This window comes from Pinus tabuliformis, chromosome 1_2 (genome assembly GCF_031772625.1).
Source record: "Pinus tabuliformis cultivar Carrire ecotype Pingquan chromosome 1_2, CPIR1, whole genome shotgun sequence".
In the NCBI taxonomy this organism is placed as follows: domain Eukaryota; kingdom Viridiplantae; phylum Streptophyta; class Pinopsida; order Pinales; family Pinaceae; genus Pinus; species Pinus tabuliformis.
This window is the reverse complement of record NC_142298.1, coordinates 628,412,153-628,484,241: the sequence shown is the minus strand read 5'-3', so window position 1 is coordinate 628,484,241 and position 72,089 is coordinate 628,412,153.

The window sequence follows — 72,089 nt, the reverse complement described above, 5'->3', positions numbered from 1 at the left end:
CCCAACGCTCCCAATGAATGTGAAATATTTTGCTAGGTACATAACACTACATACATCAAGTTTCCAATGCTAAAGCATAAGAAATTTTACTCATTAAAACATAATTGTGAATATATAAAGGCAACAACACATGAACACCATAAATTGTCTGGAAACACTTCAGGAAAACCAATTTCGAATAAAATAACTATCACTCTTTAACAAATAACAATACATAAAAACAACAACACATGACCATAAATTATCTTTAAAACCCTTATGGAAACCCAAAGGATTCTTACATATGATGCCCTTAAATAGGCTACATTACATGAAAATACCATGGGTTACCAAAACCTTGAGCCCATTAGCTACCAATAGTAAAATGTATATGGCCATATCAAATTGACTATATCACCAAGTCAATTTTACCCTAAATACCCTCAAATTCCCCCCTCTTAAGCTTGACTTTTGGAGAATAAGTTGGTCTAGATATCTTTCATGAAGTCCATCTAAAATAGTTTCCATCCACTTGAATATATGGAAAACTAGCCATTACAACTTCTAATTTCATAAGGCATGTTTTCTTGTACATGAATCATCAACCATCTCATATCCTGAGATGTCACATTTCCCATTCAAGTTAGCATATCAGTGGACTTGCCACCCTGGTACCTATTCAAGTGGTTTATTTCATAGCTTGATTAAATACTTAAGTCCATGTGCAACTAAACTACAAGATGCATTTTTGAATAACAAATCTTACAACAAACTAACCTCAAGCTAGAAAATGGGTACACTTGCCACTCTCATACTTATTCAAGTGATTCGTTCCACAACTTGATCCTTGATCCTCTCTATGCAAGAGAGAGATGACATCATGTGCTACCTCACTACAACATGTATACGAAAATAATAGGTCTTACAACAACCTTAGGAAATACATATAGCTTAAGGATAGGCTTTAGAACTTAGACCAAACAGTCTTGAGTATTCGTGCAATATTGTGGCTCTCCATAACATATTGGCTCCTTCACTGAGCATTGACCCTATGACTCCATCTATGTTCTCTTGTCCATGTAGCTACACGACCTTTCTCTTTATATATCTCCAACATATGTTGATCGATACTTTCCATGTACTCCTTAACCTTCACTCAACAATCATCTATTGTACTTGTATCATCTTGACTCAGCCTTCTTACTGTAGCTTGACTATCCTTAACATGGCCTGGATTTTATAAACCCATCTCTCCTTAGGCCATGTACAATTGCATATCTTGTGCTACATTTCCTTCAACTTTGATACTAGGATTATACAAAAATAATAAAAACATATAAAGACAAAAATACATTAACACCATAAATTATCTTAAAAACCCTTACAACAAAAACAACTCCTAATGATGGATCTATTATTCTTTGAGCGAAAAACGTCATAGAGCTGAGCCATTATACATTTAAATAAGCTAGCTTATATAAAAATATCATGGACAAAACTAACCTAAAAAGGTTTGACATATTTCTCTCACTTGATTTACCACCAGATTTTACTCTGCGAATATCTTGAGGAAACGCAAGTTGGCTCGACCAATGAGAGGGGAGTTTTATGCCCATTTTTCATTTTGTTTCCAAACCAATAATGAAGGCTTCATACTCCGATACATTATTAGTAGAATCAAACTAAAGCTTGAAACCAAGCTGATGGTAGTTTACTTTGTTCATAATTACATATAAGTTATAGCTAAAACTATATTAATGTAAATTCAATCAATGATAAAGTACGTGACTCTAGAAGAATAAATAGAACTTGTCCCTGCGGTCTTTATTTTGTTATCGCGATCATCGCCCCCTTCGTAATATAATATAAATTTCGAGATTTTCTTAACATTTATTTTATCGTATGTTTTTCCATCCAAAGCCTCTCTGTTTTTTATATCATTTTGACTCTTCATAATGTTTAAAGAGAATTCAAAAATTCATGAGAAATACGAGAAAATATATTATTTCTTTCATTTATTTTTATGAAAAATGTAGTTTAAAAATAAAAAAATATGAAATTGCGACTTGATTCGTAAATGATGGTAATAAATAACTATTAATTATATAAAATAATATATAGATTATTATTTTGTAGATGTTATTATTATTTTGTTTGTTAGTTGTTTGTGATTGTCTACACTTGACTTTTAGCTTGAGGAGCCATGACTCAGAGGAATCTAAGCTAACAAAGTCATCCAGGGATCACCACAGTCCTTAGTTGACTGGATTTTTTTAGCATGCCTCCTCCCCCCTAGCACAGGGTACAACCACCCCCATGAGGTTTGATCCTGGATCGCCTTGTTGACGAGTTTCATCCTAAAAAATATTGTGCTAGTAGGACTTGACAATTAAATATTTTTTTAATATATATAATAATAATTTGATTTTAAAATTATAAATAAATTTATTAAAGTGTATATCTTTCATTTTTTTTTAATTTAAAACTATATTTAAAAAAATACATATTCTCAAGTATTAAATTTAAAAGATAATTATATCAAATTATAAAAAAAAAATTGCTCACGGGGCATAGAATAGACAGTGATGGGGTGTACTGTTAAGTCACTGGGTGATGTGAAGGTTACTAGTTCAAAATTCTGTGCGAAAGAAACCAATCACATTAAGGGTTGGTGTGGCCAAGGCTAGGTGCAAACCCCAGTGATTTTGACACCTTACATGTGCTTGGGACATGATTTCTCAAGCCAAAGGTTAAGCCTGCAATCATCTCAAGACTCAAACAACTTGACGAACAAAAAAATTTAATATTTTTTTTTTAATAATTACATGGCGAGGTCAAATAACATGGAAGACATGGGTGAGGTCAATTATTTGACCTCGCCATGTCTGTCGAATCCAGAAATATTCTAAGAATTCACAATCGACTTAAGCTCAGGGCATAATGCATTTTTTCTTCAAAATAATTCTCGTTGAAAATAAAACTTACAAATAGTTAATGAAGCTTCCAAATGTGAAAAAAAATAGTAAATAAATGAATACGCGGATTTTCATGTATTTCTAAGAATTGCTTGACCTAACTTCATCACAATGTGATATAATGTCACTCAATTTTTTTTGCATCATGATCGATTGTCCTCAATTTACATTTAGAGTAACTTATGTTATTAATGGATTAATAACATATTTTCTCTTCATTTATGTTAAAACATTTTGAAATAACATTGTAATGAAGTTTAAAAACATTTTGTAACACCCCACCCCACATTTACCCACTTTCACCTGCTTACGATGGTAACTATGAGCTAAGAGTTACTATGCATGACCCAAAATCCAAGATCGAGTTATAGAAATGGGGTCCACTTAGCCAAACCTTTTGTAACAACTAGAGACACATAATCATACTAGCATCAACCTATCTTTTCAAGTGATCACTGTCTTTGAACTAGAACCTTTCTTCAATCTTGCTTTACATCCCAACCGCACACATGAATACCTATCCATGCGGCTAGAGGCCTCCAGTCGCACGCACAACCCATCCTCAGTGCAACTACAACCAAAATTTCTCATTTCTATGCCTGCGTCGAGGGACTTTGTTCTATATTTTAAGGCCTAACCTATAGGCCAACTACCCAAAATTGCCTAGAACTTCCCAATAAGGTTCCCGAGTCTTCTCATCTTGTTTCTAGGCTCTTGTATTATTCAAGCATGCTAAGCACATATTAATCATTTAGACACACACAATGTAAACATAGTATCGGTGGATCAGGAATGCATATCTATTCACTGATTCACTAGTTTCATGAGAGGTTCATCAAGAAGGCCTATTTCCCTCTCAATCTAGCTACAACAAACACTTATTAGCTCATGCATTCATAAAGTTATTCAATAAGTTGTCAAAACATGCACAAGATCAATAAAAAAAGTAGATCATATAATAGGATATATACCATGCCTGTAACCAACATTTAACCAAAGTGAAACCATGACAAACCAGTCATAAAATCACACATTAAACCAAAACATGTGCTCATTGATCTCAATAGGAAATAACACATAATAGGATATGCATAGTACCAACCAAGGTAGGGAATTCCACGTACCATCTGACCATATATTAGGACTGAAGCAATTCTTTCTTTTAGCCCAATCACTCTCGTGTCATATTCCAAGCATGAATGTGGGATCACATGGGATAAACCAAACATAACCAAACATGGAATCCATATGTTAAACCACCTCCACCCTCAAGCCACAATTATTTCACCTAAACTGGTCCAAAATCACCAAAACCAATACAGGTTTCGATGCCTTCGGATTTCTTCACCATACCTAGAGAAACTTTCGTATCTCCACCCATCTATCAAGAGCTTCTTGGAGAAACCCATCTCCACCCCAACCCTTGGTATTTTCTTAATGTCACCTCAATCGGTAATCCAAAGCTCAACCAAAATGAAAAACCACTATACAATGGTTATTTAGGAAATGGGAAAGGAAAGGTTGTACATCACTATCAATCTAGGAAAATTCCATGCTAATAATAACAAACATGACCAATAAAATAATGCATAAACTATGCACTCACATCCCAAGAAGATAATCAAACATGCAACCTATTATCTGCAAAATCCTCTTGTTGGTTGCTCGTTATTTGCTTGATTTTTTTCCATTTCTTACTACTGTCCAATCTTCTTCTTGGCTACTATTAGCACTATGTGAATTCCCTAGGATGAGGAGAGAAAATGAAGAGGTAACCAAAAACCACTTCTAGGTCCAAATCTAGCCCTTCTGGCCTTGGAGAGGGCTCTCTCACTTAATTTACTCAACAAATATGATATTAGGCTAGGTAATAAGCTCAACAAGGTTTGATTTTTTAAAGGTATATTGAGGATAAAAGAGACAGATCCATTGGGTATGGAGTCATATCAAATCAATTTTTTGTTTAGTGATATGAGGGAAAAGAGAGGGTTTCTTGATAGGGCCAGGTAGGAAGCTTTGGTGGTGGGAATTAGGTCAAATCATTGTAGGGGGTGAATGTAGAAAAGGTGAAAGACAACACATTAGAGCATCAAACCGTGGATGAATTCTAAAATGATGCTTTAAGCTAAAAACATTGATAACTTGGAAAAACTAAAATAGAGCACCATTAAGATGAATTTTGAATCAAACATGTGGTTTTTTTTCCAAACAATAAGATACAAATTTAAGGGATGTAAACACAGAAGACAACTTAAAAGGGTAAAGGAGCACAAACCACCAAAACAATGACAAAGGAATCCATCCAAATCACCTTCTATTTCATTCATTCACTAGCAAAGCTTTCAGAAAAATACAGTGCACAAGAGTATTTCTTCTCTAATATAACCAACAGAACGACTTACAATTATTTTTATCTCTTTATACATCATGAAGGATTCAATCTCCTACCCTAGGTGGTCAAAATAATTGACCAAAACAAACTTCTAACTAGATACATAAAAAATATGGTGCATATACTGAAAAATAGGAGTAGTTTTCCTTACAACCAATCCAAGTCTAAAACATCACTAACTTGGAATATTGACAAATAAACATTAAATACATCTCCTAAAATAATTTTCCACCTATCTACATTATCGAAACCACTTCTAGAAGTCAAAAGTTTGAAATTTGAAATGAAAAGTGCTAACTATCCGACTTGCAGTGCATTAGCCAATTTCACAACAAAATGAAGTAGCCTCCATGTTATGTACGATTGCATCCACTTCTAAAAAAATGAATCAAATGGGTATGCCTCAAATACGTCTATGATTGTGTTGAACCTCTTAAGTAAGATTCAAATTGCCTGCAGATGTCCTTTTGACTTGTTCCCCACTTTCGCAGTAAGATTGTCTACTTTCGCAACGCCTCCAGAAACTGAACATATGGTAACTCTTTTATTAATATAAAGTGTTGGAAGCATCAATGTGGGTGTTGGAACCTTCATATAACTCTCCTCATGACAAAAAAACTTCCAACTTCACTATCTCACCATTAACAAAATTTATATAAAAAGTGCAGCAAGCCCCTTGCCGCGTTTTTGCAAATTTCATCAAAATTTACCTTTTTTTAATCTCTTGAGCCAAAAACAAAACTTCAGAGCTTAGTTGAGATTTTCTACTGGATATTCTCCTTTCTACTAACCTCTGCATGCATGTCCAACTTACCTATCTTTCTAATTCTTCCATATTCCTTGACTTCAGCGAGCTTCTTCTAAACCAACTTGAGTCTTCCTTTTAGGAGCAAGTTCTGTGTATATATATTTTTCACCTGCCTATGCCGAGGCAAGGTCCACTTCAATCTGTAGTCTTCCTTGTCAAGGAAAGGCTCAATAACTTCCAACTTCCTAAACAAATACAACTTATCCATGTGATCCTTTTCTTCAAGTTGATCCACCTACTGTTGAACTCTGTAAAGTTGTTCTAGTAGTTTTTGAAATTATTTTTCTCACAAAAAAAAAAAAATCTTCTGTTCAAGTTGAACAATCTCCACTACTTGCATTTTCACCTTGGCAGTGGACCTAGTTCTAGGTCTCCTTGACTGCTCAACTGCCTCCTTCAACTCTTCTACATCAATTACCATTTTTCGTTTGCCTTTGGAAACATGTGCCAATCTTTCCTTTGATGGATCTCCTTCACTAGGCTGAATAGTTTCTTGTGATATTTTATGCCTAAGTTCCCTATTCTCCTATTGCAATTATGCTATTGTCAAATGGGCCTTGTCTAACTGATTTTGTAACTCTCCAATTTTCTTGTTCCTTTCATCAATTTCCACTTCCTTTTGTATGCTCTCTGATTCCATAACTTGAATAGGTGAAGATGGAGGATCTATAGGCAATTTCTTGGCTGCAACTCTTGTTCTTGGTACCCTTGCCACCTTTTCTACCTCAAGTGATAAATGCATCTTCTTAGCACTTTTATTATCAACTGGTTTGTTTTTAGTCAAAAGATTTTTTACTGAGGCTACTATTGGGTGAAGCTTCTTTAATCACAACTGATGGGGTGCTTTTCTTGGTTTTCTAGTTGTTTGCATATTGTGCTGCCCATCCTGAAGAAACCAAAAGCTCATATCATGACAACTCCTTTTTCTCTAGCTCCTTCATTACCAGCAATTGAGTCAATGAAAAATGAAACAAACTGGCTTCAAATTGACTTCCTTTTGTTTAAACTCAGTCAACCATCTTACATAGACTCCTAAATAAATAATAAGGAATATTAAAAGATTTCTTGCTAGTAAAATGCATTAAAAGCCTAATGTGATAGTGATGCACCTTACTAAATGTCCCTTCACATGTGAAGTACCTTTGGATCACCTCCAATATTTTATTATGGTGATCTTGTAAATAACTCATTGTAACAGTAGAAACCATACCCTTTCCGTTGTTTTGGCTTGAGAAAGTCCTTGAACTCAACCAAGTCAAAATTCATACCTTTGAACCATTCCTCTACACTCAAAGGAATCTCAATGGCCTCAGCTATTGATTGAGCTAAGACTAGAAAAGTTAGACTTCCCACCTTTTCTTGCACACCATCAAAACCCCTAGAAAATTCCTTTGTCAACTGTAAATGATACCCCTGAATTTTCTCACAGAATCTCATACACCCTACTTGCTCAAAATCCACTATGATGGTTGTATTTGCATGATGGTTGTGATATCATGTGGTTCAAAACGTACAATGGCTCCCCCTTTCTACTTTTCTTCTTCTAGAGTTGACATAGTTTCTCTTTTGCAACAATCAATAGTTTTAGGGTTGTGCGCAACTTGTTTGTGTAACAATGGAGATGTTATGGTATTTAAATCTTCTAACAATGACTTAAGATATAATAAGTGGTTGTCATTAATGTAAACCCAAGCAGCACCACGGCCTACGCCGATTTTGCATGGGAATTTTTACTTGAAGCTCATCCTATTTTGATTCAAGGATCTTCTAGATGGATTCTACTCGTCGAGATGTTTCTATGGCACACCACGTAGTTCTTCACGATTTGAGATTTATTCATGTTTGAAGTTAGTAACCCCAGTTAGTGGGCTAAAACCCCATGGGGTTGTGGCATGGAACTCATCATTGGTTCTGGGCATTGAATAGTCAATACTTAATAATTTTTTATGCTCCTAAAAGCCCTCCAACATTCACTTGTTGAGGATCATCTCAACTCAAGGCATTTCTATAAATAGTGATCCTCATATCCTCCTCTAGCAAGCACTTTTCAACGAACTATCTTGTGAGAAGACCTCTATAATTTTTCAGCCCTCATGAGCTTCTAATGTAGGATCTGTTGTAGGGATTTTAAGCTTTCGTTGATGTCTAGTTAGGGCACAAAATTATGATCAATTTTGAAGGTTTGTTTTGAAGCAAACTTAGAGCCTTGGATTCTTGGATTTCGCTGCTTCAAACAGGTCATCGTGGCATTTTCACTATATTTTTTTCTACGAAGATTCAGAAGCTGAAATTAAAAAAAGAAAATTGAGGTGAAATCTTGATGAACCTCGTGATCCAATTTCAAATCTTGGTTCGCTATATTTTCGGAGATATGATCTGAGGAATTTAGGGTTTTTGTAGTCTCCTGAATTCCATGTCAAACAGGTTACCTCGAGAAAAACGAAATAAATTTATATCTGAGCATCAGATTCAAATTTCATAAAAATTGACAGAAAGAGGACAAACTCTAGTTTGTTAGGTATCATTTTCAGGGCTGAAGGTTGAAACAATGATATGTGGCACTTCGTACAAGTTCTCCATGGAAAATTTTAGGGGCTAATGTTCGCCCAGTGGGCTAATTTTCCATGATTTTTCCAAAAAAAAGATTCGCCAATTTCCAATTTTATAAAAGACGATTCGCCCAAATTTTAGAATATAAAATTATTTTACCTTAAAAATCGCCAACATTATAGAGAGAGTATATATAAAATAATTATAAATTTGATTAATTTTACAAATATATCAATAAACATTTATAATTTGCATATTAGGGATTAGTGAGATTCGCCAATGTTTTAAACTTCAAGAAAATTTTCCATCCTTAAAATTTTCCTTGAAGTTCTCTATACTAAATGAGTGTATAATCAGGTCATCATGGGAGATTGGGCATAACACTTTCTTGAAGAATCCAATATCGAACTCCTAGAAGGCAAGAAAAAATATGCATTCAACTTAGGATCACTACAGTAAGGACCACACATCAACAATCAAGGGTAAGTCTCATACAACAAGGTATGTATGATTAGTGTTTGCATTTGAATTTTGAGTATCATCTCTGACAAAAAATTTTGTAGGACAAGGTAAGTATATTGTTTTGTATGTGTTTGGGTCTTTCTTGTTAATGCATGTCTAGGAAGGATGGCTCTTTAGAAAAACTTGGACACATACAAGAAGGACATGCAATGGCAAAGTACCATTACTTGAAGCAATCACAACAGTACCTCAGCAGCTGCAAGTGATCCAAGAAGAAATGTCAATTCAAGTGTCACGTCTTGTCAAAAATCCAGTGTTGTAAAAGAGTCATCATTGTAAATTTGTAAAAGAGACATCATTGAAAGAGTCATTATTGTAAAAGAGTCAATCTACCTAGAGTCGAAGAGGCATTGTTGGGAGGTATTAGAGTCACTTTTGGGATGATGTCATGGTCAGGGAAAATTTTAAGAACCCCCCCTAAATTTATAAATATAATAAATGGGCGAATCTCCATGGTATATAGGAAAAATGGAAGGCGATTTTATCAATAATATAATATGTATATATAATTTTTTGGCGAATCTCTCACCAGGCATGGCGAATATTTTACTCAATTATAAAATCTTGTAAGATCTTGGCAAGTCTTTCACTAAATAATAAAACTTTGTAGAGTCCTAGTGAATCTTAGCATAGGCTACATGCTGGTTTAATTCCCCCATTTAAATAGGCTACATTCCAGGTGAATACCATGGGTCAATACCATGTGCCATTTTGGTGAATACCATGGGTCAATAACATGGGCCATTTTTATTTTTATTAATTCTAATATTAGGGTTAATAATGGTTTTTTGCATGGTATTAATAACAATCTAGTCCATGGTATTTGTCCCATAGTATTTTGGCCATAGGTTTCACCTAAATATAACCCATTTTTGAGTGTTCGTAAATATAAGGTGACTTATGGAGTAAATATAAAAACATGTTTTATTTGTTTACCATATCTCTCGTTTATTTATATTTTTATTAATTTACCATACCTCTTTTACAAATATGGTATTTGGCCCATAGGATTCACTTAAATAAAACCTCTTTCTTGAGCCTACATAAATAGAACGAGGGTTATGGACTAAATATAAAAAGAGGTTTTATTTATTTACGATACGTCTAGTTTATTTATATTTTTATTTATTTACCATACCTTTTGAGTAAGTATAAAAAGACGTTTTATTTATTTACCATATCTCCACTTTACTTATATTTTTATTTGTTTACACCCTTACATGTATATAAGGAGACTTATGGAGTAAATATAAAAAATGTTTTATTTATTTACCATACCTCTCATTTATCTATATTTTTATTAATTTACCATACCTCTTTTATAAATATGGTATTTGGCCCATAGGATTCACTTAAATAAAACCTATTCTTGAAAATGGGCGAATGGATTCACTTAAATAAAACCTATTCTTGAAAATGGGTGAATGGAAGGTTGTAAGTCCTAATTTCAAGGGCTAAATTTACCTTTTTTATCCTCTCCCTTAAAATAAGGTGGGCTATTTGAGGTGATTTGTAAAAATGTACTATGATACAAAATATTCGCCCACTAAAAATTTAAAACCCCTTAATTTCGCCAAAGGGCAAACATTCGCCCCTAAAATTATGCTTGGTCATGGTTGGGTTGTTGGTCATAGTGTGATTGGGTGTTCAGTCAAGTACAAGAAAATCATTGTAAATAATATTGTATCATGGATCATTTCCCGTAGTATGAGAGTGCACACTCTTGTCTCACTTCTGATCATTATAGGGTGGTAGGGAGGTTCTAGGAAAGTGCATGAAGTCGCCTACAGGTTGGAGCCTATGAACAATTTAGGGTGGTAGGTTGGTCTAGGATGCAGGGGCATCCATTCAGTTGACTATTGAATAAACCAGGGTGTTGGGGCATCCTTCCAGTGGGAGCCGGAGAAGAACGATTTTCTAGAATTCTGGGAAGTTGTAACTTTCATTTCAGTTGGGGCCGAAGATTAAAGAATTTATTAGAAAAGTGTTCAGTGGTTTTTGACTCAGAGGGGGTTTTCCACCTAATATTCTTGTGCCTATTGTGTTATTTTGTTTCCTATTGTTAATGGATAAACATTAATAATAACTGAATATTAACTAATTCTCTGAAAAGATTTAAAAGTGTTAATTACTAAGGAATATTGATTCACCCCCCCTCTTAGTATTTCCAATAATTTCCATAGCCAATAAATAAATAATTAATCGCATGTGGATCCTAATATAACGTTTTTCCTCTCATATAGCTTGGAATACGTGTCACATGACCTTGGTCTTATTTTTTCTTTTACAGTGCCCATTTATGACATGGATACTTAAGCTGAGGTTGTTACAAAACCCTCCCCCTTGGGGGAACACCATCCTTGTTGTTATTATGGCACTAACAAAACTATTGAAAAGCATGACAACATACTACCTATGGAGATTTATAAACATAGATCGATGTAATATTTACAATGAAATACTGCTTATTGGAGCTTTATAAACATAGATCAATGCAGTATCTATAATGTGGCACACACACACACACACAAACATAGATATACCAAAACACATTTACTTCAACCAATAAATAAAGAAGGATGTACTACCTGCATATGATCAGTCACCTTGCATGTAGCTTCATTGGGTCGAAAGTGCTACCACTGCACTTTAACTTGATCTATTTCTCAGTTCTGGAGCATAAGCTTCTTCTACTATAGGATGCATTGAGGCTCTAGCTAGAACTCTCCTTCTGGTTCCACGAACAATACAGACCAATCAATCACGCGATCAACATCCTGTATATATCTTTAAATTAATGAAACATGGAAAACACCATGGACTTTCACTGGTGGAGGCAAACCAAGTCTATAGGCCACTCATCCAATCATCTTAAGGATATCAAAAGATTCACAATGTCAAGGTGCCAACTTGGCATATGATCCAATCTTCAAGGATCTCTTCTTGGGATTGATATGAAAGTAAACATGCTCTCCAACCTAAAACTCCATGAATACCTTATGCTTATCTTCATAGCTCTTCTTCATATCCAACATTGCCTTCAAATTCTTTTTAATGACCCACATCTCCTTCTTTATCTCTCTCAACATATTTGGTTCAATCAACACCTTTCTTAGTGGATCACTCCAGCTAATAGGAATATTACAACTCCTCCCATAGAGAGACTCAAATGGACTCATCTTCAAGGATTCATGAAACCCATTATTGCAAGGAAATTCCACCATTGGACGAGATTCCTCTTGCTTCCTTTATTGATGCATGACATACATTCTCAACATATCCTCAAGGGTCCTGTTAATCCTCTCTATATTCCCATCTGTCTTCGGATGATAATTTATACTGAAGGCTAACTTTGTCCCCAAGCTTACAAACAACTCCTTCAAAAACCTAGAAGTGAACTTGGCATCTCTATCTGATATAATCCTCTTGGGAACTCCATGTAACATCTCTATCTCCTTAATGAATATTTGAGCCACTTCGCTACCCGAATTAGTGGAATTAACTATAATTAAGTGAGATACCTTGCTCAATCTGTCAACCAAAACCATGATGGAGTCATGTTTCCTTGATGCCCTTGGTAATCCTATAATTAAATCCATGGAAATGACCTCCCATTTCCATTTCATAATCAAAATACATTGCAACAAACCAGATGGATGCCACCTATGTCTTCAAGTGAGGCCAATAGTAGAATTTCTTGATAGCTATCAAAGTATTCTAGTATCTTGGATGTCCTGAATATGGATTGGCATGAAACACTCTCAAAATAATCTTCTCCAACTCAGCATTGTCAGGCACATAGATCATGCTCCTGAATCTAACCAAGCCATCTACAGCTTGGTGATACTCCTTGTCCTTATCACCCTCACCTTGCTGTTGCAATATCTGCTTCATCTATTGGTACCTCTCATCATGTCTCCCTACTTGTAAGATCCACTCCTACAAATCTGTCCCATAAGAGCTCATACTTGAAATATGATTCACTTTCACTCTCCTGCTAACATCATTCGCAACGAGGTTCTCCTTGCCATTGATAAACACGATTTCAAAGTAAAACCCACTGAGAGTAGCCAACCATCTAACTTGCCTTGCGTTCAAACTAGGTTGGTCAAACAAGTACCTGTGTCCACTATGATCACTCATCGAAACAAACCTCATTCCAAGGAGATAATGTCTCCACATCTTCAATGCATGAATGATAGCTTCCAACTCAAGATCATTAGTCACATAATTCTGCTCATGCTCATTCATCTTCTTTGATTCATAGAAAACTACCGATCGTTCCTGCATCAAGACTCCACCAAGTAATTCTTTGCAAGCATATGTACAAAACTTGAAGTCCATATCACGATTTGCAATCCTCAAAACAGGAGCATTGGTAAGAAACTGCTTCAACTAGTCAAAACTAGTTGAACACTTAGTAGTCCATTCAAACTTATTTCCTTTCCTCTGCAAAGATCTAATAGGATATCCAATCTTAGAGAAATTTTTTATTAACCTCTTGTAATAACCTGCTAGTTCCAAAAATGATTTCACCTCATCCACATTCTCCAGATATGGCCACTCCATGCTAGCCTTAATCTTTTCTGGATCCACTACTATCCCTTCCTTAGAAACAACATGTACCAAGTAATGAATCTCAGTCTGAAATAAAATACACTTGTTGAGCTTGGCATACAACTTATGATCTCTCAACAATCTCAATGCCACTGCTAGGTGCTCCACATGCTCCTCCTCATTCTTTGAATATACCAATATATCATCAACAAAGACTATCATAAACTTATCCAAGTAAGGGCATAACATATTGTTCATCATACACATGAAGGTGGATGGAGCATTGGTAAGACCAAAAGAAACCACCACAAACTCATAGTTTCCATACCTTATACGAAATGAAGTCTTATAGATCTTTTCTTCTTTGATGTTCATGTGATGATATCTTGATATCACATCAATCTTTGAGAATACTACAACTCCCTTTAGCTGATCAAACAAATCATTAATATGAGGCAATGGTTATCCGTTCTTAATACTCGCCTTGTTCAACTGTCTTAAATCAATTCCAAATCTGAGAGGACCATCCTTCTTCTTTACAAACAACTCGGGTGCACCATAAGGATACACACTTGACCTTATGTATCCCTTATCAAGAATCTCTTTAAGCTGCAACTTCCATTCCACCAACTCAGGAGTGCTCATCTTGTATGGTGCTTTACATGCTAGTGCTACTCCTGGAATCAATTCAATAGATAAATCCACCTGTCTATGAGGAGGTAGCTCTGGAATCTTTACATGAAACACATCCTAAAATTGCTGTAAGATAGGATATCTCGTCAGGAATTCACCATCCTAATCCTCTTTCCCCTTTTCACTAGAATCATGTACTGCAAACGATAAACATACTTTCCTCTAACTGCATTAACTTGTGTGGCTATAAGCATCTTCACTGATCTAGTCTTCATCATTCCCTACAACCCTCATCCCGTCACTCAATCACCTTCTTATAGAAATCCACTTTGTTCTTGTGAATAAGAAACCAATCCATGCCCAAAAGAGTACTATATGCACCCAAAGGAATAAAATTCATATTTGTTGATGTAGGCATGTCATTAAGCTCAAATGCACAAGACTTCACCTAATGAACACTTCTCTTGGTCCCTATAGCCAACTACAACAACTAAGATTTTGCATCCACTTCGTTCTTCAAACAACATTGATCCACTAGGTTAGGATTAATATAGCTATAATTCAATCAAGAATCAATCAAAATAGAAACAACTTGATCACAAATCTTACCTTCCATCTCAATAATGGACACATAGTGGTTTGTTTATATGTTATCAACCACTACATAGATCTGCGAAATTCTCTGACCTACATCCCCAAATGTTTGTGTCTCCTAAGCATTGTATATCTGAGGTCTGCCACCCTAATATGAAGGACAATCCTTCTTGAGATGATATCTACCACAAATCCAACACTTCAATAGTTCTCCCCCACTATCTTTACTCTGTTTCTCCACAAGCTAAGGTCTGTTTCTTTTCTTTACTGCATTGAACTGCTTATGCAGAGCCACATTTTCCCCTTCACCTGCATCCCGAGATCTTCCATGCTTCTTAGGCCATTTTCCTTTAGTCTTCTCATTACCCTTCAAGTCACACTTGAACTTAGGCTTGCGCTTTGACTACTCATAATAATGCTTCAACTTCCTCATGGTTTCCTCTAAGAACTGAGGCTCATCAAAGTCAATCCAATCTTTGAATGATAATGGGAATCAGTTGATGAACCTTTGGATCTTTGCTTTCTCATCCTTCAGATATGATACACATCTCAACAACTCTACAAATATCTTTGTATATTCTTCATCTAACATCAAAACCATCCTGAGCTCATAAAATTCCTTGGTCTTTCCATCATAATAGCTTTCAGATAGGCACTTGTTCCTAAAGAGTCTTTCAAATTCTTCCCAAGTCGACTCCTCTTCCTAGATGTATGACATGCTTGACATCTTCCCACTAGATATAATCTTTTCCTTTGAGACTGAAAGTATCTATCTTGGCTTTTATATTCTCTTAGTAATCATGAAGTATAAACATTTCGTCATTCCAAGCAACCATGCTTCTACATCTTCTGATTTAGTCATATTTCCATCAAAAGTAGGAGGATTACCTTTCTTGAATTCTTCTGGAAAATACCCCTTCCCACCCCTCCTATAATGATGTTTGTGGTGATGTCCCCTAGAAGTAGAGCCGAAATAAAATCCATGTGTAATATCCCTCCTCTCAGGTGTATCCAAGAGTATGCCATTGTTTATTGTATCATCCCTATCCATCATATACCTCTTCTGAGACCTGTTTCCATCTGCATCATAAGATTTTTCTTCATGTGTATCTCCATGACTAGTCCCCATTTGTCCCTACTTCTGTAAATCTGAAAGGCTTTGAAGGATGACTGAATTAACGTCTTCTTGCTTCTCTTGATATTTTGCAAGCCTTTCCTATGCTTCAATGAACCTATCATTATCTACTTTGGAACTTATGATCTCTGCCTTAAGACTTTTCAATGTATCTATCAGATCAAGAGAACACAAATTTATCGATAAAATCATCACAGTGAACTCAAAGCGCTAACTCTAGCAAGAAAACAAACCCCAAAAAACATGAAAAATTAGCTTGAAAATGAAAAGTATTGATGTTGCATCAACACTTTTTTTAGGGCTAAATTTTCAACATTTTTTAAAAGTGATAGTAAAAGCCAAATTTTTTTGTGCAAAAAAAACACCCTCAAAACTAAAAGTTTTGATGCTACATCAACACTTATTTATTTTCGGGCTAAATTTTCAACACTTTTTAACAATGACATTAAAGATAAAATATCATGACTTTGGAAAAACTTAAAATTCCAATGATTTTCAGGCATGGCTTTAAATATAAAATATCATGTCTCTAAAAAGCCTTAAAATTCCAACAATCTCCATCCATGGTGATAAATATTAAATACTTATAATTGTTTTCAACCATAGCATTAAAGATAAAATATCATGACTCAGAAAAACCTTAAAATTTTGACAATTTTTCAACCATGGAATTAAAACCAAAGATCATTACTACAAAAAACTTTAAGTTTTCAACATATTTCATCCATGGCATTATGGAAACATTATATGACTAAAAAAACTTTAAAAATGAACGCATGAATGAAATAACCGTTACACCAAGAGTACTTTCATTTTTAAAGGATACAAGTATAACTCTTTTCAAATCTTAGCCTAAGACAACTTATCCCATTGCAACAAAAACCTAGAAATCAGCCATGAAAATGAAGTATCCCCTTTTAACGAGGCATTAAAATTGCAACATTTTTTTAACTATGGTATATCAAATGATAACAAGAAATAATATCATGACAAAATCACTGCATAATTTAAAAATTGAACATTAATTTTCAATATTTTTTAAATTTTAATCAAAATATCAATACTAATAGATTGAATGAAACATAAATTATTTCTCTAATTTATTGTTGCATTGTGGATATTCTAAACAAATGATTTTTTCATAATTAAAAAATATAATCCAACAAACATAGAAATGACTCATAAGTTCATGTAAGATCATATGGAAGTTAAAATATTTATTTCAAGTTACCATGGAAACATGATTTACATAAAGCTTCTTATACAATTGTTCAAAATCACTCATAGGTTCTAGCACACCTTCAAAGTCTACAACATCTTCAGATAAATGATTGGATGTAGATGAAGATCACCAATGTTCTCCTCTTTCATCAACAAGTTCCCCAGCTGAGTCAACATGCATGCCCACCATTTTAGGTTTCAACACTCTTCTAGATCTATGACTGGGTTCAATAGAATCTCATCTTAACACTGCTTCTTCTAGTAGAAACCTGTTCAGAATCTCTATGGTCTTGAAGCGAAGAACTCCTCTCTTTGTTAAATTGAAGTAATAAACAAGTATGTCAACATCCTCTAATTTTAAGAGGTATGTGCAGTGACGATTTATATTTGTACCCTTTATTTTTCTCTTTCTTCCAATTTGTTTATCAACTACCATCTCTGGCTTGTACACACCATTTAATGGGTGTGTATTTGTAGCATACCAATGTACTTTTACAATTGTAAGGTCTTCATTTAATTTAATGACCTTTATAACCTTGGCAACCTAGAACGGATGGCCATGTGGATCTCCATCTGCTAACACTACGATCATGCAACCCTCCTTAACATCCTACACGGAACCCCTATAAGGGTTTTTCATGGCTTCATGATGTGCAGGTGATCTTCAAGAACCGTTATACATTTCTATTTCCTCTACCTGTGAAGAATTAAGAATACCTTGAGATTGATGTTGTTCTACAATGCTTCTTTCCTCATGTTCATTTGGCATATTTTGTGGCCAAATAAATAAGGCCTTAAAAAGTATATATTCATTTCTTGATCTTGAAATGATATCACTTTGATTATTGAAAAAATATTTCCACCAAACCGAATCAACAACATCAAAGTACTCATATGTATCTGTAACAGATTTTTTAATTTCTTCCAAGAATTCAGAATAATTTATATATCTTATGTCTTCGCGCATTATGGATTTCAGTAACTGATTGTAGTAACAATATATTCGATGAAAATATTAGATGATATGGAATGAACTTCAAAAATTCTAACCCTGATTATGACCCTCATTCTACAAAAATTGAATACTTCCTGCCCTATATAAGTGTTTTCCCATCAATTTTTTTGATACGAAATTGATGTTGGAAGCTAATGTCATTAAGTTGTTCAATGCATTTCTCCTCACCATGTGATCCTAGAATAAACCTTCGCGTGTAAATAGTTTCTTCCAACAAATGAAAAATTGGCTTTGGAATGTATGATTTTTTAATACATTCAATTAATGATGGCAGGCTCCTAACATGATTCCTCAATGTTACTGAAAAACAACTGGATATCTGATCAATATGGTCATGAGTGTGCCCAACAAGAAGGAAATCAACCTTTACCTTTTTAAATATTCCCAATTCAACAAGCATGTTTACATATCCAAAAACAATTTGCTTTTTATTTTCACGACTAATGTTGTACAATCACAGATACAAAACTTCAGGAAGAATACGAGACCAATGAGAAAGCACAACATGAATTATGGTTATGGTCATATTTTCATCATTATGAGTATTTTGAGTTGTGAATAAAACCCTTGGCCACATTTTCGCATTAAATACCATATAATCGACAAAGTGAAACGGAATAAAAGTTTCCTCCTGTAAATTTTTTGGTGTGCAAAAAAAAGGTGGTACAAATGTTTTCTTCTGGTCCATACCATCAATTATCAAATCCAAATATTTATTTGGACTCTAATAACAGTTATTTTGATGTTTATACAACTTTTTCCTTTCACTTGTTTGTTGATGGTGATCCTATGGAAGTGCTTTGACAATGAAATATGCACATAACATAAAACAAAACTATTAATAAATACATTTTCGTAGTTGATAACTATCTGATTTTTAAATATAATATTATGAATGCATACCTCTTTCTACCCCTTGACATTTATCCCTTTTTTATTTAAGAGAAGCACCTGTATTTCAAACCCCATCCTTGACTTCTTAGGAATACAAACATTGTTCAATTTGTTCCTCTATATCCTTGTAAAATATGAATATGCAATATCTAGAATATATATTGTTCCTTTATTTCGCATACACCCTCCATGATTTGAAAATAAGTCTTGCTTCCATGACATTGCAATATTTGTTAATAGCCCAAACTCTCATCTATGACATACTTCTAAATAAAATGTTGGATCTTTTTCCAATCTTTCTTGGATTGTTGACAAACGAAACTTACCAATTGAATAAAACATTTTGAAAGGTTTTCTACAGAGCAATAAATTCTCAATATGATGTTCATAACCTATCAATGTAGATTACATGCACCACACTAAACATGAGCTTTGCATGCTTTTATTCATTGATAAATATCTCTTCCTTTTCTCCATTGCAAAATTGAAATCCATATGTTTCAAGCAATACTTTTGACAACATTCACTTGAAATCATATTAATGATAGAAATTCTTCTCGTGAAGTATTCTATGATATCCCTTGTATCACTAGAATATATTGGATTGATATGAAAAGGTCTACTCCTACTCCTAGATACAATATTTTTTGCAACATCTCAATCATTTCATTATCCTTTCTATAAACATTTTCATCATAATTAGGAGGAATATTATCCTCACTATGATCATTTTGAACATAGTTAGGAATTTCATCGACATCATTTCTTGCAAAACATTCATTACCATCCTCACTTGAAAGAAATTCTTCACTACCATCATCTGTTCTTTCGAAATCTTGACATAGACGAAATTCTTCAACATCTTCATCCATGTTTTTTAAATCCTTGCTTGGAGGAATTTCATCATCATCATTCCTACTTTTAAAATCGTTGTTTGGAGGAAATAATTCACCAACCTCATCTTTACTTTTGAAATCCTCACTTGGAGTAAATTTATCATCACCATGAGTGCATTTGAAATCCCGACTCAGGGAAAATTCATTATCCACATTTGTGCCTCTAAAATTATCATTTGGAGGAAATTCTTCATCCTCCCATTTGTTAATGGTGCTCTAGTAAGCCTTAGATTAAGACTAATTGGAAAATTTGACTCTCTATTAATAGTAAAATTATCATTTGTGCGAAATTGTTCATCCTCCCCTTCGTCAGTTGATCTCTCATAATCTTTAGGATTAGGATTAAGTGGAAAATTTGACTCTCTATTCTTAGTAAAATTATCATTTGTAGAAAATTATTCATCCTCCCCTTCATCAGTGGCGCTCTAATAATCCTTAGGATTAGGAGTAAGTGGAAAATGACTCTTTATTTACTAGAAATTCTTTATCCCCCCCCCCTTCATCAGTGATGCTCTCACAATCCTTAGGGTTAAGACTGTGGAAAATTTGACTCTCTCTTTACTGGAAATTCTTCATCCTCCCCTTTGTTAGTGGTGCTCTCATAATCCTTAGGATTAGGACTAAGTGGAAAATTGGACTCTCTATTTACTAAAAATTCTTCATCCTGCCCTTTGTTAGTGGTGCTCCCATAATCCTTAGGAATAGGACTAAGTGGAAAATATGGTTCTTTATTTACAGAAAATTATTGATCCTCCACTTCGTTAGTGGTGCTTTCATAATCCTTAGGATTAGGACCAAGTGAAAATTTTGACTCTCTATTACAGGAAATTCTTCATCCTTCTCTTCAACAATGGTTCCCTCATAATCCTTAGGATTATGACTAAGTGGAAAATTTTACTCTCCTTTGATAGTGAAAGAATTCATGTTATATTCATCAATATGAATAAAGTTATTACATGAGGAAGATGTTGATGCCACAGAAATAAAAACTTCACTATCAAAAGAATCTATGACTTTTCACAGAAGATGTTAAATGATACAAATTCAGTCTCTCTCAGTGACAATTTATAGCTTAGAGAATGAAAATTTCCCTCCAAAGTTCCCCCTAATTTATTTATTTTTTTTCGAAAATTCTCTCCAAAAATTTCGTTTTGAAATATTTCCCTCTAAAATTTATTTCAAAGTGTTCTACTAAAATTTTGTCTTGAAGATTTTAACCCCACTTTCTATTCAAATTTTGCACACAAATTTTCCTTCAATGCATTCATTCGAAAATAAAATAAATATTTTACTTAAATTATTTAATATTACCTAGTTAATTAAGTTAATTTTTATAATTTATATTTTATTTTTTATCTCACATTTAACAAAATTTGATCTAAACCTATAATATTAACTATATATTAATTTTTCTTAATTTTAGTTTTAATATCACATTCAAGAAACATTTAAGTAATCTCACAATCTTTGCTAAATAATAAATTTCATTGTTTCTATTCCTTACATCACATCAAGTCTTCTTGAGGATTCGTTAAAAGTCTTGGAGCAAGTTTGCAGAGGAGCTACATTACCATCGAGTAGACATTTAGCGAGAGATTTTTGCATTTCAAAGGTCAGTTTTCCTTATATTTTGACCATTTAAAGAGGAATTTGGGGAAAATATGTCGTTTTATTGTTTTCATGCTAATATATATAGATATCTATATATATATATATATATATATATATATATATATATATATTATCATATTTTCAGAGAAAACCACATAAAATATCAAATTTTTTAGATTTTGTAGAGAAAAATACAAAAAAAAACTCATATTTATAGGATTTTTAGGAGAAAATATAAGAAAAATCATATTTTTTAGCACTTTGAAATGGAAATACCGGTGTTCAATTTATTTTTTTTGAAATTCGAAATTTTATTTTTTTCCTATTCATCTTTGGGGGGCAGCTCAATTCATTAATTCGAAATTTATGAAATCGTTGAAACAAGGCAGACCTAGGTTCAAATAACACTGAGGTAACCTGGTTTATGGTAAGTAGGATAGGTCGTAAACCCCCAGAGGTTTAATAGTAGTTATGTATCAGGTGGGTTGCTGGGTTCCTTTGAGATACAAAAATATTTATTCCTTGAAAAAGAATACATTTTTTAAAAAAATGGAGAATTTGTTTTTTCAAAATTAAAAAATCACATCAATTACATCATTTACAATTGTTGTTGGACCCTGTATGAATATTGTTGAACGAAACCGAACTGAGACACATGGTAAAAGTCAAGCAACTGACTCCTCAAATCCATTGAATATTATTTTAGAATGGAAGAAGGCACAAGAAATAGATAAAACATAATTTACATGCCATATTCAAGGTAGATAAAGCAACAAAGGTGTACAAATATATCTATATTGTTGTATGAATTACAATGATGGAAATTATGAGCTAATTGACAAATTATGAGACTTATGTTTGGTGCCGAATACAAATATTGTTTATGTTCTTGCAAAACTGCCCAAGGCACATGAGAAGGTTATATGTCATCTCTTAAAGATCAAGTGTGACATTAATGAATATTCTACAAAGATGTGTGAAGAAATCTCAATCAACATTGCAAATAACATTGTAAGTTTTCTTATTTATATTTATGTGTTGTGGAGTATTGTATGTATCATTATATTTTTTATAACTTATTTATCGTTGAAATTTTATATTTTGTTTGATATGATTTTGCTTAGAGTCTTTGAATTATGTTGGAGGGAATTTATTCTGATGGAGGGAATTTATTATCTAGAGCCAAATATTATAAATGTGATCAATAGTTTTGCACACAAAGACAAAATAAGATAGGATAAAGAAGCGTAAAAGAATAGTTCATGAAACTACAAGAGTACATAAAGGGGATCAACAAAGAATGACTAAAGTGCATCAATCTTGTAAAGCTAGACATGTTAGTTTTGAAGATGTGAAAGTTTAAGCTCAAGAATATGTAGTTATTAGTGACAATGAGATTAGAACTACTATTGAAAAGGAGAAAATCCATAAAAAACAAAATGAAAAAATTGTCCATTGATGTCTCTCTTCTAGTTGATGATGAAGATTGTTTACTTAGAAGAAAATTTGTTAACAAATAGGAGAAAGAAACCAAAAGTTTGTCATTCCAAAAAAATCATGGGCACTAGTGAATATCATAATGAAAGCTCTAAAGTAAGCAGGGAAATCATAATACTGAGAGTTGATTTAGAGGATGTAATTATTAAAACAAAAAAAAATTCCATTTGAAATCAGTTGACGACGAGAAAATTAATTGATGGTGGCCATACATTTCATCTTAATGTCAACCAATTATATAAGCCAAATGAAGGACAATATAAATTTGAAATTAGAAAGTCATGGCACCCACATGTTCATAATTTGAAAACATTGATTATGTACAATCCATATGCATATGTGATTGATTATGTCTTTCTTGTGGATCTAATTCAAATTACCAACAAAGAGGAATTTTATAGGTCAAGATGTTTTGAACACAAATATTATATAATTGGGGGAACTATTTGTTGAGAAATGACAACAAGAAATTCTAGTTTAATTTGTCCTTGAATTAAATTGAGAATTAAAATCGAATTATATTCTCATAGCAATTTTTAAATAGTTAATTAAGTTTAATTAAATTAATTGGCTTAGGAATTTCGAGTTGGAAGTCTTTCTGAAGTCATGCATATGTTCTCCCTAAGTTTTAGGGGTCCAGGACATGGAAATTTTTAAGAACCACCCTAAATTTATATGTATAATAAATGGGCGAATCCCCATGATACATAGGAAAAATGGGAGGCGATTTTATCAATAATATAATATGTATATATAATTTTTTTGGCGAATCTCTCATTGGATTATATTATCTTGTAAAGTCATGGTGAATCTATCGTTGAATTATAAAATCTTGTAGGATCTTGGCAAATCTTTCACTAAATAATAAAAAGTGAAGTCTTGGCGAATGTTTTGGTAAAGTATGAAACCATATATGATAATAGGAAAACATATTCATTAAATTGTAATATACTAACATACATGTTTGGAAAAAAGAAACATAATTTTCTCTTCCTACAAACAATGTTGCAAGTTTCAGTGGCCATGTTTGTCAAGGTTCTCATTGTACACTCTTTCATATCCTTATATTAGTTTTGATAACGTTCCACAACAAAGTTCTTGTAGGTGTTGATCTTGACCACCAGTTTTGTCAAGGTAGGAGAGATTAATCTTTTCTCTACCACTTTTGTCAAGCTATCAAATTTCTTTCTTATTCCATAGAGTCCAACTACAAGATAAAAAAAACATATTTTGTACCACTTTTGTCAAGCTATCAAATTTCTTTCTTATTCCATAGACTCCAATTGCGAGATAAAAAAAAATGCATTTTCTTTACCCCAACACACCAACAAGTAGCAAGCCCCAACTATATAATATAAGAAAGTAGTAGGTATCCCAAAGGCCTGAAGGGGATCTAATGGAAAGAAGTGACCGTTGTCAGAAGCCTTCCAATCAATATATTAATATATACATATAGATTTATTATTATTTTAATTGGAAATCTTAAATTAAATAATAAAATCTAATTACATCTCTCCCAATCTAAATTGCTTATTAGTATAATTCACTACCTTCATACGTCTTGCATTTTTTAACAATGTTGTAACATGTGGATTAATTTCCTTTTTGGTGCAAAATCTCCACCTTTTAGGACAATATGGTGCACTGGCCCAACCCCATATGGTGCACTGGCCCAACCCCTACAGATCATTACGACAAATTAAGAAAAATAGAGAAGATGAAAGGTTGTACAAACCAGCGTATTTTTCAATCACTGGCCCAACCCCTATAGATCATTATGAAAAATTAAGAATAACAGAGAAGATGAAAGGTTGTACAAACCAACATATTTTTCAAACAACTAATCCAACATCAGTACCTTAACTTTTTCATGAAGATATCATATTGAGAATGTTTGAAAAATGGTGGGAAATCTGGGCATTGACTATCTCTCTTCTATGAAGGTGATGCGAAAAGAGTGATAAGATTTCACTGTTTTGAATTTTTTTTTTGTTAAATCAGAAAAACCAATATTAATGGAGATATTGGTATTTTTTACTAAATTTTGTGAAGTGACTAAATGTAGCTTTAACCATTCACCTTAAGATGTTTTCTTATAATATAATTTCCTAAGTCTATTAAATATCTTCATTATCATAAAAACTAACCTATATCCATCTAAACTCCACTTCTACCATTCTTGGAGGGATGAAATCTATTTATCCCTCTTAGCACTTGGTAGACCCGGAATTAAGATGGATCTAAGCTGATAGAATTTCCCCTTTAAATAGTCTATGCTCACATGAATACCATGATATTACCATGGGTTATCATAAACATGGAGCTTAAAAACTACTATTAGTAATTTATAAAAATTAATAAAATTAATAATTGATTTTTATTTTATTTTTTTATTTTAACCAAATTAAAATGTTTAAGTGACATTAAATTACAAGATCCTTTTTTACCCTTGATCTACCAAGCCCCAGGATCGAATATTTTTTCACTCTATGCTAGTTTGCATATCACGATATTTGATCCCTCCTGGGGCTTAGTAGATCCAGAGTAAAGATGGAAGAATGTAAACTTTGAAATGGGAACTCTGGCCAAAAAAACGCCCAAAAAACATCAAAAATAGTGCTAAAAACGAAAAGTGTGTACACTGGAACGATGTCTTTTTTTTTTAAGGGACAATTTTGAACATGTTTTAAAAATGGCAGTGAAAACGAAATTTTTGTGCAAAATACAGCTTGAAAACGAAAAAGTGATGATATTGGAACGCTGATTTTTTTTTAGGGTCAATCTTCAAAATTTAAAAGAAATGCTAGTAAAACCAAATTTTTAGTGTGGATAACAAAATTGTTTATGAGGAAAAAAACACACTAATGTTTTTGGTAGAATAACATTTTTCTTTCCTAAGTATAAATTCAACATGTTCTCAACTATAACATGCTAGATACAAAAGAAATTGAAATTTTTTCAACCATAAATAAAAAAGCCATGACATTATGAACAAATTACATCACTAAATGAATTCAAAAGTCATTATTTGTATATTGAATGAAAAATACATTATATCTCTAATTTAATGTTTCATTGTAGATATTCTAAACAATAAAAATTATCATAATTAAGACATATAATCCAACAACATAAAAATGACTCATAACTTCTCATTTAACACCATATGGAAATCAAAAAATTTATTTCAATATAAGATGCATACATCAGTTAGATAAACTGTCTTAAACAATTATTCAAAATCACTCATATTTTCTTGCACACCATCAGAATTCACATCTTCAGATGAGTGACTGGATGCTGATGAAGATTTTCCATATTCTTCTTTTTCATCAACTAGTGCCCCATTTGAGTCCACATGCATGCCCATCATTTTAGGTTTCAAAATTCTTCTAGATCTATGACTGGTTTTAGCAGACTCCCATCTCAACACTGTTCCTTCTGGTAACAACCTTTTAAGAATCTCTATCGTCTTGAAGCGAAGAGTTCCTCTCTTTGTTAAATTGAAGTCATAAACAAGTATGTCAACATCCTTCAATTTTAATATGTATGTGCGTCGACGATTTATATTCATACCCTTTCTTTTTCTCTTTCCGCCATTTTTTTTTGTCAACTACCATCTCTGGCTTATACACACCATTGAATGGGTGTGTATTTGTGGCATACCAATGTACTTCAACATTGTAACATCCTCATTTTCTGTAAAGACCTTTATAACTTTAGCAACTCGGAATGGATAGCCATTGGGATCTCCATCTGCTAGCACTGTGATCATGCAACCCTCCTTAATATCCTGTACTGAAACCCTGTAAAGGTATTCCATGGCTTCACGTTGTGCACGAGATCTTCTGGAACCAATATACATCTCTCTTTCCTCTGCTTGTGAAGAATTAATAATACCTTGAGATTGTTGCTGTTCAACAATGTTTATTTCCTCATGTGTATTCGACACATTTTGTGGCCAAATAAATGGATTTTTCAAAGGTATATCTTCATTTGTTGTTGTTGAAATGATATCACTTTGATTATTGAACAATGACTCCCACCAAACTGAATCAGCAATGTCAAAGTACTCATATGTATATCTAATACATTTTTTAACTTCTTCTAGGCAATTAGAATAATTTATATCTCTATTTTGTCTGCGTGCATTATGAACTTCACCAACTGATTGTAATAACAATATTTTTGATGCAAATATTGGATGATCTAGAATGAACTTCAAAAATTGCAAACCTGATGATGGTGCCCATTCTGTAGTAGTTGAATACTTCTTGCCCCATATTAGTGTTTTCCCATAAAAAAATTTGATACGAAATTGATGTTGGAAGCTAATGTCATTAAGTTGTTCAATGCATTTCCCCTCACCATATGATCCCATAATAAACCTTCGCATGTCAACAGTTTCTTCCAACACATCAAAAGTAGGTTCTGGCATGTATGATTTCTTAATACATTCAATTAATGATGGCAAGCTCCCAACTTCCTTCCTCCTCAATGTGACTGAAAAATGACTGAACATTTGATCAATATGGTCATGAGTGTGCCCAACAAGAAGGAAACCAACCTTTACCTTCTGAAAATTTTTCAATTCAACAAGCATGTTTAGATATCCAAAAACAACCTGATTTTTGTTTTCACAGCAAGTGTTGTCCAATTGTAGATACAAAAATTCAAGAAGATTACCAGACCAATGAGAAATCACATCATGAATTATGGTTATGGTCAGATTTACATAATTATGAATATTTGGAGCTGTGAAGTACACCCTTGGCAAAATTTTCCCATTGAAGACCATACAACTGACCAAGTGATACTGAATAAAATTTTCCTCCTGTAAATTTTTGGGTGTGCGAAAAAAAATGTGGTAAAAGTGTTTTCTTTTGGTCCATACCATAAATTATCAAACCCAAATATTTATTCAGATTATCATAACACTTCTTTCGATGCTTGTACAACTTTTTCCTTTCATTTGTTTGTTGTTCGTGATGCTCCTGAAGTTCTTTGATAATTGAATCTACACAACATAAAAGAAAGCCATTAAGAAATATGTTTTCATACTTGATGAATATACAATTTTAAAAGTTAAAGTTATGAATGCTTATCTCTTTCTGACCCTTCACATTTGTCCCTTTTTTATTTAAGAGAAGCACATGTACTGCAAATCCCCATCCTTGTCTTCTTAGGAATACGGACATTATTGAATTCTTTCTTCCATACCTTCACAAAATATTGATATGTAACAAACTGGCCATGTCCCTCAGCACCTTCTGCATATTCTTTGTATAAGTTGTAGATTTCTCGTCTTCAAAAATTATCTAGAATATGTATTGTCTCTCTATTTGGCATACACTCTCCATGCTTTGAAAATAAATCTTTCATCCATGACATTGCAGTATTTGATAATGGCCCAAATTGTCTTTTATGACATACTTCTGAATAAAATGTGAAATCCTTTTCCAAATTTTCTTGAATTCTCGAGAGACGAAAATTCTCAATCGAATGAAACATTTTGAAAGATTTTCTACAGATAAATAAAGTCCTAATATGATAATCATAACCTGACAATGTAAATTGCATGCACCCAACTAAATATGAATTTTGCATGCTTTTATTCATTGACAAATATCTCTTCCTGCTCTCTAATGCAAATTTGAAATCCATATGTTTCAAGCAATCTTTTTGGCAACATTCACTTGAAGTAAGTGCACTGATAGAACTTCTTCTCGTCAGATATTCTGCTCTACCCCTTGTATAAATAGAACATCTTGCATTGAGATGAAAATGTGTACTCCTACTCCTCGATACAATATTTCCTGGCAACATCTCCATCATTGGATCATCATTTGTATAAGGATTTTCATCATCAGTAAGAGGAATGTTATCCACACTATGATCAGCTGTGCTTTTCAAATACTGACTTGGAGGATATTCTTCATCTTCCCCTTCTTCAGAGCTACTGTCATAGTCCTTAGAATTCAGACTCAATGGAAAATTTGACTCGATGTTTATTGGATATTCTTCCTCATGTGCATTTTTAATGCTGCTCTCATAGTCCATAGAATTAGGACTAAGTGCATCATCTTGTCCTTCATCAATGCTACCTTTATACTCGTTAGAATTAGGACTAACTGCATCATCTTGTCCTTCATCACTACTGCTCTCATAGTCCTTAGAATTAGGACTAAGAGGACATTGTGACACTCCATTCTTTGGAAATTTATCATTATTTCTCTCATAGTCCTTAGAATTAGGACTAAGTGGACATCGTGACACTCCATTCTTTTGAAATTCATCAACTCTCTCTACATCACTACTGCTCTCATAGTCCTTAGAATTAGGACTAAGTAGACACCGTGACACTCCATACTTTTGAAATTCATCATCCTTCTCTTCATCACTGTTGCTCTCATAGTCCTTAGAATTAGGATTAACTGGACACCATGACACTCCATACTTTTGAAATTCATCATCATGCTCTTCATCACTGCTGCTCTCATAGTCCTTAGAATTAGGACTAAGTGGACACTTTGACACTCCATTCTTTTGAAATTCGTTATCATGCTCTTCATCACCACTGCTCTCATAGTCCTTAGAATTAGGACTAAGTGGACACCGTGACACTCCATTCTTTTGAAATTTGTCATCATGCTCTTCAACATTGTTGCTCTCATAATCCTTAGAATTAGGACTAAGTGGACACCGTGACACTGCATTCTTTTGAACTTCACCATCATGCTCTTCATCACCGTTGCTCTCATAGTCCTTAGAATTAGGACTAAGTGGACACCATGACACTCCATTCTTTTGAAATTTGTCATCAAGCTCATCATAACTGTTGCTTTCATAGTCCTTCGAATTTAGACTAAGTGGAACCTGTGACTCTTTATTTATTTGAAATTCTCCATCCCCTCTTTCATCAATGTTGCTCTCATAGTCCTTAGGATCAGGACTAAGTGGAAGAATTGACTTTCTATTCATAGTGGAAGAATTCACGCTATATTCATCCATATGAATAGAGTTGTTACGCGATGAAGATGTTGATGTTGTATAAATCGAAACTTCACTATCAGGACAATCCATCCCTTTCAAATAGAAGATGTTGAATGATACAAATGGAGAGTCTCCTAAAGATATTATATAGCTTAGAGAATGAAATTTTCCCTCCAAAAATTTCCCTCCAAAAAAGTTTCGCGAAAATATTTCCCTCCTAAAAGTTTGTGAGATTTATTTCTCTTCATTATTTTATTCTACAATTTAATGAAAAATGTAAACTAATTTTTTTTATGAAATAAATCATTAAATTTAAAATTGTAAACTACAGCTTCTACCTAAATTATTTTAATAGTCAAAGTATATAATATTTACTAAACAATTGAATGTTTTTTCTAATTTTTATAATACATTCTTAAACAAATTAATCCCACATTCACCCCACTATAAAACAATTCCATAATATTCACTTTATCATATTTTCCTTCATGGCCATAAAAAAATTAACATGTTAAAATTTTTTAAAACCAATTAATCCTGCATTCACCGTACAGTAAAACATCTTCGTAATTTCACCTATATGCTAAATTATATTATCACTATTACTCACATTACATCAAGGTTTTCTGAGGTTCGTTGAAAAATTTGGAGCGAATTTGTGGAGCAGCTACATTGCTATCAACAACATATTCAACGAAGAATTGTCGTAATTGAAAGGTCAGTTAAATTTTTTTCCTTGAAAATTTTCATATTAAATTAGTTTAATAAAGTACATTTTTTTTTTAATTAATACTTTTTGTCAGCCAAATTAACCAATACTTCTGTTGTGAGCATGGTGGGCCCGGTAAAGCTGGGCACCCCCACCCCGCGCCACCCCGACAACCTGCTAGCCCGCCCAGGGTGGCTAGCCGATTCTGAGAATCGGCCAGCCACCCCGGGAGGGCGGGCAGGCCGCCGGGGTGGCGCGAGGTGGGCAGGCGAGCCGCAGAGGTGGTGCGGGGTGGGCGGGTGGGCCGCCGGGGTGGCACAGGTGTTTCCGGGAAAACTAGTGTCTATTCAAATCTGCTAGTCCCACTAAGACGGTTAGCTATCTTAGAAACAAACAATTCAAAGTAACTTGTGTTTTCCTTTATGGATGATAGATAAGAGAGAAGCAGAGAGCACCAACCTTAATCTTTCACTTGGGTCCTTGCTTGTTTCCTCTCTCCTTTGATAGAACTTGCCACTCCTTTCTCACTTGTCCCGCTTCAAAGAACACCTGTAGAGGCAAAGCAACAAGAAACCATCAAAGCATAGGGATCTCTGATACCATAAACAATGTAGAATCATAAGTACATTAACCATACAATTGTATACACAAATACAAGATTCAAAAATACACAAGTATATGGAGGAAAACTCAAATAACTTTTTTGATAGTAGAAGTAGAAGAGAGGATTACAACGCAGCTGTCTGATCCAGCATCATCCTCCCAGCATGAAAGCCCTCTTCACCTCATGAAAAGAAAGATCACCCAACAATACAATGTCTCAAAGAGAAACAAATAGCACTTCCTTACAGATTACAAAATTCCAGCCTCTGGATCTCTAGGATGAGGGATCCATATATAAATATTTGTAGGGGGGTGAGTCAGCTTCTGGGTTTTTTATTAGTGTCATTCCACTAATATTTCTTGGTTCCACTTGGAGATTTCATGATCTCTTACTCATCCTTGGGTGAATTTAGAGAGGCAAGTGTCATATGAGCAGTTTCTAGAAGATTCTCTGGGTTTCCACTTAGCCAACTGCCTCTGCCATTTGTCTGATCTCACCTATCGCACCCTACAGAAGGCCTTTTCAGTATGCATTGCACCCCTCATGTGTAATAGGTGAGATGCATCGCACCTTGACCAAGGAGCAGTCTGTATGGGTTAGTTTTGACAAATTCTGAGTAGTTTTTCAAGTGGAACTTCTGGGAAATGATTTAATCAGTTTACCTTGATCCTTTAGGGTATGAAACAACACTTTTAGGGTTTTAAGAGCCCTTGGTTTATCGCCATATGTGATTGGGGTTGCAGTGCCTAAATATGTCCATAACAGTTGCCCCCTAAAGCACGAGGTCATAAATCTTCTAATGTCGGGTGAAATGCTTTATCATGAGGATCCAAGGTTTTTCGAACTAGAAGGTGACCTGTAATAAGATACAATACAATACATTATCTTCATAATATTTTCATGATCTAGCTGAGGCGAGCATTCCCATGCTCAACTTTATAAATTCATTTCATCTACATAGGATAGACAATCGTCTGCTATTGCAGAATGGTGATTCTGGTAGAGCCATCATCCTTAGCTTTGATGATCATTTGTGTAGCTATGGAGTACATTTGATGTCTTTATTTTCCTGAATATACTGCAGCCCGGATGGATGAAACTAGATCTGGGGTCTTCAAACTCGTTCAATATTTGCCCGATGTACAAGTCGATCCATGTGAAAAGATGTTCTAAATTCGAACATGGAAAGACATCGCCTGATTACCAGCCAATGATGTATGCTATTAATAGGCGCGAGAGGAATCACCGATAATGATAATGACCCTCAAGGTACTACAGTACAATTCACATGGTGTGAATATATGAATCGATGTCGAACACCACGCAAAATCTCTCGGTCAAAGGCCATTGATGTAAACCTGTCGCTGGAAGTGAGAAACTTGCCATTGAGGCATGCAAGCTTCAAAGTACTGAAAGGGTTGCTCCTAAGTCAACTTCTTGGATAATGAATTGATGTCGACAAGAAGTGACCCATCATAGGAGGGCCTTAATGAATCCCACATCTACGACACGAAACAAAGCAAATGATTTTGTGGAGTTGAAAACGATCTAATGATACAAGTTTCAGGAATGGCGGTCATGAAAAATGGAGAGTGAAGGTATTGCAGTGGATGAGGCATTAGCTGGGTTGGTGAATTCTCTAAGCAACTTCTCTTGAACATATCAGTGACACTGAAATGGATTGGTAGTGTTAACCCCAAAAATTGATGGTACGGAGGATCAATGGTGATGTGATCACCCAACCTGACTCAATCATGGTGATGGAGTGAAAGTGTCATGTTCAAGAGTGACCTGCTACCAATGAAGTTCTTCAAGTTTTCTTCCCTTTTTCCCAGTCATTGTTGATCAGTACCTCTTTATTTTTGTCAAGCTTGAGGAGAATAACATATGTTTGTTCTATAATTTTCCCTTCGGGCAAACATGTCGCTATGTTTTAGCAAACCTAGCGACAGTGAAACTCGCTCTTGTCGTTATTGCTTTAATGAGTTTACCAACAAAGATAACTCGGTCCTTTTCATGTTTAGAGAGTTTGAAAAGGGACGAAAAGGAAACTCCAACAGTCCTTTTTCGTGGTATAATCCCTTAAGTCTGAAAAAGTATAAAATAATACGAAAGGGATGACTTTTCGATAGTTTTAGCAAGCCGAAAAAGAAAAGCACTCGATATTTTTGTGGAATGATCCCTGAGGCCCAAAAAAATTAAAATGTAGAGGAGGGATGACACTTCCCTTTACTTTAACGAGCTGGAAAAGCCAGTAGCTCGGCAATCTTTTCATATTTTACGAGTCTAAAAAGAGCTTAAAAGAGACTTATTTTTTAGGAACGAGTGATGTTTTCGAGTAGCAACTGGTTCCAGGTAAGTTTGGAACTTCTCAGTCATGGTAGTGTAAGAAGGATGGCTAACAGAATCACTCGCCGCAGTTGTTCCTCAAAAGGGGTAAACAATCAAGTGGAGGCATATGATCGGCTAAAAGAGTAGAGGTGACGATAAGAACACGACCAAGGCTCAAAAGGCTGATAGCAACACAATCATAAAGGTTATTTACCAAGGGTGGATTCATTTTTCAATGAGCTTGAATATTTAGAAACTATGCTCAGTGCTAGGTTTATTTTTTAACGAGCTTGAACTTTGCGAAAACATTGCTCGTTCCAGTAGTCTTTAAGGGTGTCTCTTATTAGTAGGTTCATTTTTTTAGTGAGCTTGCCCCATGCGAAACTTTGCTCAGTGCCTTTTGTATGTAGGCTAGAAACGACCAACTACAAAACTAAGAGTTAATGAACTACCGAGGTTAGGTAGGATAGTTTCCTACAAAACATTTCCTTTGCTTTGCCAGGGTCTGCCGACAAAGGTGAGCGGTGGATTAGACCAATCACCTAACCTAAGCAGTTGAATTAAAAGTTAGACTAAAATACTACGGGGTTAAAGTTACGCTGGTTGCTTTTCACTTGCGTAAAAATGGTTTGCATGCCCCCAAGTATAAAGAAAAGTAGAGTTTCCAGGTTACCATACGGAAGCCCTTACATTTAAGCAAGATTGTTTCATCTGCAGAGCAGACAAAACACTTCCTTGGCTCTGTCCATCGAAATAGACAAAGGTGAATGGTGTGGGTCAACACTTCCAATCACATAACCTTCGAGGAGATCCTGTTTCGAACTGATCCCATATCCTATACGGAAATGGAATTTCAGACCAATCATGTAACCTACGACGAGGAGATCCTGAACCCAACTGATCCCATATCCTACATGGATGAGTGTTTCAGACTGGACATATAACCTACAAGGAAATCTATCTTTTCATCTGGGTTCGCCTGCCGAAGTAGACCAGGGTGCATGCCCCCTGGGTTTCGTTACATTCATCGAATCACTTGCGGTAATTAGGTGGATGAACTGGAGGTTGAAGAGACATTCCTTGTGCAAAGAGATCATTTAGGGACGGTGTTTGACTCGTAGTTGTGTTTGAACTAGGAAACGAAAGCTGGTCAACAAGTTGTACCATTTTGCCTTCATACGGGAAACACATCACCCGAAAGAGTGAGGAAACAATAGCTCCCATGCTGTAAATGTAGTCACGCCCAAGGAGTAGATTGTAATCTAGTGGCCCTTGGACTACCATTATGTTCAAATGAACGATTTTCCTTCTCAAAGTTATAGGCAAATTTGGAAGGATCCCTAATGGTAGACTGGTTCCTTTATTGAAGCCTGACAAATTTCGATTCTCAAGCAGAAGCAATGGCGAACCAAGCGCTTTCCAAGTAGTTGAGGAAAGGATACTCACGGAAGCCCCTTCATCTATGATAGTGCCAGCCATGATAATTCTGTAAACTTGTACTATGATTTGAAATGGTACATTATATGGTAGGCGGGATCCTACTAGTAGATTCCAATCAAAGGAAACGACTAAATTGCTTGGAGGGGGGACCAAATAAATGGTCGAATGAATCTCTTGAAATGGGGAGCTTCCTTCCTGTGGTAAAGGAACGGGTATATTTCCCCCATGTTCATCAGACTCTGTGTTCACAAAAAGAACTTGAATGGTGTCGTTCTCATTTTCTTTGGAGACTGTATTATCTGAAGGTGGACCTTCTGAAGACAAGATTGGGTTGACTGCTGTCTCAACCTGTTGACTTTGGTCTGGTGTGGACTCAGAGGGTTTATCTTCAATGATAGGTGTTTCGACTGACAACAGAGGTATGTCAGTTGGATTTTCAATTGGTGATGGACTCAGCAAGAGTTTCTTGTATCCAGGCGGAAGTTATTGTGGTGAAGCAGGATGGTTATCCAAGACTCTTTTCGCTTCATCCAGAAAAAGGCAATGGTGGAGGGCATGATCACCTTCACACAACCTACAAGGAAATCTAGATCTTCCTTTTTGTCCATTGACTTCATTTTCACTAGTCGATGGTGTACTCTCAACATGATCGATAGAGGTTGATGACACCAGATGGTGCAAGCGGGGAGACTAGTGTCTCAAGATCCACAGGATGCAAGGACAATCTCGATGATAGTGGTTTCCTTTGAAAATTACGCATGGAGATTTGGGTTTGGAAGGTGCGGAGTGTGGATTTTCGCTGGATGAAGCATGGTTGCCCCCTTGCACGACTGGCTTCTTCTTCTTCTTCTCCTTCTCTTTCTTCTTCTTCTCAGTTACTTGGTTTCTAGTATCACTAGTTTCACCAAGCGAACAGGAAGAAGGAGAGGGACAAACAAACGAAGTAGAAGGTGAGGGAACAACTCCAGTATCATCTGGTTGCTGAGGAATTACGGTGTTTTGAACGACAGAGGTCGAGAATAGTCATTCTGGCAGGATAATTGTGAGTCCTCGAAGGGAAAATGTAGCCATATAAGGAGCACCAATATCTCCCCAAGAGGAGAAAGGACTAGGATACCCCCAAGGGGAAATCCTTGATTGGTGGACTCCATTACCTCAACCTAAGATCAACGAAGGAACAAGGGTGTTATTCCGAATTAAATGAATTTTATGATGCTTTGATACAAATTGCTTTTTCAATTTTTAAGAGTCGAGAAAAAGCTAAAGGTGACTCTAGCCGCCTTCGATTTTTAATGAGCCTGAAGTGACAAGTGCTCAGATGGACCTTTTCTTTTAGGGAGTCAAAAATGAATGAAGTGACTACTCTGGAAGTCTAAATAGAGGGATTACCAAACCAATCACAAAACTGCAATATACACCTTGGTGGTAAATTGAAGAGGAATTACCAAGGATTTTACATACGACAGTCAATCTTCCCGAATGCTATGTTCAGTGCATTGTGATTGATAGGCCAGCAGACACGGCTTCCTAAGGGTAAAGGATATTAGTCTATTGTGGTCTCCCAATATATACTCGATGGTACGGGGAGCACAAGTCCATACTGGCACTTGTCGTATCAAAGAGGAGGAATCACCGAACCTTCGATGAAAATGATAGTTACCAGGTTTTACGATGCTGGAATACGTCTCTAACTTAGACTTCTAGATGTTGTGCGTTAGGTTCCAAAGAGTTTTTATGTTCATTGAGGTTTATTTTAAAGTTGATCTTTCTTAAGAAGTTTTCCTTTCAAGGTTCACCACGTGATGTAGATGTAAAATTCGTAAATATGCAATCTAAAATGATAAATAGTCGTTTGCTTTTTTTTAGCAATGAAAATCCTAGCTACTAAGGAAAGAAATGTATGATTCTTTCAACATAGAGCAGAGAGCACACACTAAATGCACTTTTCCTAAATCATTTTCCGCATGCAGTCTAAATGAAAATGCACATGCATGTATTTGTTTTTCCCCTTCCTTAATGTGTGAATGCTGAAAAGGAAAACTAAGTACAGATCTAAACTATTTTCTTCAAAGCGACACTTTTAACAATTTCTTTTCAAAACAAAAGGAAGACTAAGATGACACTTTCAATTTCGAATGGAAAACTGCTTTCGACACTTCAAATATTGACAATTCAAATCAAATACAATGGAAAAAGTACAATCGACTATCTAAAAGAGGAAGACTTTACGACACTCTTTTTCTTGACTCAAAATGACAGTTACGACACTTTCGAATCAAAAGACGACAGTTCGATTAAGCTACTTTTTGCAAAGGAAGACTGTAAATGATGAAAAATACATTAAAAACATTCACAATTCCTTATCAATGGAGGCTGAATAATGTAAAGGAAGAAGGCTTCAACAATGATATACTGATCATAAGCAGCAAAACTACTGAATAGAGCTGAAAACAATGAAGAAAAAACCAAATTCCAGAGAGGGAAACAGTGTCATTCAATCATCGCACCTGTCCTTAAGGGAAACAAGGATGCATCTCACCTGCAGCACACGGGAGGTGTGATGCATCCAAATTGCCAATGAGAGACAGTGCGATGGTCCAGAGAACAAAACTGAGCTTGGTTTTTGCTCAAAATTTGCAGCTAAGTTCAGTGATTTAGGCCAAGCTTATGATGGATAGTAAACACAAAGTATAGGGGTATGATCTTATGAGATTATTGAGCTACCACCAGGGCACTTAGGATGTTTGCAAGTCAGATGTTCAGTTCACGAACCAACCCAGAGATTGGCTGAAGCAACGTTGATCTACTTTGCAGTTGCATAGCAAAAGCAGTTCGAAGGTTAGCTGGCTTAACTTCAGGCTCCGTCTGTAGTTTATAAAGCAAACAACAGTAACAAACAAACAAACTATTCGCTCCCCAGCGGAGTTGCCATTTTGTTTCCGGGAAAAATAGTGTTTATTCAGACTGCTAGTCCCATTAATATGGGTAGCTATCTTAGAAACAAACAATTCAAAGTAACTTGTGTTTTCCTATATGGATGATAGATAAGAGAGAAGCAGAGAGCACCAACCTTAATCTTTTGCTTGTCTCCTTGCTTGTTTCCTCTCTCCTTTGATAGAACTTGCAACTCCTTTCTCACTTGTCCCGCTTCAAAGAACACCTGTAGAGGCAAAGCAACAAGAAGCCATCAAAGCATAGGGATCTATGATACCATAAACAATGTAGAATTAGAAGTACATTAACCATACAATTGTATACACAAATACAAGATTCAAAAATACACAAGTATATGGGGGAAAACTCAAACAACTTTATTGATAGTAGAAGTAGAAGAGAGGATTACAACCCAGCTGTCTGATCCAGCATCATCCTCCCAGCATGAAAGCCCTCTTCACCTCATGAAAAGCAAGATCACCCAACAATGCAATGTCTCAAAGAGAAACCAACAACACTTCCTTACAGATTACAAAATTCCAGCCTCTGGATCTCTAGGATGAGGGATCCATATATAGATATTTGCAGGAGGGTGAGTCAGCTTATGGGTTTTTGATTAGTGTCATTCCACTGATAGTTCTTGGTTCCACTTCGAGATTTCATGATCTCTTACTCATCCCTGGTCGAATTCAGAGAGGCAAGTGTCATATGAGCAGTTTCTAAAAGATTCTATGGGTTTCCACTTAGCCAACTGCCTCTGCCATTTGTCTTCTCTCGCCCATCGCACCCTACAAAAGGCATTTTCAGTATGCATCGCACCCCTTGTGTGTAATAGGTGAGACGCATCGCACCTTGACCAAGGAGCAGTCTGTATGGGTTAGTTTTGACCAGTTCTGAGCAGTCTTTTAGGTGGAACTTCTCGGAAATGATGTAATCAGTTGACCTTGATCCTTTAGGGTATGAAACAACACTTTTAGGGTTTTAAGAGCCCTTGTTTTATGATTGGGGTTGCAGTGCCCAAATATGTCTATAACAGCGGGGTGGGCGGCTGAACATCGGCCGGTCACTCCGGGCGGGTGGGCTGCCGGGGTGGCGCGGGTTGGGGCACTGCCCCCCACCCTACGCCGGCCTGGCGGGCCAGCCACCCTAAGCTGGTGAGCAGGTTGTTGGGGTGGCGTGGGGTGGTCGGGCGGGCAGGTGGGGCGCAGGGTGGGGTGGCCAGGCAGGTGGGTGGGGTGGGGTGTTGGGCGAGCAGGTGGGTGGGGCAGGCAGGTGGGGTGCCAGGGCGGGGTAGGGTGGGGTGGTTGGGTGGGGTGGCCAAGCGGGCGGGGTGGGGTGGAAGGTTAGGGTTGGTCGGGCGGGTGAGTGGGGTGGGGTGGCCGGGTAAGGCGCTGGGTGGGGTGGCCGAGCTGGCGGCCGGGCGGGTGGGGCACTAGGTGGGGTGGGCGAGTGGGTCGGCGGGTAGGCGGGCAGGTGGGGTGGGGTGGGGTGGCCAGGTAGGTCGGTGGGCGTTGGGTGGGTAACCGAGCAGGTAGGCGCTAGGTGCAAGGGTGGGTGGGCGGGTGGGTGCCGGGTGGACAAGGGAGAGGGCGGGCGGGCGGGCTTCCGGGGTGGTGCGGGGTGACGGGTGGCACCCTCACCCCACGCCACCCCTGCAGCCCGCCTGCCCGCTCGCCCCCTTGTCCACCCGGCTCCTATGCGCTTGCCACCCCACCTGGCACCTACTCGCCCGCCACACCCAGCGCCCACCCGCCCGCCCACCCTCCCGGCACCCACCCACCTGCTCGCCCACCCGGCATGCACCCACCTACTCGCCCACCTGGCGCCCAGACGGTGCCCGCCCACCCACCCGGCACCCACTCGTCCACTCACCCGCTCGGCACCCACCTTCAGGGTCCCGCTGACCCACCTGCCCGTGGGGTGGCGGATAATTTTCTTAGTGTTAATATTTTTTTAATTTCAATTATCTTATTATGCAAATTAAAAATTTATGATATATTTTCGTTGTGAATTTAAGTTAATATGTTTTCGTTATTTACTGATTTATGTGTTTCTATTTTTCAGGAAAATGGTATCAAAGAAAATTTCTGTGAATCTTTCTGGAGCAAAAACTCTTAAATGTGCATCTTCAAAAAACATTGGTGAATGAACTCCACCTGAGCTCATGGCTACAAATCTTTCAAGTGCCTCAAATGAGAAGAAAATAATTTCATATTGGAAGAATTCAAAAGAGGTGAAATTTTCATCAAGAATCTGGTATCTGAAAGAAAGAGAAAGCCAAAATGTGAATATATATCTATATATTGATATACCGAATGATAATGGAATTTATTAGGTGATGGGAAGAGTCATAGATATGTGTTCGGTATCGCACACTGAAGTTGTTTACATACCTACAAAAGCTCCCATGTCACATAAAAGGATTAAATATCGACTATCATATTCATTGTATGACACAAGAGAGGTATCTACAAAGTTGTGTAAACAAATCGTAAATGAGATGAAACAAAACATTGTAAGTATTGTTATTTATATTTGTATTTTGTGTTCTTGAAAGTGTCTCACTATATTTTTTTAACTTTGTTTTTATTGACATATGATATTTTGTTTGGAAATTTTTTTTTAAAGTTGTTCAATTAGGTTGGGAGGCATTCATTTCATAGAGCATGATATCATGAAAATTGTTAGCAGTTTTTACTTAGTGTTAGAAGAAGATATGGAAAACAAGCAAAATGTAGTAATTGATGATGCTACAAAACTACATCCAAAGGATAAAAAAAAAGGCCTCTAGTGGATAAATCTAGCAAGGGTAGACAAGTTACTTTTGACGACGATGAAGTTGAAACTGACATTGAAGCATATTTTGTCATTACTGAAGATTACATTGGAACTGAGAAGAGCCGTAAAAGACCAAAAGTAACAATTCCCAAGAATAAATCTGTTGAGAATGTTATGAAGAAGAAAATCAAAGTTGAAGATTTTGAGGTAGTCATTACCAGCAGTCAAGAACCTAGTGAAACTTCAAAAGAAAGCAGAGAAATCGTTACACCGGGAGTTGATTTAGAGGATGGCATTATCAAAACAAAACAAAATGCCATTTGACAGAATTTGACAAAGAGAAACTTAATTGATGATGGTCGTACATTTCAGCTTAATGTTAGACAAACCTATAAGGCAAGTGAAGGACAATGTGTTCACAACTTGAAGACATTGATGAGGTACAATCCATATGCTCATGTGGTTAATTATGTGCTTCTTGTTGATCCAGTTCAAGTTCCCAACAAAGAAGCATTTGATAAGTCAAAATGTTTTGAATACAATTATTATGTGCTTGGGGGGAACCATTTTGTAGAAGCTCAAAGACAATTGATGGAGGAATATCCCAATAACCCACGTTTTGAAACAATAAATTGTATCATTTATGCTGGTTTATCAGATACAAAAGCAAAGTTAGTGGCATGGGATCATAATTCAGATAATGAATATAGGATGTCTCTGACTTTCATCCAAAGGGTTAGATTTATTAATAGTGAATTTCAAGAAAAATGTGGTGGAGATAGGATAAATGTTACTACAGATTTCCGAAGGGAATGTTGTATGGAAATAAGCTATCAAATTGAAGAGAAAACCAATTCAAAAGGTGGAAAACACAACATTCCTAGTGATTTATTTAGAGGTGTTGATAATATTTTCCAATTGGCATTTAGAACTGGAGATGTTTGGAAGTCGATTGATGAGATTTTTAGCATATGGGAAAACATTGGCATTAAAAACCAGAAGGTCAAAAAGTCTAAGCCATTGATATGTAGCAACAGTAAATCAGCTCCTGAAATGAAGCAGCTTCTAGAAGATATGACTATCACAACTTGGAGAGCAATGCAAGGAGTGAAAGATGAAAAAATTGTCAAAACAATATTATCTCGTGTGAGGTCAGGGGAATTATCATTGGAGGAAATGTTCGAGCAATTTCAAAAGTAAGTTTGTTGAATTATTTTTATTTATTTCTAGATTATAATTTTCTTTTAAATAAAACATGTTGTTCTTGGTAGTATTTGTTATACATATCATTATATTAACTTTTTGTTACTTTATCTTTGCAATAACAAAATTTACATGAAAATTCAAGAACAAATGGTTAAATTGTTGAATGAAGATAGTTGGGATGATGTTGTACGCAACTATCTAGATTCAAGTTCTACATCAACATTAAAATCTTTTTATCTTGCATTTAAAAAGGGATCTTGATTTACACATTCATTTTTATTCATTTGTGTACTATTTTTAATTTATAACTTACACATATATTTGTTTATTTTATAAAAGATGAAGAAGGATGATAATGGAGCACCAGATAGCTTTAGAACCTTTATTGAAAAATAAAGATCAAAAGACTGAGGAAGCAACATATTAAGAATGTTGAACTTGATCCAACTCTTACCCATTTCATTTGGAATGGGCTAGACATTATTTAATATCAAGTAATACAAGGTGACTATGAAGACATTGCTAAACTCATACCTAAAAGGGATTATGCCCTAGTTATTGTAGATATTCCCCATGGTTTCAATATTCCAAACATTGACTATGATAGTGACCCTTATACTTATCAAGCTCTTAGTAAAGTGGTTGCGGGATTTGTCGAAGTCATGTCATCACCATTATGGAGATCTATGACATTTCATTCAGACACACAATTGGCAATGATATTGTCAAGCTTCAAGGGAAAAACAAATTCAAGGATGCAACTTACATGGTAAGACGTTTAAAATGTATATTTGATTAATGTTGAAAAATTCGTTTATGTAAAAGTTGATTGAACTTTTACTATTCATGTTAGAGGCAAAAGTCGTATCTTCTTAACCGTGAAGATCAACTATTTATAAATGATTGTGAGTTCCTTCATATTGATAGTTGGGCAAAAGATGATAGCTATATGTCTATGATTTTTAATTGGGTAGATGGAAAGAGTCATAGCCAAATACTGACTTATGATGCTGTTGTGAAAAAACTAACATACAAAGACAAAGACGCAAAAGGAGAGATAGTTAACATTTATCATAAACCACAATTATTGATTAACTATCTTATAGACATATGTTCAAATGAAGGAGATTGGGTTCTGGATTTATTTTCTGGCTCAGGTAAGTTTTATTATATGGAATTGAATTTCAATATGTTATTTTTTAATTAATATGCCATTATAGTAATTTAATTCATTATTTCTTTTGTGCTTGATAATTAGGTATGTAACACTAACATGTTGCATTCAAAAAGGAAGAAATTGCATTGCAATTGAAAAAAATCCATTACAGTGCAATTTCATTCAGTAAAAAATTAATGCTCTTCAATTTATTCAAGATGTAATGCAAAAAATTGGGTTGAAGAAAGGAGACTTTAGTGAATCACGTGTGGCAAAAAAGGCAAAAGAACCCCAACCACCATTACATGGGATGTTTGAAAAGACATACATTGGGAAATTCGCAGACATCAAAGATCCATTAGAAGACGAAAATGAGCAAAAGGAAGAAGAAAATATTGTGGAAGAAGACAATGATGAAACTCTAGAGGACAAAGAGTTTGGATTACATGACATTGTTGATTAAATTTAAGTTATGCTTGGAAATCAAGCTCATTTTTTGTAACTATTAAGTAGTTATACTTGTAATGTTTTGCCTTTGACATTTTATGAAAAGAATATACACTCAATTAAGGTTGTTATGCGTTCAATATTTGTAATATGTGATTTTCGCATTAATTTTTAAGTTAATCATTATTTTTTGAAAAAAATTGATTATTATTATTTTTTTGAGATGAAATTCATAAAAAAAAAAACTATTATTTAACCATTTTTAGTCAAATTTTCGTATAAAAATTGTGATTTTCGCATGCCAATTGTAGCAAAAAATTATCAAAACGTGTAGTTTTTTAATTATATTTATGTTAAAAATGGCTATTTTTATGTTCATTGTTAAAAAATATTGTTTTTTAGAAACAATTATTTCTTATGGATTGAAAAATTAATTAACGATGTATAAATATGTAGAATATCGAAAATTCAAAATATCGACCTTCTTCTTTAAATATGCAAACAATAAAAACCTAACTACAAAAAAAATAAATTTAAAATAAAAACAAGAAAATCTGAAGAGAAAGGCCACTTCAAAAATTATTAAATTTACAAAATAATTATTTACATTTCATACATTAGAAAATAAAAAAAATAGAAAAAAAAAAGTCTTTTAAAAAAAGGGCCTCGTGTAGAATTACCATGTTTTTAAATCAGCATAAAAAACACTACCATTCTAAAACGCAATGTACATTAAAAAAAATTATAGTGCCAAAAACTATGCTCTAAAAAACACATGTGTGTTCTACATCACCCATTTTCAAAATCGGGTCACTTTTTTGTTATCTCTACAAAACGGGTAACAGTATGAGTTCCCGTTTCAAAGTTTACATTATTATGGATCTATGCTGGTTTAATCCCCCCGCTTAAATAGCCTACATTCCACGTGAATACCATGGGTCAATAACATGTGCCATTTTTTTGATTAATACTAATATTAGGGTTAATAATGGGTTAATAATGTTTTCTTTTCATGGTATTAATAATAATTTGGCCCATGGTATTTGGCCCATAGGCTTCATCTAAATATCACACATTTTTTGAGTGTTCTTAAATATAATGTGCTTTCTGGAGTAAACATAAAAAAATGTTTTGTTTATTTACCATACCTCTCATTTATTTATATTTTTATTAATTTACCATACCTCTTTTATAAATATGGTATTTGGCCCATAGGATTCACTTAAATAAAACCTCTTTTTTGAGCCTTCTTAAATAGAAAGAGGGTTATGGACTAAATATAAAAAGAGGTTTTATTTATTTACCATACCTCTAGTTTATTTATATTTATATTTATTTACCATACCTTTGGAGTAAGTATAAAAAGAGGTTTTATTTATTTACCATACTCCACTTTATTTATATTTTTATTTATTTACACGTAAATATAAGGTGACTTATGGAGTAAATATAAAAAAAATGTTTTCCATTATTCTTTATATGATTATGACTAAACAGATGCAAACTTGGAATATGGTAAGAACATTATTCAATCTTTAAATAAACATGAAAATAAGAGACTTGAATTTTTAAATAAAATGAATTATTCTTTTCCGACCATTTGTTCCAAAAAATAAGGTCATTTTCTCGAAATTAGCCCCAATACCATGAAATACGGGGAAATGAAAGAAAAAACTTTTTTTACACCGAATGTGGAGGGTGAAACAACTATCATAAATACCTATTCTTGAAAATTAGGGTGCATGGAAGGTTGTAACTCCTAATTTTAACAGCTAAATTTACTTTTTTTACTCTCTCCCTTAAAATAAGGTGGGCTAACCTCCATACCTAATTTTTTTATAAAATAAATTTGAGGCGATTTGTAACAATGTACTGTGATACAAAATATTCACCTAATAAAAATATAAAACCCCTTAATTCCGCCCAAGGGGGCAAATTCGCCCCTAAAATTTTCCATGGTCCAGGATGAGTTTAATTGTGAGTTGTAATTAGATAACTCAATTTACTGAGCTATGTTTAGTTAAATTAGTTCCAATTTTTTGTGTAACTAACAGAGAGTTAACAGTTAGTTGGTGCACTAGTGCATCCACAAGTGTCACTCTGGTTAACTAAAGATTCCCTCGTGATAAACTCATGCATGTCAATTCTGAGAAAGACTCAGTTGATACTAGAGTACAAGGACATTATACTATCAGTTGTATGATTTATTGAGTTGTAAATTTCATGCATGCAATCATAGAAGGAACTATGTTTGGATTGCGCAATTTTGGAAGCATGAATTCCCTTTAAATATAGGCTATTCATCCTAGGAATTATGCAAGAGATTAGGGGCTTGGATAGCTGAAGAATTGGCTAAGTGTTGGCAAAGAGCTTGCTTCTGAGCTAAGAGAGTTGAGCACACTTGTGTGGAATTTGTCTAGTGAGAACAAGCTTTGTATCTTCACTCATATTTCTTATATATGCAATACAGATAGCAGGGTTTTGAATAGTGGATTTCCCCAGATACATCTTGTGTTATGTTCCATTGATTTAACTTCTTCTTGTTCATATTGTTTTCATTGATCTATTGGCTTCCGCTAGTTGAAAGTAGAAGTAGATTCTTGTCCTATGATTTAGTAAATTGCATGACCTTGTGAATGTATGGGATTTTCTACATGGTATCGTGGCTGAGAAAAATATACTAGAGTTGATTTCGAAGTTTTGAGTTTTGGGTTACAGGTGAAATTCGAATATTCAATAAATACTTCAAGATTGACAGAAGGCATTCTACGGTTTGTGGCTCGGGTATACCTTGGAAGGTAGTTCAAATTTTATAGCTTGGAGGGACATAATGGTGGTTGTGCTATAGTATAATGGCTTGAAGGAATTTGTTGATTAAGAAATTCCTAAGCTAGCAACATCAGATGGACATAATTTGGCCAAATGGAAGAAGTGTGTGGCGAAGGCGAGGCAGATAATCCTTGAGGGAGTTTGAGACCACATTGTCTCAAATCTCCATGGAAAGGAAACTTTGTATGCTATGTGGAAAACATTAATGGACTTGTATCAGAACAATAGTGACCAATGGAAATTGGCACTGAAGGACAAACTTCGAAAAATCAAAATGGAGAGAGGCGAGACGATTCGAAAATACTTGACCAAGTTCATTTAATCTTGTGATGAACTTGGAAGTGTTGGAATCACAGTTGCTGAGGATGATATTCTGAGTCTTGCTCTTCTAGGACTCCCAAAGAGTTGGCACAGTTATCAAGACTCTATCAATAGTCGAGAGAAGTTACTAGATTGGGAATGACTGTGGTCGGATTTGATGCAGGAGGAGATCAGGAGAAACACCAGGGATGGCTCTTCATCAAAGACTGATGATGAAGAGAATTGTGCCTTAGAAATTAAGGAAAAGAAGGGGAAAGGGAAAACTTCCCATTCCAAATTAGATTATTATCATGGAGATAAGAAGAAAGACATGATGAATGTTAATTGCTTTCACTGTCATGAGCTGGGCCATTTTGCTACAAATTGTCCACTCAAGAAGTCCAAGAAGAAGTCCTCGGGAGGAGCAGTGGGTGAGGCTTTGGACTCTCAATTCAAATTGGACATTTCCCTCATTTCATTCATGGTGTCATCAATGATGGGAAGTGTATGGTACTTAGACAGTGGAGCTTCATTCCACATGAGTGGCGATAAAGAGTAATTCAATGTCCTAGAGGAGAAAGATATCCAGATGAATATCGAGATGGGTGACGACGGAAACTATAGTGTTATTGGATTGGGCATGATTACTTTTCAGAGGGAGCATGGGGCTCCACTCACCTTGAAGAATGTTATGTATGTGCCCAGGCTGAAGAAGAAATTGGTATTTGTTTCCATGATTGAGGATAAAGGCTATGATGTGATCTTCTCGAAAGGAAAGGCATTCCTTCAACACATAGTCATAGGTTAAGTAAAGAAGATAAGGATTCGGGTGAAGAATCTCTATAAGGTGAAGGTAGATGAGTGTGTTGCTTTGAGCACACAACTAGAAAGGGTGTAGAGCCGAGATGTTGGTGAGTTGTGGCATAGGAAATTGGGCGACTTGCATCATGGGGCTTTGAAGATATTGCAGCAAATCTCTACTGGTCTTCCCAATGGTACACTTGAGCAAGTTGATGCATGCAAGGGGTGTACTTTGGGAAAATACACCAAGTCTTCCTTTCGCGATAGAGACATTCAAGCAGAGGCTATTCTAGAGTGATTCCATTCAGATGTGTGTGGACCGTTCTTGACAGCATCCACAACCAAACACAGGTATGATGTTATATTTGTTGATGACTATTCTCGTAAATGTTGGATACTTTTAATGCAGAAAAAGGATCAAACTTTCACAAAGTTTTGTGAGTTTAAAGCATTGGTGGAGAAAGAGTCGGGAAATAAGATTAAAGCTCTATGGAGTAATAATGGTGGTGAGTATGTCTCAAATGAGTTTAAGAACTTCTGTGTAGTGGAAGGGATTAAACGAGAGTTGATGACACCCGATAACCCTTAGCAGAATGGGGTGGTCGAGAGGATTAACAGAAGCATAGTAGGGGAAGTGAGGGTGATTTTGCATGATTAGGGCCACCAATACACTTGTGGGCTAAGGCATGCAACACATCGATTTATTTTCAGAACTGTAGCCCACATCGGATACTTGAGATGAAGACACTAGAGGAGGCTTATTCCAGTGAGAGGCCAAATGTTGGTCACTTCAGGATTTTTGGGTCATCAATATATTGCCATGTGACCAAAAATGCATAGAAGAAGCTTGATCCAAAAGCAGAGTTGGGGATATTTGTGAGGTACACTGATACACCTCACAACTATCAGGTGTACTTGTTGACCAACAGGATGACAGTGGTTTACAAGGATGTCAAATTCGATGAGAAGAATGTCATGTGAGTTTCCCTTGATAGAGAGCTTGAGCTACATGCGAATGAGGAGGTTTTAGCTCCTAAGGTTGAGGAGCCTCATATTGATGTTGAGCAGCCTCATGCAGAGGATTCGGAAGTGGAGACATCTACTCAAGAAGAGTATTCCAGAAAATGAAGAAAGTGCACCAGAGAGGTTGATAGATTGTTGGATGATGCAAGGGAGAATGTGGGAGCACCCACTTCTCAGCGCAAGAAGAGGAGGTCACCTGAGAGGTACACTAGGTACATGGCTCTTATGGGTGAATGTGTTGTGGCAGAGCCATATTCATTTAAGGAAGTAGTGCAGCAACCGATTTGGGTTGATTCCATGGCAGAGGAGCATCACTCCATAATTTGTAACAGTGTTTGGGATGTGGTCCCGAGACCGGAGGACAAGTCAGTGGTGAGCTCCCATTGGCTTTAAAAGGTAAGGCAAGCTACAAATGGTATTATGGAGAAGAATAAGGCCAGATTTGTGGCCCATGGTTTTTGATAGGTAGAGGGGATTGACTATGATGAGACCTTTTCTCCTGTTGCAAGGTACTCGTCAATCAGATCTATATTGGCACTATTAGCACACATATGTTGGAAGATACATCAGATGGATGTGAAGACAACCTTCCTTAATGACATGATTGAGGAAGAGGTGTACATAGATCAACCTGAAGGTTTTGAGACCTTTGACCGTGAGTTGTATGTGTGCCAGCTCAAGAGAGAAAGCACCTCGTTCTTAGTACACCAGGATATATAGCTAGTTTACCAGGTTGGGCTTCATGAAGAGTGAAGTGGATGTGAACCTGTACCATATAGTTGTGGAAGGTAAACTCTTGACCATTGTACTTTATGTTAATGATCTCATACTGATAGGTGATGATCATTTGATCAAGTCTTGCAAGGAGTACCTTGCAAGAGAGTTTGAGATGAAGGAGCTGGGGCCCATGCATTACTTTGTTGGCATGGAGCTATGGTAAGGAGATGGGGAGTTTTTTGTGTCTTAGGGCAACTATGCCAATGAGATACTCAGGAGATTTTTCATGGAGAGCAGCAAACCCATGGAGACTCCTCTAGTAGGTAAATGGAGGAAGGAGGATCCTACTTCAGGGGAAGTAGTGGAAGCTATTGTTTACAGGTAGCTTGTGGGTTCACTCATGTACTTGGTGAACACAGGACCGGATATGTGCTATGTAGTTAACTAGCTTAATCAAGTGATGGTTAGTCCTACCAAGATGTCTTGGAAGGAGTCAAAGCATGTGTTGAGATACCTCAGGGGCACTTCACAATATGGATTATGGTACAAATGCACAGAGGGAGTGAAGCTTCAAGGCTTCACTGATGCAAATTAGGTAGGGATTCCATCCGATAGGAAGAGCACATCAGGAGGGATCTTCAGTATTAGTTCAATGATAGTTTCTTGGTACATTAGGAAATAGAGATCGGTTGCACTCAATTCGGCAGAGGTAGAGTACATGGTTGTGAGTCAGGCAACATGTGAGGCCATCTGGATGAGCAACCTGGTTGGTTTGTTTGGTCAGCAGATGGATCCAATTGTGAGTTACTCCAATAATCAGAGTTGTATCAAACTCTCTGAAACCCAATTTTGCATGATATGTCCAAACATATTGATATCTGATATCATCATCCCATAGATTGTGTATTGAGGTAGATTATGTTGTTAGAGTACATTCCCATGAAGGAGCTAGATGCTGACATTTTGACAAAGGCATTGTCAAGATGTAAATTTGAGTTCCACAGAGACAGGATCGGGGTAGCTGATAATCCCTTTCTTGTTGAGAGGGAGTGTTGAGAAATGGCAAAAATATTTTCCAGTTTAATTTTTCCTTGAATTAAACTAAGAATTAAAACTAAATTATATTCTCATAGCAACTTGTAAATAGTTAATTAAGTTTAATTAACATAATTCACTTAGGAATTTTGAGTTGGAAGTATTTCTGAAGTCATGGATATGTTCTCCCTAATTTTTAGGTGTTATGCAACCAGCTCACAAAATAGAAGAAAAGATAGATCAACGACTTCAAAATCGGCATCTTCAAGGGGGAAACCTCCTTTACATTACACAATGAACAATTCTTGGATGATACAAATAACAAGACCTCCTTTCTATATATAGGAGTCTAAGGGGTCAAAATATAATTAGAGTCAGCATAAAAATAATAATATAAGGCCACAACAATAACAATAGTGGGCTTCTATGGGACACAATAATAATAATATGGGGACAACATGGGCACAACAATAACAATAAGGGGTTACAATGACAATAATAATAAGGGAATACATTAGTATTATAGGTACTTAACATGCACCTCTCCTTCATAAAAGTGTTGCCGTCAATGCTTGAGTAGTTTTGGATGCTTCTATATAAAACTCTCATCCTCCCATGTGGAATGTTCAGTGGGTAAGTTCTTTCACTTTATGAGATACTCTGAAATTGATCAATTTTGTAGCTGTTGAGTTCTTGTTTTTGTGATTGCTTCATATTCCAATATGTTTTTTCCTTCCTCTTCAGTTTCTGGAAATATTGTTTGAACTGGGAGCTTGTCACCTATAACCTTATTTAAGCATGAAACATGGAAAACTAGGTGCAATCGAGAAGTTGCAGGAAGATCCAATTTGTATGCCATAATACAGATCTTTTGCAACACCTTATACAAACCATAATACTTTGGTGGTAATTTATTATCCTTCTTATCTTGCTTGAGGGACATTTGTTTGTATTGTTGTAGCCGTAGAAATACCTGTCACCTACATCAAAACTTCTTTCGTTGTGATGTTGATCTGCCTATTGTTTCATTCTATTATGCGCCAAAGTGAGGTTATCCTTTAAGAATTGGAGAACTTGTTGTTGATGCTCGATGTGATCTTCCACCGCTTGAACCTTAGAATTTTCTCTTAAATATGATGTGATGGGTGGTGGATGATATCCATAAAGTGCCATAAATGGGGTCATTTTTGCTGCAATATTGAAGGAAGTGTTATACCCACATTTAGCTATAGGCAACCATTTAACCCATTATGTATGTTTATCAGATACAAATAAATGAAGATATCCTTCCAAACATTTGTTCACTATCTTAATTTTCCCATCAGATTGAGGATGATAAGATGAGCTATGACCTAACTGAGTACTCAGACAAGAAAATAATTATGTCCAAAAATTTCTAGTGAAAATGGGATCTCTGTCACTTACAATAATCTTTGGGTTTCAATGTAGCTTTTGAATTGTTCCCATAAATGTAGTAGAAACTATACTAGCTCTAAAGGGATGAGATAATGCACAAACGTGTGCATACTTGGTAAATCTATCAACTACCACAATGATGTCACTCTTACCTTCATACTTCGGTAAACTTGTGATAAAAAACATTGAAACTTCCTCCCAACGTTGACTTGGAATGGGTAATGGTTGTAATAGACCTAGGTTCTTAATTGTTTCAACTTTATCTTGTTGGAAAACCAAACATTCCGCCAAAAAATTTTGAATATCAGATTTAAGGTCATCCCAAAACAATTCCTTCTTAACCTTGTGGTAAGTTTTTAAAAATCCTGAGTGCCCTCTTAAGGGAGACGTGTCTAATTCCATAAGACTATTTTGTTTGAGTTGGGAATTCTTACAAAGGTATAAGTGATCTTTGTACCATAACGAATCATTTTTCCAACTAAATTTATCAGATGTACTAGGATCTTGTTGTAACTTTTGAATGAGTGCGGATAGTTCTTCGTCATTTTTCCATTCATCCCTTGCTTCGTTTATCCAATCTGGTTGGATAATAGGAATGGTGCAAAGAAATGATTCCTTATCCTCATCCTTTCTTGAGAGTGCATCTACAACAACATTTTGCTTCCCTTTTTTGTAGATGATTTCAAAGTCATAACCCAACATCTTTGTGACCCATTTTTGTTGCTCTTATGAAGATAATCTTTGTTCTAAAACATATTTAAGACCATCATGATCCATTTTTACCTTGAAGTGTCTTCCCATTAGGTAAGGTCACCATTTCTTAAGTGCGTGTAGTATTGCCAACATTTCCTTCTCACAACTAGTTGTGTAAAACATTTCCTTTGATTGGATGATTTTCGAAAGCAATGGGTCTTTCTTCTTGCATTAGAACATCACCAGTTCCATTTTTTGAGGCATCACATTCCACAATAAAGGTTTTTGTGAAGTTTGGCATAGCTAAAATCGGTGCTTGGGACATTGCCTCTTTAATATGTTCAAAGGTCTTCGTTGCTTCTAGAGTCCAAGAAAATCCATCTTTCTTCAGTAATGTTGTTAGAGGTGTTGATGTTCTCCCATAGTTTTTAACAAACTTGTGATAATACCTTGTCAACCCAAGAAATCCTCGCAGATACTTTATGGATGTGGGGATTTTCCATTCCTTAATGGCTTTAATTTGCTAGGGTCTACGTTAACACCTTTATGAGATACAATATGACCCAGATATTCTACCTCTTGTACTCCAAAGAAACATTTGGAGTTTTTTGCATATAATTGTTTCTCCTCCAATAGTTTGAGCACCCTGTCAACACGTTGAACCTGATCCTTTCAAGACTTGTTGTATATTAGTATATCATCAAAAAATACTAAAACAAATTTTCTAAGGAAGGGTTTGAAAATGGAATTAATCAAACCTTGAAATGTAGAAGGTGCATTAGTAAGGCCAAAAGGCATGACCAAAAATTCATAATGGCCCTCATGGGTTCTAAATGTTGCTTTCATAATGTCTCTAGTCTTCATTCTGATTTGATGATATCCTGAATGAAGATCCAAGTTGGTGAAGTAAATTGATCCATGCAATTCATCCAATAATTCATCAATAATAGGAATGGGAAATTTATCTTTAATAGTGAGCTTGTTGAGCTCCCTATAATCCGGACACATGCTCCATGATCGATCCTTCTTGTGCACCAATATTACTGGAGTAGAGAAAGAACTTTGACAAGGTTGGATTATACCATCCTCTAGCATTTCTAAAACCATACGTTCAATTTCACTCTTTTGGGCATAGGGATATCTGTAAGGCCTGATGTTTGGAGGAACACTTTCTGGAATCAAACTAATAGCATGATCATGATCACGAATAGGTGGGAGGCCTTTGGGAGTCTCAAATACATTGGAATGATTGTTCAAGGCTTTTTGGAGATATGGAGAAATAGATGATTTCAATGTGGGAACCTCTAGTGAACATAATTATGCAATCACGCCTCATTGTTATTTATTTAGAAGCTTTGTCATGCTGTTAGAGTTGATTATATTTCTTAGTTTCCTTGTGATACCCCTTAATTCAACTTCCTTTCCTTGCAAAAAAAAATTCAAGAAAAGTTCTTGAAAATTAAAAGTTATCGTACCCAAATATTGTAGCCATTGGACTCCTAGTACAACATCAGCACCACCCATTGGAATGGAAATCATTGGACTATTCAATACATATTCTCCCATGGATAGCTTGATATTATGGCACTTTCTAGAGAAATTTATGGTTCCTCCATTTGCAATCATCGCTTGACACTCTGGTCCTGGATATAGGAAGCAATTCAATTCCTTGGCTATCTTACAATGAATAAAATTATGGGTATTTCCCGAATCAATCAACACTATTACTTTTTTCTTCTTGATATATCCTTCTATCTTGACAGTTTGAGGAGTGGTAATTCCAGCCAATGCATTACAAAATATGGTCGAATTCATTTCTTCTTTCTCTATGGTTTTTTTTTGGTGTATATCCTCTTCTTTTGATGTTTCTTTTTCATTTTCTTCCTCCTCTTTACAATTTATGTAAAATAATTTCTTCTCAAGACACTTATGACTTTAGTGTATTTACTATCACAACTGTAACAAAGCCCTTTTGCTCTTTTTTCTTCCAATTGTTGTGGTGTCAACCTTTTAGGTTATGGAAGGCTAGGGGAAACAACACTTCCATCTATATAGTTGTGAGTGGTAGGCTTCCTTGTTGCCATAATTTTTCTTTCAATTTTTCTTGCCAACCTAAATGCCTTCTCCAATGAATCAGATTCCCAATGGTGAAACTCATGTTGGGTGTTATCCTTTAATTTCCCTATGAACACATCAATCCTATGCTCCTTTCGAATATATTTTACCCTTATATTCAATTTTTGGAAGTCCTCATTGTGCTCCACCATTGAACCCTTTTGTTTTAGATTTATCAATTGGCTAAAAAAAGTGTTACTTTTTCTATCCTCATAATGTGCTATCATTTCTTCCTTCCGTAAAAATTGCCCAAGTGACAATTTGTTTACGAGAGAAAATCCATCAATACCATACAAACTGATTGGGTTCCAAATATAAAGTTGCAATGCGTACCTTTTGTGTGTTTCGCACATTATGGAGATCGAAATATTGCTCCATCTGTAGTATCCATGTTACGAGATCCTTGCCATAAAACTTCCTCATATCGATATTTGGAACATGGTGGGTCTTAATACAATGTTAGAGTCTATGAAATCATGATTAAAATGTATTTTTTTCTCATCATGAGTTTCCTTTACTACCCTTTCGCCATTAGTAAGAACTTCTTGTAGTAACTTTTTCAAATCTATCTTCAAATCTTCCATGTTTCCTTTAAGCTTTTGTATACCATCCATATTAGCTTCCATTCAATCCATCTTAGCTTCCATGCCATTCTATTAGCTTCCATGCCTTTCCTTAAACCATCCATCTTAGCTTCTGTTACTTTTTGTGAAAGTGAAAATTGTTGCATTTGTTCTCGTAATTTTGATATATCATGTTGAATTTTTTCCTCTTCTTCATGAGTCATGGTAGAGCTTTCAAGTTTCTTACTTGGTGTTTCCATTTTCTTTCTTCAAGGCATAAAGTAATGATGACTATGCTTCACTATGTCCTGTGAATTCCTTCAAACTAAATTTTCAAACCAAACTTATGCAAAATTTGAAAAAGACTACACACATTTTTTCGCTTTGTAGGAGCTCGATATTGAATTTGTGGTATATATGTGATTGAGGATCTCCAAGGTCCAATATTGCATCTCGTGGTATACCTTTGACTCCAATTTCCAACGCCGCAAGTCTGATCAAGATTGGATTCTCCAAGAAAGAGTTATTCCAAATCTCCCACGATGACCAAATTATAGACTAGTTCAGTAGAGCGAACTTGTACGAAGTGACACGCGTCATTGTTTCAACCTTCAGACCTGAAAATGATACAAAGAAATCTAAATTCCATCCCCTTTTTGTACCTTTTTACTAAATTTGAATATAATTCTTAGAGAGGAAGTTATGAAAATTTTCCCCAGGTCACCTGTTTTAGATATGATTCAGGAGCCTACAAAAACCCTAGCTTCCTTGGATCATATTTCTGAAAATATAGAGATACAGGAACTGAAATTTGTACCCGAGGTTTATCAATATTTCGGCTCAAATAGATTTTAATTTCATCTTCTGAAACGTCATAGACACAAATTTATAGAGAATATTCCACGATGACCTGTTTAAAGTAGTGAAACCCTAGAATCCAAAGATCTGATACCAATTGTTATGCAACCAGCTCAAAAAATAGAAGAAAAGATAGATCAATGACTTCAAAATCGGCCTCTTCAAGGGGGAAACCTCCTTTAAATTTAAAAAATGAACAATTATTGGATGATACTAATGACAAGACCTCCTTCCTATATATAGGAGTCGAAGCGGTCACAATATAATCAGAGCCAACATAACAATAATAATGTAAGGGCACAAAAATAACAATAGTGGGATTCTATGGGGCACAATAATAAAAATATGTGAAAAACATGGGCACAACAATAACAAAAAGGGGCTACAATGATAATAATAATAAGGGAATACACTAGTATTATAGGGACCTAACATTAGGGGTCCAGGATGAGTTTAATTGTGAATTGTAATTAGATAACTTAGTTTACTGAGTTATGCTCAGTTAAATTAGTTCCAAACTATCTGTGGAACTAATAGAGAGTTAACAGTCGGTTGTTGCACTAGTGTATCCACAAGTGTCACTCTAGTTAACTAAAAATTCCCTCATGAGAAACTCATGCATGTCAGTGCTGAGAAATACTCGGTTGAGACTAGAGTGCAAGGACAATCTACTATTAGTTGCATGATTTACTCAGTTGTAAATATCATGCATGCAATCAGAGAAGGACCTATATCTGGATTGTGCAGTTTTGGAAGCATGAATTCCCTTTAAATACAATCTATTCATTCTAGGAATTACACAAGATATTAGGGGCTTGGAGAGCTACAGAATTAGCTAAGTGTTGGCCAATAGCTTCCTTGTGAGCTGAGAGAGTTGAGCATACTTGCGCGGAATTGTTCTAGTGAGAACAAAATTTTTATCTTCACTCATATTTTTGATATATGAAATACAAATAGCAGGGTTTTGAGTAGTGGCTTTCCCCAGATACATCTTGTGTTATGTGTCATTGATTTATCTTCTTCTTGTTCATATTGTTTTCATTGATCCATTCACTTCTGCTAGTTGAAAGTAAAAGTGGATTATTGCCCTGTGCTTTAGTAAATTGCACGAGCTTGTGAATCTACAGGATTTTCTACGACATTCCGCAATGACTAGAAGACAATTGATGGGGGAATATCCTGATAAATCTCATTTTGAAACAATGAAATGCATCATTTATGTTGGTTTAACATATACATAAGAAAAGTTATTGGAATGGTATCATAATACACATAATGAGTACATGATGTCTATGAATTTCATCATAAGGGTCAGATTTATTCATAGTTAATTTGAAGAAAAATGTGGTGAGAATAAGACAAGTGTTTCTCTAAGCTTTCAAAAGGAATGGTGTATGGAAATAGGTTATCAAATTGAGGAAAAGAAAATGCAAAAGGAGGAAAAGTAAATTCAGATGTATTTAAAGGCATGGATAACATTTTCTAGTTGTAATTTAAAGCTCAGGAGATATGGGAATTGATTGATGACATTTTCAACATGTGTGAGAATATTGGCATAAAAAAATCAAAAGGTTAAAAAGTTTAAACCCTTAATATGTACCAGCAGTAAGATGGGTCCTGAAATCAAGAATATTCCAGATGATATGACTATCACACCTTGGAGAGAAATGAAATGAGAGAAGGTTGACAAACTTGTCAAATCAATATTTTCTTGTGTGAAGTTAGGTGAATTATCATTGGACGAAATATGCAAGGAATTTCAATAGTAAGCTTGCTGAATTATTTTTATTTATTTTTGGATTATAAATTTCTTTTAAATATAACATATTGTTGTTGCTAGTATTTGTTATACATATCACTATATTAACATTTTTTACTTTATTTATTAAATCATAATGCTTATATGAAAATACAAGAACATATCGTTAAACTGTTGAATGAAGAGAATTGGGATGATGTTGTACGTGACTACCTAGATTTGAGTTCTACAAAAACACTAAAAGATTCTTATCTTGTATTCAAAAAGATATGTTGATTGATACATTAATTTTATTCATATGTAAACTATTTTTATTTTATTACTTATACATATATTTGTTTATTTCATTAAATATGTCAAAGACGAATGCAAATGGAGTAACAAATAGTTTCAAAAACTTCATTGAAAAAGGTAAGTTGGAAAGGTTGAGAAAGCAGCACCTTAAGAATGTTGAACTTTATCCTTTTCTTAATCATTACATTTGGAATGAGCTTAGCACTGTCCAATATAAAATAATATAAGGTGATTGTGAAGACATTGCAAATCTCACCTAAATAGGAATATTCCCTATTTAGTGTAAATATTCTTCATGGTTACAATTTCCCAAATATTGGATATGATAGTGAGCCTTATAGTTATCAAGCTTTTAATAAAGTGGTTATGGGATTTCAAGAAGTCACAACATCACCACTTTGGATATTTGTGAAATTTCATTTGGACACACAATTTGCAATGTTATTATCAAGCTTCAAGGGAAATGAAAACTTAAGGATGAAACTTACATGGTAAGACATTGAATTTGTATCTTTTATTAATATTTTAAAAAAAAGTATGTACAAGTTAATTGAACTTTTACTATTTCATGTTATAAGAAAAATTCAAATCTTATTGGTTGCGGAGATCAACCAATTATAAGTGATTGTGATTTCATTCATGTTGAATCTTGGACAAAAGATGATAGTTATAAGCCTGTTCTTCTGAATTTAGTGGATGGAAAGAGCCATAGGCAAGTACTCGTTCATGCTTTTGTTGTAAGAAAACTTACATATCAAGATAAAGATGAAAAATGAGAGATAGATAATATTTATCAAAAACCACATGAAATATTAACTATCTTATATATTTATGTTCAAATGAAGGAGATTGTGTTTTGGATTTATTATCAGGTTCAGGTAAGTTTTATTATATAAAATTGAACTTCAACATTTTGTTTTTTAATTTTTATGTGTTTATACGAATTTACTTATTTATTTCTTTTTTACTTTATGATTAGGTACAAAACGAGCATGTTTCTTATGAAAAGGAAGAAATTACATAGCCATTGAAAAAACTCACTATAATGCAGTTTTATTCAACAAAGAATTAATATTATTCGATTTATTTTAGATGCAATGCAAGATGTTGGTTTGAGTAAAGGGGATTTTAATGAATCATCTGTGGCAAAAAAGGAAAAGAAACTTAAACCATCGTTAGATGGAATGATTGGAAATGGATACTTTTGGATGTTTGCAGACATCAAAGATCTATCAAAAGAGGAAAATGACCAAATTGAAGCACAAAATACCATGGAAGAAGACAATAATGAAACTCTAGAATATGATGAGCATGGATTACATGATATTGTTGATTGAATTTAAGTCATGCTTGCAAATCAAGTTCAATTTTGAGAATTTTTCCTTTGATTATACTCGTAATGTTTTGATTTTGACAATTTATGAGAAGTACAAGTGTTCAATTATATTTTTTATATGTTTAGTATTTGTATTATCTGATTTTCACTTTAATTTTTATGTGAATCATTATTTTTTGAAAAAAAAAATGTGAATATTTTTTTTGACATAAATACATAAAAAATGCTACTCAAATAAATTGTTAAATTTTTACCATAAAAATCATTTATTTGACAAATCATTTTTAGCAAAAAAAAAGTCTCAAAATGTGTATTTATTTGCCAAATGTTTAAAATTATTGTTTCTTTAGTGATAATTATTTGATGTACATTGAAATATTAATTAAAAATACATAAATATATAGAAAATCCTAACTTTAAAATACTGACCCTTTTGTTTTAAAGTATGCAAAAAAACAAAGATTTCATTACAAAAAAAATTGAAAAGAAAAATAAAAAACACAAACCTGCAAAAAGAAAAAAAAAAACTAACTAACTTAAAAATAAATATCTTAGGGAAGAAGAAGAAGACGACTACTTCAAAAATTGTTCAATTTAAAAAATAATTATCCACACTTAATACATTAGAAAATTTAAAGTGTCAAAAGTGAGCCTCCCAAAAAAAGGTGTTGATGTTGCATCAATACTTTTTGAAATCAGCATGAGAATCACTGACATTTAAAAAAAATGTTTATTCTTGATACATAATTTTAAATGTCAAAAATATGTTCGAAAAAAAATAATTTGTATTCTGAATCAACACTTTTCAAAATCGGATGATTTTTTGCTATCCCTAAAAAGTGAGAACTTGATTCAAGATACAGTTCTTGTTTCATTGGTAATTGTGTTAGAGTATGCCCTTCCCTGCTGCTCAACTAAGTTCTCACACCCTGCTAATTTCTCTTCTAGTTTGTATGGGGAGTCATATGAACTGTAATCCACCATTTTTCTCTTCATTTCTTGGCCTTCTATTTCTTGCAACATATCATTGTTAGATCAAATAAGACATAATCAAAAGCATTGCCTCAACTTATTGTTGGTGTGGCTATTGCATCTGCACAGGTCAATCGATATTAGCATGATGCATCATAATAATATCAAGAAAATATCAATACCATAAAATAACTACCATGCCTACATGATAAACATATATACATATGAGGATCTATATGCATAACAATCTTCTTTTACCCCTAGGGTTAGTGTTGTGAACCTGCTATGATACCACTCTATAACACACCACCCCACATTTACCCACTTTCACCTACTAACCAGGGTAAACATGAGTTGAAAGTTACTATAGATGACCCAAAATCCAAGATCTAGTTATGGAAATGGGATCCACTTGTCCAAACCTTCTACAACATTTAAAGACACATGATCATACTAGCATCAGCCTATCTTTTCAAGTGATCATAGTCTCTGAACTAGAACTATTCTTTAGAATTCCTTTATATCTCAACTGTATGCATGAATACCTTTGCATCTAGTCATAGGCCTCCAGTTGCACGTACAAACCATCTTTAGTGTTGTTGCAGCCTAAATTTCCTAATTTTGTGCATGTGGCGAGGGACACTGTTCTAGATTTTTAGGCATATGCTATAGACCAACTGCCCAAAACTGCCTAGAACTTTCCCAACAAGGTTCCTTAGTCTTCTCATCCTATTTATAGGCTCTGGTCTTATTCAAACTTGCTAAACATATACTAATAATTTATACAGACACATTGTAAACATAGTACCTATTATGAAACCAGCTCACAAAAAGATAGATCAACGCCTTAGAATTCAGCCTCTTCGAGGAGGCAACCTCCTTTACATTACACAAATGAATGATTCTTTGATGATTCAAATGACAAAACCTCCTTTCTATATATAGGAGTCTAAGGAGTCACAATATAACCTAGCCAACCTAACAATAATAATATAAAGGCACAAAAATAACAATAGAGGGATTCTATAGGGCACAGTAATAACAATATGGGGACAATAGGGGCACAACAATATTAATAAGGGATACAACTACAATAGTAATGGGGTAATCACTAGTATTATAGGGACCTAACATGCCCCTCTCCTTCAAAAAAGTGTTGTCCTCAACGCTTGATTAGTTTTGGATGCTTCTGTATAAAATTCTCATCCTCCCATGTGGAATTTTCAGCGGATAAGTTCTTCCACTTGATGAGATACTCTGAAATTGATTGATTTCGTAGCTGTCGAGTTCTTGTTTCTGTGACTGCTTCCGGTTCCAATATAAATTTTCCTTCCTCGTCAAGTTCTAGCAATATTGTTTAAACTGGGAGCTTGTCGCCTATAACCTTCTTTAAACATGAAACATGGAAAACTGGGTGCACTCGAGAAGCTGCAGGAAGCTCCAATTTGTATGCCATAGTACCAATCTTTTGCAACACCTTTTACGGACCATAATACTTTGGTGATAATTTATTATCCTTCTTAGCTTGCTTGAGGGACATTTGTTTATATGGTTGTAGCCATAGGAATACCCAATCACCTACATCAAAACTTCTTTCGCTGCGATGTTGATCTGCCTGTTGTTTCATTCTATTCTGCGCCAACACGAGGTTATCCTTTAAGAGTTGGAGGACTTGTTGTTGATGCTCGATGTGATGTTCCACTGCTTGAACCTTAGAATTTTCTCTTAAATATGATGTGATGGATGGTGGCTGATATCCATAAAGTGCCATAAATGGGGTCATTTTTGTTGTTGTATGGAAGGAAGTGTTATACCACCATTCAGCCAGAGGCAACCATTTGACCCATTGTGTCTGTTTATCAAATACAAAGCAATGAAGATATCCTTCCAAACATTTGTTTACTATCTCAGTTTTCCCATCAGATTGAGGATGATAAGATGAGCTATGAGCTAACTGAGTACCGAGACAAGAAAATAATTCAGTCCAAAAATTTCCAGTGAAAATGGGATCTCTGTCACTTACAATAATCTTTGGGTTTCCATGTAGCTTTTGAATTGTTTCCATAAATGTAGTAGAAACTATACTGGCTTTAAATGGATGTGATAATGCACAAAAGTGTGCATACTTGGTAAGTCTGTCAACTACCACCATGATGACACTCTTTCCCTCAGACTTGGGTAAACCTGTGATAAAATCCATTGAAGAATGGATAAAGCTTGTAATAGACACGGGGTCTTAATTGTTTCAACTTTATTTTGTTGGAAAACCAAACATTCCGCCACAAAATTTTGAATATCTGATTTAAGGCCATCCCAAAAAAATTCCTTCTTAACCTTGTGGTAAGTTTTTAAAAATCCTGAGTGCCCTCCTAATTGAGAAGTGTGCAATTCCATAAGAATCTTTTGTTTGAGTTGGGAATTCTTACAGAGGTATAAGTGATCTTTGTACCATAACGAATCATTTTTCCAGCTAAATGTATCAGATGTACTTGAATCTTGTTGTAACTTTCGAATAAGTGCCCACACTTCTTCATCATTCTTCCATTCCTCCCTTGCTTCATTTATCCAATTTGGTTGGATAATAGAAATGGTGCAAAACAATGCTTCCACATCCTCATCCTTTCTTGAGAGTGCATCTGCCACCACATTTTGCTTCCCTTTTTTCTAGATGATTTCAAAGTCATAACCCAACATCTTTGTGACCCACTTTTGTTGCTCTTCAGAGGATAATCTTTGTTCTAAAAAGTATTTAAGGCTATCATGATCCATTTTTACCTTGAAGTGTCTTCCCATTAGGTAGGGTCACCATTTCTTAAGTGCATGTAGTATTGCCAACATTTCCTTCTCATAAATAGCTTTGTGTAAAAACTTTCACTTGATTGGACGACTTTCAAAAGCAATGGGTCTTTCATCTTGCATTAAAACAACACCAATTCCATTTCCTGAAGCATCACATTCCACAATAAAGGTTTTTGTGAAGTCCGGTGTAGCTAAAACTGGTGCTTGGCACATTGCCTCTCTAAGATGTTCGAAGGCCTTTGTTGCTTCTGGAGTCCATGAAAATGCATCTTTATTCAATAATGTTGTTAGAGGTGCTGCTATTCTACCATAATTCTTAACAAACTTGCGATAATACCCTGTCAACCCGAGAAATCCTCACAGATGCTTTATGGATGTGGGAATTTTCCATTCCTTAATGGCTTTAATTTTGCTAGGGTCTACCTTAACTCCTTCATGAGATACAATATGACCCAGATATTCCACCTCTTGTACTCCAAAGAAACATTTGGATCTTTTTGCATATAATTGTTTCTCCTCTAATAGTTGTAGCACCCTGTCAACATGTTCAACATGATCCTTCCAAGACTTGCTGTAGATTAGTATATCATCAAAATACTAACACAAATTTTCTAAGGAAGGGTTTGAAAATGGAATTCATCAAACCTTGAAATGTAGAAGGTGCATTAGTAAGGCCAAAAGGCATGACCAAAAATTCATAATGACCCTCATGAGTTCTAAATGCTATTTTCGGAATGTCTTCAGTCTTCATTCTGATTTGATGATATCCTGAACGAAGATCCAACTTGGTGAAGTAAATTGATCCATGCAATTCATCCAGTAATTCATCAATGACAGGAATGGGAAACTTATCTTTAATAGTGAGCTTGTTGAGCTCCCTATAATCTGGACACATGCACCATGATCCATCCTTCTTGTGCACCAATACTACTGGAGCAGAGAAAGAACTTTGACTAGGTTGAATTATACCAGCTATAGCATTTCTGCAACCATACGTTCAATTTCACTCTTTTGGGCTTAGGGATATCTGTACGGCCTGATGTTTGGAGGAACACTTCCTGGAATCAGATGAATAGCATGATCATGATCACGAATAGGTGGGAGACCTTTGGGAGTCTCAAATACCTTGGAATGATTGTCCAAGACTTTTTGGAGATCTGGAGAAATAGATGATTTTGATGTGGAAACATCTAGTGAACATAATTATGCAATTACACCTCTTTGTTCCTTTTTTAGAAGCTTTGTCATACTGTTAGAGATGATTATCTTTCCCGGTTTCCCTGCAATACCCCTTAATTCAACTTCCTTTCCTTCCGCATAAAATTTCATGAAAAGTTCTTGAAAATTAAAAGCTATTGTACCCAAGGATTGTAGCCATTGTACTCCTAGTACAACATCAACACCTCCCATTGGAATGGAAAGCATTGGGCTAGTCAATACATATTCTCCCATGGATAGCTTGATATTATGGCACTTTCCAGAGCAATTTATTGTTCCTCCATTTGCAACCATCACTTGACACTCTGGTGCTGGATATAGGAAGCAATTCAATTCTTTTGGTACCTTACAATGAATAAAATTGTGGGTACTTCCTGAATTAATCAACACTATTACCTTTTTCTTCTTGATTTGTCCTTCTATCTTGATGGTTTGATGAGTGGTAATTCCAACCAATGCATTACAAGATATGGTCGGATTCATTTATTCTTTATCTAGGCTTTGTTCTTGGAGTATATCCTCTTCTTTTGACCTTTTTTGCTCCTTTTCTTCTTCCTCTTCACAATCTATGTAGAATAATTTCTTCTCAACACACTTATGACCTTTAGTGTATTTGCTATCACAATTGTAACAAAGCCCTTTTGCTCTTTTTTCTTCCAATTGTTGTGGTGTCAACCTTATAGGTTGTGGAAGACTAGAGGCAACAACACTTCCATCTTTATAGTTGTGAGTGGTATGCTTCCTGGTTGCCATAATTTTTCTTTCCATTTTTCTTGCTAACCTGGATGCCTTCTCTAATGAATCAGGTTCCCAAAGGCGAACATCATGTTGGATATTGTCCTTCAAAGTCCTTATGAACACATCAATCATATGCTCCTCTGGAATATTTTTTACCCTTATGTTAAATTTTTGGAAATCATTAATGTGCTCCATTATTGAACCCTTTTGTTTAAGACTTATCAATTGGCTAAAAAAAATGTTGCTTTTTGTATCCTCATAATGTGCTGTCAATTCTTCCGTAAAAATTACCCAAGTGATAATTTGTTTACTAGAGCAAAGCCATTGATACCATACAAACTGATTTGGTTCCAAATATAAAGTTGCAATACATACCTTTTGTGTGTTTTGCACATTATTGAGATCGAAAAATTGCTCCATCTGTAATATCCATGTTGCGGGATCCTTGCCATTAAACTTCCTCATATCAATTTTTGGAATATGGTGGGTCTTCGATCCAACATTAGAGTCTATGAAATCATGATTAACATTTCTTTTGTTCGCATCATGAGTTTCCTGTGCTACCCTTTTACCATTAGTAAGTATTTCTTATAGAAAATTTGTCAAATCTATCTTCAAATCGTCAATCTTAGCTTCCACGCCATTCATATTAGCTTCCACGCCATTCATCTTAGCTTCCATGCCCTTTATGTTAGATTCACGCCATTTATCTTAGCTTCTGTTAGCTTTTGTGAGAGTGAAATTTGTTGCACTTGGTCTTGTAATTTTGATATATCATGTAGCATTTCTTCCTCTTCTTCATGAGTCATGCTAAAGCTTTCAGGTTACTTACTAGGTGTTTGCATTTTATTTTCTCGGGGCATCAGCTACCGATAATAATGCTCTACTATGCCCTTTGAATTCCTTCAAAATAACTTTTCAAACCAAGCTTAAGCAAAAATTTAAAAAAAATCTACACATCTTTTTTCACTTTGTAGGAGCTCGATATTTCCTTTGATGTATCTCTATAATTGCGGATCATCCAGTTTTGAAATTACAACTTGCAGTAGCCCTCTGTGTCCTCTTTCCAATGCCACCAGTCTTATCCCAATTCGATTCTCCAAGGAAGAGTTATGCCAAATCTCCCACAGTGACCTGATTATAGACCAGTTTAGTAGAGCGAACTTGTACGACGTGCCATGTGTCCTTGTTTCGAGCTTTGGCTCTGAAAAATATATACAAAAAACTACAGTCTGTCCTCTTTTTGTACCTTCTTACGAAATTTCAATCTGATGCTCAGAGAGAATGTTATGAGGATTTTCCCCAAGTCACCTATTTGGAATGTAATTCAGGAGTCTACAAAAAGACCAACTTCCTCAGACCATATCTCTGCAAATATAGCGCAAAAAACTCTGAAATACGTATCCAAGATTCAGTGCGATTTCGTCTCAAATTGGGTTTTTTTTTCCGCTTTTGAAACGTCGTAGAAAAAAAGTTATAGCGAAAATGACACGATGACCTATTTAGAGCAACGAAACCCTAGAATCCAGAAACTCTGTTACCAAATGTTATGAAACCAGCTCACAAAAAGATAGAGAAGATAGATCAACGCTTTAGAATTCAGCCTCTTCGAGGCGGAAACCTCCTTTACATTACACAAATGAATGATTCTTTGATGATTCAAATGACAAAACCTCCTTTCTATATATAGGAGTCTAAGGAGTCACAATATAACCTAACTGACCTAACAATAATAATATAAAGGCACAAAAATAACAATAGAGGGATTCTATGGGGCACAGTAATAATAATATGGGGACAATAGGGGCACAACAATATTAATAAGGGATACAACTACAATAGTAATGGGGTAATCACTAGTATTATAGGGACCTAACAGTACCTATGGATCAAGAATGCATATCTATTCATTTTTTCATTAGTTTCATCATAGGTTCATCAAGAAGGGCCAAGGCTTACTTCCCTCTTAAGCTAGCTGCAACAAACACTTAATAGCTCATGCACTCATATAGTTATTGAATAACTTGTCAAACAATATAAATCATCAATAACAAGAGAACATCATATAATAAGAGATATGCTTGCTTGTAACCATCATTCAACAAGAAATAAACCATGAAAAAACAGTCATAAAATCACACATTGAACCAGAAAATGTGCTCATTGATCTCAATAGAAAATAATACATAATAACATATGCATAGTATCAACCAAGTCAAGGACTTCCACGTACGACTTGACCATAGATTGGGACTGAACAAATCCTTTCTTCCAACCCAATCAACCTCATGCCATATTCCAAGCATTAATGTGGGATCACATCAGATAAATCAAACATAACCAAATAGGGAATCTAGAGGTTAAACCACCTCCACCCTCAAGCCATAGTGATTTCACATAAACCAATCAATAAATCACCAAGACCAATACAAGTTTGGATGCCTGAAGATCTCTTCACCATACCTAGAGGAATTTTCCTATCTTCACCCACCTGTCAATAGCTTCTCGAAGAAAACCATCTTCATCCTCAACCCTTGGGAGTTTCTGGAGACCACCTCAACCAGATCCAAATCCACTAGCAATCAAAATCTCAACCAAAATGGAAAACCACAATACCATGGCAATCTAAGAAATGGAAAAGGAAAGTTTATACATCATTGTTAATCTAGGAAAATCCCATGCCAATGACATCAAACATGACCAATAAACCAATGCATAAACTATGCACTCACATCTCAGCAAGATAATCAAACATGCAACCGGTTATCTACAAAATCATCTTGTTCGTTGCTCTTTCTTTGCTTAATTATTTCCCTTTCTTACTATTTTCCAAACTTCTTCTTGATTGTGTCATGAATTCCTCTTTCGCTCCTTGCTTTCCTTGTTTGTGTCCAAGTGTTGTAGCTTCACTCTTGCTCTTTTTCCAAAAGTGAATCCCTGCTAGAATGAAGTCTCTCCCCTTTTCTTTTCTTTTCTTATCATTTTTCTTCAATTTCCCTTGCATGCATATTCTTGTCTCTTCATCTTCCTTTTCACTTATTTTCCTTTATTCCTTGAATTAATTGTCATTTATTACCTTTTTCCTCTTGCCGATGTTAATGCCAATTTCCATAGAGAATAATTAATTAATTAATCACAATTAGATATAAATATAATTTTTTTCCCTTCATTCAACTTGGAGCACATGTGACATGAGCAAGTGGTCTTATTTTTGTTTTTACAATGCCCATTTATTATATGGAAACTTAACCTGGTGTTGTTACACTTCCCAAATCCATTGAAAAACAACTTGTAACTTTAAGAAGTCTATCACAATAATCCATGTTAATTTCATTTTGTCTATGACAATGGTGTGTTTTCCATATAGAAAAGGTTGAACCTTTCAATGTTTTAGTCTTGTCATATTCTCTGAATGACAATGGCCACAATGTGTCACAACTCCATCGAATAGAGTTAATGTCTAGATTTTGAATGTTTAATAATATTAAACACACAAGAGAATGTTCAATGTTTTAAAAGCTAAAAAAAAAAGATCAAGGAAAAACATCTAGTAAAAGAAAAAGCGTCAAACAATTAGACTATATCATACGTTAATCAATAGTTTAATGCTATTCATTCAAGTTATTAGCATTTAAGTATCCAAGTCATTAGCATTTAATGGAAAGTGCAACTTGTTATAATATATAAAAGACGTGCATACCAATACAAGTCCAAATCCATTAAAATTTACCCTATAGATTTATGGACTTCGTCCACATCTTAATATATTATTTTTACATAAATATAAGGTTGACCATAACCATATTTAAACCCCTATAATAGTATGAAATTAGATAAAACACTGAATGAATCTATTTCCACAATTAAAAGAGTATTGCTCAGAGTTGCTAATAAAAAATAATGGAATGAAGAATTATTGTTTTTTCATCTCATCAAATATCGAACAAGGTTTTCAGTTTCTTTCCCTCCTTGTGTATCTTGGCTTATAGATCTATTTGTCTTCTCTTTTCTAAAAAGTGGAACATATGGAAATAGAAAGAATGCCTTATTTGTGCTCTATATGTGAGAAACAACCTCCACCCTTTAGGTGTTAGTTGATATTAGAATCCTTCACAAAATACTCCAATAATCTACCATCTTATTTATCTCTCAAAGGTGATGACCAATTTAGCACTTTTGGGACACTTTTAACCTTGCACATACATATGATAGAGAGCATTGAAACTTTCCACTAGAAATTCCGAGCAGTCTTCAAGGAAGTGTGATGTCAGGCATTTTCATGATCATCAAGATACCTTGTAGATTCATCTTCAACTTTGGAATCGGAGTTTGACGAAAGGTTGGTACTTGTTGGGATTTCATCACTCGAGGAACATGGTGGTTCAAACATTTGAATAATGTGTTGCTTAGTATGTAGAAAATGTGTAATTGCTTTCGTGATATTTCATGATCAATATTTCAGCTCATCTTTCAAAATAACATGTGTGATTTGTGTTGTGCGCAACCACTCTCTGCTCATCTTTCAAATTCTCGGTCTTGGAATTAATGATTCCATGTATTTCATGTGTGCCAAGTGATTTACAGGTTGTGATCATGAGTCTCAAGGTGTCAATCTAAAAGTATTTGTTTTCTTATGTGTGAGTTGTATTAGCTATCTAGACCAGCTTTCTTAGGATCTAGATTTATAGAAGTCAGTGATCTATAAACTATATATATAAAACCATTGTGATTAGTAAAATATGAACTGTGTGTGATTTATGTGTAACAATGTGCTCTCTCTCAATTTCTAAGTTTGTATCAAAGCAGGTACTTCATTGACTCCCTCAAGGGACGGTTGGGGAGATGTGAGGGAGCCTTGAGTGTTATTGTTCTGTACATAGATTAGTATATGTGTGTGGGAATTGTTTTCTATTATGAATTTTACTTATTTTTGTTTAGATATGTTTGTGTCAGAGCTTGGTTTTGTTGATCTGTATGAAACAAATAGCCATCATTATGAAGATTCCTCTCTTTTCATGCGAGCAACCAATCAGAGTTGAGCCACAAGAGAACGTCAAATGAATTTTCATGCTCAGAGTGAGTCTGTAATGCATAGATAGGCATATCACGTTGGAGTCCAAAATGAGGCAATTGTAGAATTGATAATATGTCACAATCGACTATGGTTATAAGAAGATCCTTTGTTTCTCAGAAATTTTGCAGGCCATTCAATCCTACACTTGAGGTTCAACCTCAATTCAGAAGATAAATAAACCTCCACCAAGTGAAGAAAGTTGTGCATGTTCTTGGAGATGTCATAATCATGTAATGCTAATGGAAAAGGGAAGAATAAACATTCATGGAGCTATGTGCAGACGTGAACCAATATGTTTAAACCTTTGTCAATTCTTCAACATGCAAAAGATCAAAATATGGATGATAGTGACAACAAATCTTGAGAAAATTGTCCAATGAGAAATGAAATTTGTGTCGGAAGATATGGTAGTGAATCTGCATGAGAGTGGTAGCATAGATCCATAAATTTAATTTTCTATTCAGGATCATGGCATTCGTGTTGGGTGTGGAGCATGATTATTTAGAGGTCTTTGTTTCAGCCAGATGTATACCCCTCCACGCGGGGGGGGTGCAGGGGGGGCATCCCCCCCGGCTAGGGGGTCTGGAGGCCAACGGTCCCTCAGAAGGGGTTTCGAGGGAAGTGCCCCCGAAGCTAAAAACATATGTAAAATTGCCTTGTAAAAGTATAGTAATTTCTAGTCAATTTGAGTCGTTCATTAGGCGAATGATCTGACAGTAGAATTTATGTTTATTTTAGGGTTTTTTGCCCTAGAAGGAAACCCCTCTCTTTTTATGAGGGCATTGTATTGAGGCTGTGTAATAGATGTGTATTCTCAAAGCAAGAAACAGAGAGGTGAGACTATGAGAGAAAACAAAGGATATTACAGAGGATCTAATGTAGGTTGTGTCTCTTCATTTTGTTGGATAATAGAAAGAAAAGACTGGCTGTTTGAGGTGGACATAGCCCAAACTGGGTGAACCACATATATCTATGTCTCTATGGTTTTATGTGTTTGTGTTTTTCCCCATATTATATGTCTTGCATTTCTCTGTCATATATATAATTTTTCTAACAATTCGATCAAAGAAATACATGAAACTTTTGTTTGCCTCAATCATTTTTATTTATTTTTTGTTGTGTTTATTCGTGTGTCCAAGTTTATTGTGTCAGTTGAAGTTGTAGTATGCTATAATATTATGAAAAAAGCAAATGATGTAAAACCACAAAGAACATGTCAATTATTGAACAAACTAATGTAACTCGCCATGCTTTGGGAGCATTAGTTACATGTAGTTCTTAATAAGGTCAAAGTGGTGTGACCTGTCATGCTCTAGGAGTATCAGTATAGGTTATTTTATACGAGGTCAAGTTGTAGAATTATTTTCTAAAGACATTTTTTACCCAAAATGTTATTCTAGATAACTGATGAATGCTAGGGAAGGTCGTGTATTCAACAGATGGTGGTAGTTCCATAGGATAGTTCAAAATCAAGATTGTCCTTTGGGAGGTCTAGAATTATCAGTTCTGCAAGGTACATCAACGATGGTTGAAAGTGGTTATGTCTTAAATGTATCAAGTGTGAAGTTCGAAAGTGTGGAGAAGAAAAGAGAGGAAATCATGAGATTTCAAAGTGGATTTGAGTGCTAGTGATGCCCATATCATACAAATGTGACATAGATTCATATTGTTG